We start from the raw sequence: 72,089 nt of genomic DNA on the forward strand, positions 1-72,089 counted from the left end.
TTTCTGCAACAAAACCTTGAGAGAGATATCAACAAGAATTTGGAGCATTTATTTTGACTGGAAACCTAACAAGCATGTTTTTGTGTTCACCCCCAGTGTAGGAGTAGAACATTTTTTGGTGGATCTAAATGGAATGCATGTTTTTGCGCCCACCCCCAGTGTAGGAGTAGTGCATATTTGGGTGGTGTGTGCGTGATCTTAATTTTAAGAGCATGACAAATCTCTCATAAGGGTCAACAAAGCTTGACAAAACTCAATGCAATTACAAGCATCATATATGTGGAAGTTTTCCTAGCCTAAATAACCTGTATGGCTCTGGTGGGAATTTAAGCTTTGTCATACAGGAACTCATCATAGCATTTTATGTTTTTTTAAAAGATAAATCTCTAGAACTTTAGTGTCACTTGGAATAAGATAAATAGTAGCTTAGACCTTCTGATATCATATCCATCAATTACTGACTTAGATCAAGCATATGCCACCCACGAGTTTTAAGTTCAGAGTAAATCTTTATATCAAATCAGTTTTATCCAAAACTCGGGAGAATTTAAGGCTGAAAACTAGGTACTTGAAAAGAATTACAACAGAGCAATTATTCATCATTTCCATTTAAGAGATTATTTTGAGTCCTCTTTATTTTATTCAGCTCTTAAAAACAAATTAAAGCAAACTAGACACCTTTTTATTTTGTTTTTTTATTTTACTAGATCACACATTATTATTATAAATGACTAATGCAAAGATAAATTTTTATTTTGTTTTTCATTCATCATTTTTTACTAATTAAAAGAAACTAAAATTAAAACAAAAAGGGGAAAGAATACTTACCTGGATACACGGGAGTACTTCACCCCTAAGTTAGCTCTTTTGGTGAAGGTTCAGTGTTGTAAGTTCTTTGAACAGGACTTCTCCTTGTGAAGTTCATTGATCAAGTACCTCGGTTCGCTCTGAAGATGAGGATTCTTGAAGTGGCGCTCAAATGGTGATGCCATCTTCTTCCGCCAAATCCATCTTGGTTTTGAGTTTTGATTTTGGTTTGACAAGTTCAGAACCTTCACTTGTAGAAATTTGGGGAATCAACTGACTCTCTCATACTTTGCTTGAAATGTGTCCTTCTCATAAAGACAAGGTAGAGATCAAGTGCAGTGTCTCTGTTGTTGGGAAAACACCAACAGAACCAAAAAATTATTTATTTCTCTCTAACCTTAGGCACATCAAACAAGATGAAGTTAATGTTATGTGCTTTGTTCATTTATATCATGGGTGATAAGATCAGAAGATTGAGCATGAATGTAGCATTTGAAGATATTTAGCCAAAAAAGATTGAGTTGCTTAACCCATGGAAGGATTGTTCAACTTTACATAATGTATCAAACTTTACATGATTATGACTATCATCTTCCAGGGATAGGATGTGCACTTTCAACTTATTTGGTTAAGACTATGGGATCAAGAAAGTGGTGCTAGGAACAAGCTTAAAGAACTCAATATGTTGAGTTAATCAAATTTGATCAAGTAAAATTGTAACTCAAATATATTTTGTTTCTTATTTATGTGCCTACCCGAATCAAGGAAAAGCTTTTTAAATAATGACCATTTACCTTTGGATGTTACCTTTGTCATTGGGGCGCAATGACACCATACGACGAAGGGTAGATGACTCGTAATGGTCCTTCCCTTTTGCTTGAAATTTTCCTTGTTTGGCTAGCCTTGCATCTTGAGCTGTTCATGAGCTTCTTGTCTCCTAGCTTGCACCCTTTCTTTATCATCCTTTTGTTATGCCTTCTTTTTGCTCTTTGATCTTGACATCTTGTTGGACCTTCTGCTCACTCATTGTCTTATGCCTCAAACCTTGATTTGTTTCCACGAATGATCTCCATTAGTGAAGGCTCATGGCTTGTTGCTTTGCTCATCCACTTCCTATGAGTGAGTGCTTTGATTACAGATCGTGTTTTATGACACTCATCTTCTTCCTCTTTGATCTATAGAGTTCTTCCATCTATGATGAAAGAGTTATGTCTTCTTTGCGCAAAGTTATTGGAGCTCATCATGTGCCTTGCTTCATCTTTGATTTGAATTCATCTCATGACTAACCCAATTTGAATTGAGAGTTTCATGTAGGGGTTAGTCTAACAAAATATCCCGTATCTACTAAAGCACACTCTTGGTTCAAAAATTAAACTAGACACCATGTCTAATTTAATCTAGGAAAGCATTTTAACCTAAGCACCACGCTTAATTTAAAAAGCCTTTGGAAGTAAGATTAGCACCCCTAAACTAAGCACCATGCTTAATTTAAAAGATGTATGAACATACTCCAACCCTTAAGCATACTATAGCAAACAAATGTAGCATGAAAACATTATAGAGATTTATTCAAATAGAGAAGGAAGAGCATGGCTCTTATTTAGCAAATTGAGCATGGCTTGAAGGTAGAGATAACCAAAATAATTTAGCAACATATGGCATGAAATGTTTTTAGAGAAGTCTATCCCCATACTTGAATTTTGCAAATGCAAAATCAAGTTTGGATGGATGTGATTAAATGTTACATGATAATTGGTTGGACATACCTTGCATCGTCATCCTTTATTCTTTTTGCTTCAAACCTAGAATGGTTAGTGGCAAAAATACTTGAAGGAGTATTTTCACAATGATCTCTCTATGCTCATTTCACAAGGGCATTACAGCAAAAGGTGAAAGCTCATGTTATCTCCCGAAAGTGCTCGTTTTGGGGCAAAAGCTCATCCTTGGGAAACCTTCGAATTGTGCTTTAAGTTGGTGGAGTGGTTTTCCCTCCAACACCAACATTTATGTACCTATCTCAAGATTCATGCCAACACACAACGAGATCTGGAATATTTATGATAAACATATGCACCTACAACCACCCGTTCAATGTCTTTATGAACAAGAAGTATGAGGGGGTTCAAGATCTTGTGTGTGGCAATGTTAGAGAGACCAATTGCTTTAGGAGATTTCTCATACGAGCACAGGTTTGATGAAGTGTTCATGAAGTAGCTTCCATGCTCGTTGATGTCATCTTCCCTTTCAAGCTCCAAGGTTGATTCTTCATGGATGTCCAAATTTTCCCTTGGATTGGTGACTCTCGAGTTGATCTTGTCTAAGGCCTCCTATAAACTTGGATGAGTCATGTTTATTAAGGAGATTGACTTAAGCTCACCCTTTGGATCTAAATCTGGTTTGGGTTCTACCCTTAAGGCTTCGTCCTTGTTCATCCATTCAACGGCATATTAATTCTTAACATCCTCTAGACATTGTCGTGGCCCTTCTTGGTCATCCTTGTAGTCTTCATGGTTCTATGCTTTGGGTGTCTTAGTGGATTTCTAGGATCATCATGAGACTTAGGAGAAAGAACATAAAGGGAATCATCGAATTCAAGGATGGGTTTAGAGATGGGTTCATATAAGACATCTAGCGTGGGCATAGAAGGGGAAAAGATAGGATTGGCTTCTAAATGACTCAGCTCTCCTTGTACAGCATCACTTGACATGCCACCCTTGAGTTCTTCCCAATGTCCTAAATGGGAAAAAGGACGCTTCCTAAGAGATCCCTTCTTGAGAAGATTTGAATTATATTCACTCGAAGGCCTCTTATGTAATAGAAAGTTTAAGCTTTTCCTAAAATCAGCATTAAAAAATCATCCTTAATTTCATCAGGGCTTTCCAAAGGTGGAATTTCTTCTTTCCTTAGTGGATTTTGGGGTATTGATGGTTTGGAATTGATAGCTAAATTTTGGGATTGGAGTGGTTGTGATTTAGCTATCAAAATTTCCTCTTCTTGATCGGGAGATGATTTCTTCTCTTCCTCGGGGAGTTCATCATGAATGCTAGGGCAGGGAATCTTTCCAATAATTTTATCAAGGATAGTCCTTGCCTTACTAGCAGACAAATGAAGAAAAGCTCCTCTAGAGGCTGCATCAAGGGATTTCATGAAATCTTTGCTAAGACCCATATAAAAATATTGAAGAAGTATAGGGTCTTGAATGGCAAGATCAGGGCCTGTGGTGATGAGGTCATTAAAACGAGCCCATGACGTGCCAAGAGATTCTTGTTCTTTTTGTTTAAAAGATAGAATCTCTTTTCGAAGGCTGACTACTTTAGAGATGGGAAAGAAATATAGGCAAAATTTAGAGCATAACGTTTCCCAATCTCCTTTCATACTTCCTACGGTTTGACTATACCATTGTTCAGCTCTTCCTATCAAAGAGAACAGAAACAACTTCCATCTTAAGGTTTCATCAGACATGCCAGCAATATGCAAGCATGCACAGGTCTGTCCAAACTCTCGTAGGTGTGAGTATGGGTTTTCATCGCCTTCTCCCGAGAAGGATTGTTCCCACATTAATTTTATTAAACCCGGGCGTAGCTCATAGCCAGGTGTTAAGATAGGCTTTGAAGATTTTAGTGGCTCTAGGCGTGTGCTCGTAGGTGCAGCGTATTGATATATAGGTGTGGATTCCAAATCCATAGTAAAAAGAATAAAAGAATAAAAGATAAAAGATAAAAGAATAAAGATATAAGGTTGAGCTACGTAGTTAATTCAGCAACCGTTTCCCCGGCAACGACGCTATAAATCTTGTTGGTATATTTAATGCACATAGATAAATCTGCAAGCACACGGATACCGCTATAGCTTTCACCCAGAAGTATTCCAGGTATCATATCCACAGAGAAACATGTGAGATTAACTACGTCTAACTTAACCCAGAGTAGCAACAAGACTTAAGATAACAGGAGTATAAAGGAGATCACTAAGGTCTTCTAGTTCTAACTTTGGTAAGCTATGTCTTCTATTATTCAATTCTGGGGATATTACTAAGGGAAACACAGACATAGTATGTTTCCTATAGTAACTAAATCATGCTAGGTCTACAAACAGGAGGTGGACTACAGAGGATTCAACGAGGCTATAAGAGTCACCCTCACGAGCTACCATCGATCCGGAATGTAGGGTACATCTACGAGTAACCAAGTCTAAACACCACGCTTGCACTACTAATACTACTTTAACCCAGGAATGACAAGGATTAAAGTACTCAAAAAGAGTCACAAACCTAAATATCAACATAAACATGTTACTTACTTGAATTAGAAGTTGATTACCAGAGAAATCTCAGAAGCAAGCTCATGAAGAACTTGATTTCGCCAGGGTACAAGCTGTAGAGTGAGCACCGACAGGCTGGTGCTTCCTCCAAACTCTTCCCTCACACTCTATCTCTCTATTTCTAATACAAGACTAGATCCTATGGAGGACTAATCTTCTCTTGATATCTGGCTCTAATCCTGATGAGGAGGATATGAATTAGGGTTTTAGGATGGCTCTATTGGAGGGGGTAAAGGGTTGTACATATAGGGGATAGCGTCAATTCTGGACCCTCGGACCAAACTGACTTAAAAGGACGGCGTATATGCAATCAAGGAGGCGGTGGGAAACTGACGTAACGAAGGGAGGCTAACATGTGGGGCCACTAGGCTAGCCGGCAAGAAGGTGGGCCGGCCGGCCCCACATGTCATCTTGTGGTCTGCTTCGGTGGGTTGCCTTCTAGTGTCTTTTAGAGTCTTCTAGAGTTGTTTTCATCGTAGATAAACATGATTAAATCTGACGATTGGGTCCACCTTGTTGGTTTTCTAATTAAACCCTGCTGAAAACATAGATTCACCAAAACTTATGGAATTTATCAGTTTCAACCCCTAGACCTATGTTTGGTGATGGAATTAAGTATATATGCATGTTATATTGACGGTTTTATAATTGATGTTAACGACCGTCAACACCAGGTAATGTTTTTCCTCACGGATATTGCTTGTATTGTTATGGAGGTCATGCAACTTAACTAAATTTCATTTTTTTTTGTTAGCGTGAACACTTGGTTAAAGATGTCCATGCTAAAAAAATTAAACAAGAAATTTTTAGCTCTTGCATTTAAATGAATTTCTTTTTCATCACTCATCGTGGGTTTTTTTAAGATTGTTAAGGGGTTTCATCCCGTTAGGCCATCATGAGTGACTCTCCAAATACCCAAGTCTGCCGCCTCAATATAGTGTAGCACTCCAATAGGGAAAATCAGTGTTGTTAATGTGCGAGGCCAAGAGGTATCCATCCTTCCCACAAAAAGTAGCATCGGCTCAATGACGGTTAAGCCAAAGGTCCAAATTGAGCCAACTGGCTCCGATACCAATGAAGGGACCATGCGCCTAAGAGGGGGTGAATTAGGCTGTCTAAAAATATACTCTAAACTATGGTGTCTAAATTCCACCAAGGTTTTGCCTAAGAGGGGGTGAATTAGGCTCTCTAAAAATATACTCTAAACTATGGCCTCTAAATTTCACCTAGTAAAAACCTATGCAATAAACAATCTATCTAGATATGCAACTAAGGTTTTGCTAGGTGTGTTACTATCTCTACCGCAAAAGAGTTATACAACCTAGATTCCAATCATAACACTAGCCTAGCAAGCTAAACAAGGAATGTAAAGCACACAACCTAAGTACATAAAGTAAGTGTGGAAGCTTAAGGGTAGAGAATGCAAACTCCCATCGACAACTCCGATATATTCACAAAGGTACCGAGAAGCTCCTCGCTTCCTCATAGTCCTTGTTGGAGCCCATTGCAAGGGCCAAGCTCTCGATTGAGTAACTCCGTGGATAGCCCCCTGCCTTCCCCATACACAAGTAGGCTCCAAGATGGCCTCTCCCAAATCGCTCACTGCCATCTTCACTATCGAGCTTCTGGCCAAAACACTGCAGCCTCATCCCCTCCAGTACACCAATGGAGGCCGCACCACAAACACAGTTGGTGTAGTCTTGCAAGACTACAAGCTCATCAAGTACAACAACAGTGCATGCACGCACGGAGTGGTAAGGGGGTATGCAAACCTCATTAAACAATAGGCCTAAACCAAGAGCAAGCACAATTAAGAGGCTCTAACTAGCCTAAGCACTTCATAAAACACTACTAATCACCTAATCATCTCTTAAGCAGTGGTGACTAGAGAGGAACTGACCATGGGGTATATATAGCCACCAATGCAAAACTAGCCATTGAAACCAACAGCAGCTTTCTATGTAGTCACCCAACATGTTCGGTGCACCCACCGGACAGGTCCGATGAGGTCCACGTCAGCTAGCCATTGGCAAACTAGCTATTGCCGACCATTGGAGAGTGTAGACGTATGTTGCCTTGTGACCATCTCCAACCTTTGCTGCAACCTCTCCGGTAGAATGTTCTGTAGCTCGGTTTGGTACCATCAACGACCACGTGTAGTGGTCGGTGGGTCTTCCACCCCTGCTCTGGCTGTCACCATGTAGTCTGGTGCTCCATAGAGCCCATCACCAGACACGTTCGATGCTACCAGTTGCAGCAACCCACGGGACATAACACTTGCATTGTCCGGTGCCCTCTCTTGGCAACCACTGAACAGGTCCAGTGCTGCAATGCAGCACCTGTTTGACTTTGTTTCTTCACGTGTCTTTGTCTGGGCTTCTATCCTATGTCTTGGACTTCTTGCATGTCTTGTGAGTCTTCAACATAGCTTTTAATGTCTTGCTTGAGGTGTTGATCATCCATATCACCACTTTGTCTAAGTCCAAGTCCACTTTGCATCCATTTAAACTATACCTTCTATACTAGCAAAAATCATTTGTCCAAATGGTCATATTGTTCGTCAAACACAAAAATCCAAACTAAATGGGCCATGGGGTCCATTTTCCTTATAGCCTTCATTCTCCCTCCCTGACCTCATCCCACCGCCTTCCTACTCCCTCCCTAACTCCATCATGCCACTGCTATGACATAGCCTCTCCGCGCCGCCATCACCTCCGTTACCATAGAGCTTTACCTACAAAACCTAGATCCAGATCGGAAGCTTCTCCATGCCATCCACCATTGACTTGTCCACATGTCCATGACGCCATCCTTAACTTGTGCCTACTACCCGAGTTGATCCGCTTGTGCCACCAAACCTCGACCACGCCTAAGCTTAGGCTTCATCACCATGTCGACGCAAGTACGACTCGCCCCCCTCCTCCCTATTTGTACTAGATCTAGTATTCGTGATTGGCTAGACTGCTTATAGTTGCTTGCTGAATGGATCAAGTATGGTAACAGAGGGCATTCTAGAATGCTTGTGGGAAGTATATACTTGCTTGTTCGTTTTGCTAAAATTTAGCTGATGTTGCTGCTGATGCTGATTTATTGTGAGAGAAAAATATTGTTCATTCACTAAAAAGTACTACTGAAGTAATGCTAAAAAACAAGACGACTACCTTGGTACCTGATGCTTCCTAAACCTAGGGATAACTTATTGCAGACATGGGTACTTGGTAATGGACATGAATAAATGATGATGTAACTTTAATTTCCTTAACCCAGGGGTTTTGCTACAGTTTAGCTCTACAACAAGTGTATTTCAAATCCTCATCTTTCTTTCCCAACCAAGTTGGGACCACGAAGAAAAATCTATGGCTTTTTATTTGAGATTACACAATACAACACAGACGCTCACAACACACGCACACTCATGTCTATAAACATGTCACAAACCTTGCCACTATGAACACCTTCGAAGACTGGGCCAGCAAGGTTGCAAACTTAATCTGGCCTGCTTGTCCTTAAGCTACTAACTAGAGCCATGCAGGAAAGGCATGCCCTCGCCGTGGGCTATCATGTTGGATCAGAGCCTCAGCCTGCCAGTTGATATCTCCACATCAGTGTGGTCCAGCCCACTAGCCCAGCTCAGGAGTGAAATACATGCCAGGATATGGGTATGAGGCACATTTGCTAGTTACTAGGCTGTTGTGTTAGAATTTATATGGATAATTCCCCTAAATCCATATGAAGAAATTCTAATAAATCTCAAAGGCCCAATATCTGTGTTTCCTAATGGGCTTTATTGTTTAAACCCATGAGTAAAGGTGGGAGGTGCAACATCAATTAGTACCATATAGCTAGTTGACATAGAGGTAGGGAGTTTTCCTCCCTATATATATATATATATATATATATATATATAGAAAAGAAACACCAAAAACTACAATTGGGAGTTTCAGTTAGAAAATCCTAAAGTAGTAAATTAGTATTTTCCTCTTCTCGCTATTGCGCCGCCGCCGTAGCTTCTCCAGCCCGATCGCTTGTGTGCACCGGCAACCGGGCAAGCATGTCTCCGAAACCTCCGTCTTTGGGATTCTGCACCGGGAGAAGGTGAATAAGGTTTTTGGGAAGCGCACTTTGCGCGACTGCTCCCAATCTTAATGATGGATCGTCTTCCATCCAAGTCAGGAGGTGCTACATCCCGGTGTATCCATCGTCAACTGCTCCGAGCTCTTCCTCCACCGCTCATCGACGACCTCGACCTCACGCCATCATCACCAGCTTCGTCTCCATCTGCATCTTCACCACTAGCGACTACATCTACATTCAGAAGGTATATTTCTTGTGATCTAATGTCATCGTTTGTATTGTTTAATCTGTATGGTGTATGATCTATGATTACATCAGTTATCATGTTCATGCTATGCAATATGCTCATGCTTAATCTAGTACTTTAGATTGTCAAGATTTATATTATGGTTTTAATCTGGAAATTGCCTAATTATTCAACAATCCAAAAACCTTATTATAACACTTTTCCAGAATTATCTATGGCTAGTTTCGCTGACGTGCTGAGGCCGAAAAAGTTTTCTAGTGCGCACTTTAAGAGGTGGTCTATCAAGGTCACTAATTGGCTTACGACCATGAAAGTTTTCTGGGCGAAAGATGGCTTGCCCAAGGGAAACATCTCTGATGAAGATCAGAGAAAATTCTAGGAAGCCAACCAGATCTTTGTGGGAGCTGTGCATAATGTGTTGTCTAATCATCTGTTTGATTCGACTCTGCACATGATAGATGCAAAGACTCTGTGGGATTATCTGAATGCTACCTATGGTGCTTTAGATGCAGGCAAAGAGCTGTACATCATGGAGAGCTTTCATGACTACAAGATGGTTGCTAACAAATCAGTAGTCGAACAAGCTCATGAGGTTCAGCGCCTGGCTAAGGAACTTGAACCCCTAAAGTGTGTAATACCCAATGAGTTTGTGGTTGGGTGCATTATTGCTAAGTTGCCTTGTTCATGGAGGAACTTCGCCACAAGTCTCAAACACAAGAGATAGAAAATATCAGTTGAAAACCTGATAGCATCTCTTGATGTTGAGGAGAAGGCTCCGGCTAAAGACAGCATTGAGAAGGGGAACGAGGAAAAAGCTACCGCCCACTTCGTCTAGAGAAACTCACATGGCAAGAACAAAGGAAAGTCTAAGCTTTTCAATGCCAAATCAATAACTGCCTTCAAGAAGAAGAAGAAAGCCAAAGCAGAGTTGCCTTGCTTCACTTGTGGAGAGCTTGGCCACTTTGCTAAAGAGTGTCTGGAGCAAGCGGACCAAAAAGAGAAAAAGAAGAATGTCAACCTCGTGACTGCTAGCAGAGCTGATGACGGGTATGGTAATTTTCCTATTGTACTATCAGTGTTTCAATCTCCAAGTTGGTGGGTTGATACATGTGCTAATATTCACGTGTGTGTTGATATCTCTATGTTTTCTTCTTACTAGGGGCTCCAAGGTTCCTCTGTCCTGATGGGGAATGGGTCACATGCTTCTATTTGTGGTGTTGGCACAATAGATTTGAAGTTTACTTCAGGAAAGATCGTGCAGCTAAAGAACGTGCAGCATGTCCCTACTATTCACAAGAACCTTGTTAGCGTCTCCCTTCTTTTGAGAGATGGGTTTAAGGTAGTGTTAGAGTCCAATAAAGTAGTATTGTATAAGCATGGACAATTTATTGGTAAAGGCTACGAGTGCGGAGGCTTGTTCCGTCTTTCTTTGGTAGATTTTTGTAATAAGTCAGTTCACATTTGTGGCACCATTAATGATATTTCGAGTGTTTGGCATTCTCGTTTATGTCATGTGAATTTTGGATTAATGTCACGATTGTCTAGCATGAGTTTAATTCTAGATTTCACTATTGCCAAAGGTTCTAAGTGCCATAGTTGTATGCAATCAAAGCAACCTCGAAAGCCTCACAAGGCAGTGGAAGAGAGAAACTTGGCACCTCTAGAACTCATACATTCTAATCTATGTGAGATGATTGGTGTGTTGACAAAAGGTGGAAAGAGATACTTCATGTCTTTAATAGATGATGCAACTAGATTTTGCTATGTTTACTTGCTTAAATCTAAGGATCAAACACTAGACTACATTAAAATCTATAAGGCTGAAGTTGAGAATCAATTAGAGAAAAGATTAAGCGTCTAAGGTGGGATCGTGGTGGTGAATATTTTCCTAGATTGTTTGATGAATTCTGTGAGGAACATGGTATTATTCATGAGAGGATGCCTCCTTATTCGCCCGAATCAAACGGGATTGCCGAGAGGAAAAACCGCACGCTGACTGACTTGATGAATGCCATGTTAGATACTGCTGGTTTATCTAAGGCATGGTGGGGGGAGGCTTTATAGACTACGAGTCATGTCCTGAATAGAATTCCAAACAGAAATAGAGAAACAACCCCATATGAAGATTGGATTGGGAGGAAACCATCACTTTCATACTTGCGTACATGGGGATGTTTGGCGAAAGTCAACGTACCAATTTCTAAGAAACGCAAGCTTGGACCAAAGACAGTGGACAGTGTCTTTCTAGGATATGCTCACCAGAGCATTGCCTATAGATTTTTAGTAGTAAAATCTGAAGTTCCTGATATGCATGTCGATACAATTATGGAATCTCATGATGTGACATTTTTTGAGAACATATTTCCTATGAAGGATATAAGTAGCAATACTTGATTTTCCTCAGAGATAGCTCCTGATTTTACTATACCTATCGAGTCTCCTGTTGAGTCATTTGAGCAACCACTTGAGGAAGTTCATGAGAAGGATGACAATGAAGTTCCTGTGAGGAACAAGAGATGAAGGATTGCAAAATCTTTTGGTGATGATTTCATTGTGTACCTTGTGGACAATACTCCCACCTCTATTGCAGAGGAGTATGCATCTCCAGACGTAGATGATTGGAAAGAAGTTGTTCGTAGTGAGATGGACTCGCTTCTTTCTAATGGAACTTGGGAATTATCTGAGCTGCCATTTGCTTGTAAACCTGTAGGCTGTAAGTGGGTGTTCAAGAAGAAGCTTAAGCCTGATGGTACTATTGACAAGTACAAGGCTCGGCTTGTGGCTAAGGGTTATACCTAGATGGAAGGCGATGATTATTTTGATACTTATTCACCTGTTGCTAGAATGACCACTATTCGAGTGCTACTTTCCCTGGCTGCCTCATATGGTCTTCTCGTTCATCAAATGGATGTGAAGACAGCTTTCCTAAATGGAGAGTTGGATGAGAAAATTTATATGGATCAGCCTGATGGGTTTGTAGTAAAAGGTGAAGAGCTCAAGGTGTGTAAGTTATTGAAATCTTTGTATGGCTTGAAACAAGCGCCTAAACAATGGCATGAGAAGTTTGACACGACTTTAACAAGTGCAGGCTTTGCCATAAATGAAGCTGATAGGTGTGTGTATTATCGACATGGTGGGGGCGAATATGTTATATTATGTTTATATGTTGATGATATTCTAATTTTTGGAACAAACATAGATGCAATTAATGAGGTCAAGTCTTTTGTGTCAAAGAGTTTTGACATGAAAGATCTAGGAGAAGCTAATGTGATTCTAAACATTAAGCTGATTAAGGATGAGAGTGGGATAACTTTGTTGCAATCTCACTATGTTGAGAAGGTCTTGAGCCGGTTCGGCTTTATGGATAGCAAGCCATCTCTAACACCTTATGATCCTAGTGTGACATTGAGAAAGAATAAGAAGATTGCTAGAGATTAATTGAGGTACTCTCAGATCATTGGTTCACTCATGTATTTAGCTAGCGCAGCAAGACCAGATATCTCTTTTGCTGTGAACAAGTTGAGTAGGTACATGTCCAACCCAGGTGATGATCATTGGCATGCACTTGAAAGGGTCTTGTGTTATCTTAAAGGTATAATGAGTTTTGGAATTCACTATTCTGGGCACCCAGCTGTGCTTAAGGGATATAGTGATTCGAACTGGATATCTGATATTGATCAGATCTATGCCATAAGTGGGAATGTGTTTACTCTTGGAGCTGGCACAGTGTCATGGAGGTCTTGCAAATAGACTATTTTGAAAAAATCAACCATGGAAGCAGAACTTACTGCTTTAGATACAGCTTCTGCAGAGGCGGAATGGCTGCGTGAGCTCTTGTTGGACTTACCGGTGGTTGAGAAACCAATACCGGCTATTCTTATGAATTGTGATAATCAAACAGTGATTACTAAAGTGAACAGTGCTAAGGATAATACAAAGTCAACAAGACACGTTAAAAGACGTTTAAAGTCTGTCAGGAAGTTGAGAAACTCTGGAGTAATAGCTGTGGCTTATGTGCAAACAGAAAAAAACCTGGCAAATCCCTTTACAAAAGGGCTATCACGGAATGTGATAGAAATTGCATCAAGGGAGATGGGTATGAGACCCATGTGAGTTTATAGTAGTAGTAACCCAACATTTTTTATCGAAGATCCCGTGACTAAGGACCTGGGAAGAACAAACTATTGGTAAATTGAGGAGAGTAATCTATAACACTCTGTAAGTGAAGATGCAATACTCTCATAGCGATGAGGCGTTGTAAGGAAGGTTGACGAATGCCTTAATGTGTTCTATTGGCTTTAACAAGCGAAGGTATTGTCCTGCAGAGCATTCTTGAAAGAACATACCTATATGAGTCCGACTGTAAAACATCGCAGTCTATGAGATTTGGGTGATCTATAGTAAGCTCATGAAGAGACCAGGGAGTATGACATATATGCTGCACCCACAAGGAAGGCTACTGGCAGCCAGGTACTAGTTTGACTTTGAGTGAAACTTGTTCACACAAAACTTGCAATTCAAGGCGTAGTCCATTGTTCAAGTTGTGAATGGGTGTAACTTAAAGTTCTAGGCGGATGTTCAACTTAACATTCTCTACTGAAACACTAGTATATAAACAGTAGTTTGAGAAAGAAAATGTTTATACTGGGCAATTGTGATCTGGTGGGGGATTGTTAAAATTTATATGGATAATTCCCCTAAATCGATATGAAGAAATTCTAATAAATCTCAAAGGCCCAATATCTGTGTTTCCTAATGGGCTTTATTGTTTAAACCCATGAGTAAAGGTGGAAGGTGCAACATCAATTAGTACCATATAGCTAGTTGATGTGGAGGTAGGGGGTTTTCCTCCCTATATATATGTACCGATCCTCCTGGGAAAAGAAACACAAAAAAACTACAATTGGGAGTTTCAGTTAGAAAATCCTAAAGATGTAAATTAGCATTTTCCTCTTCTCGCTATTGCGCTGCCGCCGTAGCTTCTCCAGCCCGATCGCTTGCGTGCACCAGCGACCGGGCGAGCAGGTCTCTGGAACCTCCGTTTTTGCGATCCTGCACCGGGAGAAGGCGAATAAGGTTTTTGGGAAGCGCTCTTCACGCGACTGCTCCCAATCTTCACGACAGGTCATCTTCCATCCAAGTCAGGCGGCGCTACGTGCCGGCGTATCTATCGTCAACTGCTCCGAGCTCTTCCTCCACCGCTCATCGACGACCTCGACCTCGCGCCATCATCACCAGCTTCGTCTCCATCTGCATCTTCACCACCAGCGACTACATCTACATTCAGAAGGTATATTTCTTGTGATCTAATGTCATCGTTCGTACTGTTTAATATGTATGGTGTACGAGCTATGATTACACCGGTTATCATGTTCATGCTATGAAATATGCCCATGCTTAATCTAGTACTTCCTATTGTCATGATTTATATTCTGGTTTTAATCTAGAAATTGCCTAATTATTCAACATGTTGTTCCGATGCTCATTGATTGCTACATGAAGTTAGAGCACACGGTTCCTTATTTTACATTACTCCAACAAGATCATGCCAAGCATCCAAACTTTTCCACAACAAGCAAGTACCACGGAGATGCAACTAGCACGCATACATTTATTTCTGCTGTGATCATCATAAGATGTATTCTGGAACCTCAAGGGGGAACGGTGCCACCATGACTTCGAACGGCTTCCCTTCAGGCCGGATCAACCTTACAAAGAAAAGAGGAACAAATGATAAACAGCGTGGCCCACGAAAAACTATAGCATCTCTAACCACTACATTAACAGAATGAAGGTGCTAAATCCATAAACAGGATCATATTAAACATAACTTGTCTAGATAATCGGAACATACTTGCCAGGCACAAACGAAAAAGAACCCTCCACAGATCCAGGTACTTTGGCGTGCAACTCTCATAGACAAACTCATCCTCACCAGGTAACAGTACAGGATACTGCACAAGACATGTTGATTAGGCATATTAACTAAGCACCTTTCAAAGGTAATTGCAGTCAATAACAAAAAAATAGTTATGTTTTCCAAGCCCAGCATACCTGTCCGATAACACCTCCTCCGCCCACATCAGAAACAATACTGTCGAGAAGCATCTTTGGCTCGGTTGGTATGCGGCGTAGGTGAGCATGCTGTCCACCAGCATGGCTTCGGCACTGTTGTTCTCACCGGAATTTATTACCATAGCCTCGTTTAGATTAAAAAAAATTTCAACCCAATGAATAGTAACACTTTCGTCTTATTTGGTAAATATTGTCTAATCGTAGACCAACTAAGCTCAAAAGATTCATCTCGTGATTTCCAACTAAACTGTGCAATTAGTTATTTTTTTTACCTACATTTAATGCTCCATGCAAACGACTAAAAATTGATGTGATGGAGAGAGAGTGAAAAAACTTGGAATTTTGAGTGTATCTAAACAAGGCCCATATTAACTTTTAGTGAAGTCTCTTAAACGTGTGGTGCCACAGACCGATGTTACAGCTGTCTGAGGTGACAAAAAGAAACAATCCTGTCACACAATCTGATGGTCCAGTGGCGGGAGCAAAGCTGGCAGGAAGAATAGTACACACCACCTAGCATGCATGCCTCTGCCTCTGGAACTGACATGCGAATTACTCAGTGAACTGCCTCTGCCTCTGGGACTGCTCTGATGGTGGCGGCTTGTAGCGACAGTACACGCAGCACGCGAAGTGATAAAGGGGCACTGGGAGAGGGGAGATCGAGATGGAGGCCTTGTTTAGCCCTTCAAAGTTCCTAAGTTTTTTCACTCTCTTTCCATCACATCAATTTTTGGATACTTGTATGGAGCATTAAATGTAGGTAAAAAAAATAACTAATTGCACAGTTTAGTTGGAAATCACGAGATGAATTTTTTGAGCTTAGTTGGTCCATGATTGGACAATATTTATCAAATAAGACGAAAGTGCTACTATTCATCGGGTTGAAATTTTCTTCAATATAAACCAGGCCCGAGTGGTTTAGAACGAAAATGGAGGGCGTCTCTCGGGGGTGGAAACGGTCAGATAACTACGGAGAACAATACAAAATCCTACGACACGGTATCGGAGGTTAAATATCTGGATTTAGATATGGACGGATCTGAATTCTGCTAAGGTCTTGTTTGGATGCGCATGTATTTGTCTCAATCCAACTAAATTACATTACATTCCACTCCAACACATGTGGATTGAGGTGGATACACATGTATCCAAACAAGGCCTAAGGCTGTGTTCGATTGTCAGGGAACGGTGACCAGGAATCATTCCTACCAGAAATGTCTGTGTAATTTATGGCCCCGTTCGACTGGCAGAATCTTGACTGAAATTGGCTGGTTGTGTGAGAAAGAAACACTGTTTAGCTGGATGGATGAATAGTGTCGTGTGAGGAGAAACCAGCCGGCTCTTAAGACCAGCGAACAGCCCCTGTATAGTCAAATCCTCACCAGGAACTATTCATACCAGGAACAGCCCAACCCTAAATGGATTCAGACCCAGATACAGTAAAAAAAATTCTATACCATTTGCAGCCCTAGGCGTCACACATGTGACTCTTGCAAGTGCGTCGTGTGGCAGCTCGCGGTCAGAACATGATTTAGTAGGGTTCGCGGAGATGTTCTAGGTTTGATGGGCCAGCTACAGGGCTATATGTGTGGGCTTGCTTAGGGGGTGTTTAGTTTTCTGGACTAAATTTTAGTCCATGTCACATCAGATGTTTGGATGCTATTTAGGAGAACTAAATATGAGTTAATTATAAAACTAATTATACAGATGGAGACTAATTTACGAGATGAATTTATTAAGCCTAATTAATCCGCCATTAGCACATATTTACTGTAGCACAACATTGTCAAATCATAGACTAATTAGGCTTAAAAAATTCGTCTCGCAAATTAGCCACAATCTGTGCAATTAGTTATTTTTTTCGTCTATATTTAATACTTCATGCATGTGTCCAAACATCCGATGGGACAGGGACTAAAATTTTCCTGTAAAAACCAAACACCCCCTTATACTCCCTCTGTCCCGTATTAACAGTCGTTTCCGGTTTTCGTGCCATAAGTTTGACTTGATTTGTAGAAAATACATACAACATTTGTATCTCCAAATAAATTTATTAAAAAACTAGATTCAAAGATCTTTCCAATGATACTAATTATGTACCATAAATATTAATATTTTGTAATATATATTTTATCAAAGTTGTTTCTCAGGAAGCGAAAGTGATAGATATTTTAGGACGGATAGAGTATTTTTTGTCAGAAATGATAAGAAAGCCCTTGTTTAGTTCGCGAAAAGTTTTTCCAAAAAGTGATACAATACCCATCACATCGAATCTTGCAATACGTGTATGGAGCATTAAATGTAGACGAAAAAAAAACTAATTGCACAGTTTGGTTGGAATATGAGACGAACGTTTTGAACTTAATTAGTCCATAATTAAATACTAATTACCAAATAAAAACGAAAATGCTACCGTAATCAAATTTCTAATTTTTCACGAACTAGCCATTCGCTCAACTGCTTGGTCTCCCGTCACATCTCATGGTGGCACGAGGCCAGTAAAATAAGCCACACGCGCCTGGAGTGACAGCGGCTCAACATCGCGGTATACAGCATACAACACGTACATGCACGGAGCGGCTATCATATACTCACTCCATCCCAAATTATAAGTCATTCTAAAAATCTTGGAGAGTCAAAGTTTTTCAAGTTTGACCAAATTTATATAACAAAATAATAATATTTATCATACCAAGTAAGTATCATTAGATTCTTCATTAGTTATATTTTCATATTATACCTATTTGATGTCATCAATCTTTGTGTTTCTCTCTATAATTTTAGTCAAACTTGAAAAAGTTTGACTCTCCAAAATTCTTGGAATGACTTATAATTTAGGATGGAGGGAGTATATATATACCTCTCAGAGTAATTAAGGCTACATTATTTACTGACACATCATAGTCCACGGCAAAGAACTGATTAAAAAGGCCATCAGAGACGAGGACAGCAAACCGTGTCCAAATTAAGTCAGGCGATGGAAGAGTCGCCAATAGCTAGTGTAAGAACTCCGGTGAGCCTTCTTCAGCAACTATTGCTTGGCGTTACTGTAATTTTTTTTTTTGAGATTTCGTTACTGTAATTTTTTTTTTTGAGATTTCGTTACTGTAATATTCATGTCACTCTTATCGTGCATGCATGCTCTCGCACGTGTCTTCGGAGCTACTCCCTAGCTCCGCTCTAAAATATATTCCCTCTATTTCATAATATTTGTTCTATGTTTTTAAAAAAAAATATTAATGTAGTTTTCATGTTTCTCTTTAATGCTATTTTGTGTAGATACGTATTATGGAACAGATGGATTAAATATTTTTCACTTTTGTTCATAGTCAAATTACTCTAACTTTTATCAGGTTTATAGAAAATACATGAAAACCTAACTAATTCCTAATAAATAAAATGGAGTTATAACAATTGTTATGTAATTTGCATGTTTCGATGGGGTGATTAAAAAAAGAGTGGTGGTAAGGGTCCTAAAGATAACCGTTTGGTAAAGGTCCTAAAATATTGCCCTTACTTTTGAATTTGTCTATACTATATTCGCGCGTTTCACAAGGACCTACCACTCGATTTTTTTTACCGTGTGCCCGTGCCCCCGCCCCGCGCTCCTCCTCCATCTCTGGTGGCTCCTCGCCGCCGGATCTGCTACCGCCCACCCCTGCCTATCACCATGAGAATTTTTTTTATTTTTAACACATTTTTAAACTAATTTTTAAAACTAACATTGTTTAAAATTTTTTCAAATCTAGGCTCGGCAAATTAACGCAGTCGCGCCATGCATGGGGGCGCGGCAATGCTGCCTACGTGGCAGCGATCAGGGCCCCTGACCGGTGACGTGGCTAGCTCTGCCGCGCCACCGATCAGGGCACGGCGTTGACGCGCCACGCATCAAGGCGCGGCAGTGACACGCCACTCGCCAGGGCACGGCAGAGCCTAATATAGGCCAGTGGCTCAGTCCCGCCGCGCCACGCCACCTGACACGAGCAGGTTCCTCCGACACGACGGCTGGTGGGACCTCTTATGTTTGTACTCCCGGCAATCGCGGCAAGGGTCCTGCGGAGCACGACGTTGAGGACGGGGAGGAGGACTATGATGAGATTGGGATGTCTCAGCTTGGTGATGCACCATTTTCTACACAGTTCGATGCACAGGTACTTGAAACAACCATTTGCCATATACGTCACAATTACTTGAACAGTGTAAGTAACGATGCCTATATTGTAATTGCAGGGTCCTAGTTACACACAGCGGTACCGCTGGGTGTACCGCCAACGAGACCGTACCGACGTTGGATTCACCCCTAACGTGCTGCCTTCACGTCCGAAGAGGCAGCGACGTCCGCGGTCACCATATACTCCTAGGTCGTAGGAGTTCTTTAGGATGCACTCGTATTCGGACACCCATATACTGATGGAACATGTAGTATGTCGAGTAATGTCAAACTTATGTATTGATGAACTTGTTTCGTAGTTATGACTTGCTGAACTTATGTCGAACAGTTGTATTGTCTAACTTGCGATGAACTTGGGACGCGTACAAGTTAGCATTGCTGAACTTGTGTATTGATTGTCTTGTACACTTATCCTTCCTGTTGACATAAATAGTTCAAATGAAATACAATACAGCACCAAGAAAGTTCTACTATGATAAAAATACCAAATCTAAAACATTGAACTAGCACACATGTACCAATCCTCAGTCTGAAACATACTGAGTAAGCAACTCGTCATCCGAGTACCAGTCCTCTAACACAACCTCGTTGATGTGGCTAGGCTCATCGGCATTGCCCTGATCTACCCGTCGCCTGTAGTAAGCTGCCTCCACTTTATCTGCGGCCTCTGTGGCCTGAGTCAAGAACGCGTCCTCCTCCGTCTGGCTCATGTGGCTAGGCTCACCTACAGTGTCTTGATCTGTCTGTCGCCTATAGTAAGCGGCCTCCGCTTCATCTATGGCTTCTACGGCCTGAGTGAAGAACGCGTCGTCGTCCTCCTCCGCCTGCAAGCCCGCCTCTACTAGAGCAATGAACTCACTCAGTCTGTCAGTGTCGTCCTCAACCTCATCTGCCTACAAGCCCGCCTCTGCTAGAGCGATGAGCTCGCTCAGTCTACCAGTGTCGTCCTCAGCGTCCTCTGCCTGCAAGCCTGCCTCAGCAAGAGAGATGAGATCACTCCACCTGGCAGTGTCGTCCTCATCCTCATCCCCTCATCAGACAACACAATCAGAGATTGAACAGTGCGACCAGCTCGCATTCTGTGCTCATATAACTTCTTTTCCTCAAATCTTGCACGGGCCACCTCTGCAGCATGGTCCTCGTTGCATCCAATCCCTTCATGTATGAAATGCAACAAGTTAGTAATGCGATTATATTACATTTAAACGCAGGCAATGAAAATAACAAGGCTTCCAATGACTCACTGGCACACAATGCAACAACATGGTCGTTCAAGACCTGTATCTGTACTCTTTCCTCCTCCCTTGCCTCCTTCCTTGCCCTTTCCTCCTCTAACACCCTCCGTCTCTCCAAGCCCTATTTGTCAAGTCCAACATCAATCGGGTTATGAATATCGTGTTGTCTAGCAAACTCACGCATCTTGTTTTTGTGATGTTTAACGAATAGGTTGACATAGTCAGGTCCATATCCCCTCTTCCATGCAATTACTTGCCTTCCCTTCAGTTCATCCAAGAACTTAGCTTGACCATCATAATATTCCCACCTGCATTTCCTAGTGCTCTGTTCAAACGAAAAATTATATCATATATGTCTTAGCAAAAGAAATAATAATACGATTTTATGTTTACCACAAAAATAACCAACCTCATCATAGTCAACCATATGGACACAGTAATGGCCTATTTCAAGCTCCGAAGGGACTAGCCCGTAGTTGGATTTAACACCACATTCGCACTTGACTGGAGGTGCTTTGTAAATTAACCTTTCTTTCTTCTTTTCCATTGCCTTTGGTTGCTCCGGTCATTGATTCTTAGGACCGTAGAGCCACTGATTGAAACGACACTTCGCAATGGCATGGCGGTGCGGGCTGGGAGGCGCGGCGGTGCGGGCTGGGCGGCACAGAGGTGGCTCCTGCACGGCGCCGAGTGAAACAGAGAGGGAGGGGCGGGACTAGGCCTATATTAGGCTCTACTGCGCCCTGGACGGTGGCGCGTCACTGCCGCGCCCTGGACGGTGGCGCGTCACTGCCGCGCCTTGATGCGTGGCACGTCATCGCCGTGCCCTGATCGGTGGCGCGACTAAGCTAGCCACATCACCGGTCAGGGGCCCTGGTCGCTGCCACGTAGGTAGCCTCGCCGCGCCCCCATGCATGGCGCGACCGTGTTAATTCGCTGCGGCGTGCGAATAGGCGCAGCCAAAAGTGTTAGATTTGAAAAAAAAAACAGTGTTAGTTTTAAAATTAGTTTAAATAATGTGTTAAAAATCCACAATGACGCCCCCGCCCCACGCTCCTCCTCCATCTCTGGTGGCTCCCTGCCACCGGATCTGCTGCCACCCACCTCTGTCTATCACCATGACACCCCCGCCCCACCACCTCCTCCATGTTCGGTGGCTCCCCACTGCCGGATCTGCCGCTGCCCACCCCTGCCACGCTAACCCGACTTTGCCGGGCTATCAATGTGACGCCCTCGCCCTGCCCTCCTCCTCCATCTCCGGCGGTTCCCTGCTGCCGGATCTGCCACCGCCCACCCGCTACCATGCTAACCAAGCATTGCCAGGCTATCACCGTGATGTCCCTGCCACGTCCGCTGCCTAAATGCCTTCCTCCACCGCTCGGCCGGCGGCACCACCGCCGCCTTGCCCCCCACCTCCCCCGCGCCCACCACCAGCCTTCCTCTGATCCTCAGTTTTTTTTCTAAACCCGTCAGAGTTGGAGAAGAAAGAGCACTCAACACTCGGTTGTGGTATAGTAATTCTGTTTCTTTTTGCTTTTAACCAAGTCATATGCAAAATCTGAGCCGCCGACCTTGCTTTTGAATTTTTAATGATTATTGATAAATTTGAGTGTTGGCTCCCTCTAAAGCGTAGGGTTATGGACACTCTCAATAAGACATTATTCATGGGGTTGTCACATTGTGTGTGGTCATGGTTTGCGTAGAAGACTAAAAGATTACATAGTTTTCACCATATATAGGTATGGAATCTATTAACTTTATTTTTCTACAGATGATATCACAGGATTTTGAACCGACGATATGGAGTAACTTCTTTATCAATTACCAGGCACAGCCATTGCAGGTATGTTATCACTTTTACCTGCTAAATTACAGGATTTTTGTTATGTTGTGTCTTGCAGTGGAGTACTACACGATGATTTTGAATTTCTCACTTTATAATATCCTTTTATATAAACTTTATTACTACTACTTTTTCGCGGTGTAATAAGATGCCTCGCTTCAGTTTGGTGAGGTTGAGTTCGATTAGAGAGGATTAAAATGCGATGGCGATGATGATGACATAGCCAATAGTTATGGTAAAATACACGTGTCGCATCCGTATACTGAACTCATCATGGCTGCAATTACATGTGTTTATAGCAAGATTATTTTTACTGGACCAACCAGGACTACATCTCGGATCAAGATGACATATGTTCCAGAACAGAAAGAGTATACAAACAAACAGTCAAACCATCTTAAATTGTGTGCCCTTATCTTCCTGAACCAAAGAGTATAACAAAGAACTATAAGATTGTAGAGTATATGTATATTACTTTGCACATAACTTTTACATAAATGACAGTGAGTGTTGTATAATGTGTGCTTGTATGACTGTAGATGCCAGAAAAATGGCTGAACGATCGAGTTAATGCACTGAAGAACAGGGTGAGTCAGTTCTTTGAGGCTTCCAAAGATATGGTTGAGAAAATGAACCTTTTGGACACTATTGAACATTTGGGTATTGGGCATCATTTTGAGGATCAAATTGCTGATACACTACACGAGATCCAACATGAGGAATTCAATAGCTCTAGTCTACATGAGGTTTCTCTACGATTTCGTCTGCTTAGAGAGCATGGTCTCTGGGTGTCTCCAGGTTTGTACATAATACACTACATGACTACAGCATGAATGGTTTTAAGAGACGCCTCTTTTTTTTCTACATATGACTCCATAAAAAACACCTCTAGAAACGCTTTCATAGGGCCAAGCTAATAAGCCGCCATTAGAAATCGATTTATATAGGTGGGTGGTCTCAATTGCCGTCCCTAGAACCTTATCATATTCCTAAATTGATTTGATACATGTATCTCATCTCTCTCCTTTATCTCTTCTCGCGTGCAACACTACATGCACGGCAGCTAGCACACACAAAAGTGAGGCAGTGGCCACAACGCGGATGAAAGTGTTGCCGCCGGCGCGGGCACAGCAGCATGGTGTAGTGGTGGCGTGAGTGTCACAGCCACAACATGCCACCTGTGCGGCACCACCGGCATTGGCACGATGACCCACAACCATGCGGGCCACGGTCCTGTAGTGCGGTGGCCACTATATATTAGTGGTGCGAGCACGGCTGCATAGTTGAGCAACCCGATGGCAGGAATCCAAAAGTGGATTCCTTGCTTCTTTCTCAAAGTTGTGCACGAGACTTTCATCTCGCACGGCTGCACGTGGCACGACGAGTGTCACACCCTAAAATTTTCGATTTTCGGTTGTGCATAAAAAGCACTAAATAAAATAAATTATTTTAATATTTGGATAAAATTTACCAAGTTTAATTTGAGCTAGCGCAAATTTAGTTATAGGAAAAATATAAATTTTCAAAGTTTTCTAATTTTAACGGGCGTTTGGATGATGTGAAGTTTGCTTGGTGCTTCCTTGTGTGTTGAGAGTGAGCAAAGTCTTTAAACTACGTTAGTAGGTCGATTTTCCTTCTCCGGCACATCTTTATCTTTTTCTATAATCAAATTCTTTGTTTCTCGGCTTAAATTTTCGTTGGGAGCTTCCTAAAATCTTTTCTTTGTAACGCAAATCACTCCTTTCAGTTACTCGTCCGTCAATCAATCTCTAAAAACTTCTCGGGAATTTTTCAGCTTTTTCTGGAACTTGTTCCTACTTGTCTGTGAGCATAATTTAATTTTTAGATGCTCCAAATTATCTTATCATGGGCTCCAAATACTTCATTTGGGTTCCTCATGTTCCATAATGTCTCTGAGAATTTTCCCCGAATTTTTAGAGCTTTCGGAGTATTTTCGCGGCTTAAATAATAATTCTAGACTTTTCTGAAATTATTTTATCCACAAAATTAATTAATTCCGAAAATAATAAATATCTCATTTTCCAACCAACTCTCAAAGCCCATGTGCAATAATCCTAATAAATCTCAAAGGCCCATGTATTTATTTACTAATGAGTTTTAATGATTATTTAGGCTCATTAGTAAATGTGGAGGGTGCAACATCAATTAGTACCATATTGCTAGTTGATGTAGATGTTGAGAGTTTTTCTCCCTATAAATATGGACCAACCCCTTGAGCAAAGCATACCAAAACTACCATAAAGAGAGCCTCTAGTTTAGGAAATCTCTCGTATAGTAAATTAGATTTTTTTCCTCCTCGCCGTCGCTGCCGCGTTGCCCAACCTGGCCATCCTCTCCTTCGTGCAACAAGTCGAGCCCAACCATGCGCAGCTGCTGTTGTCATGGCCGTGTGGTGGCTGTACGGAGGCCAAAGATGAAGACGAGGTAATTACGAAATTAACACCAGTTCGTAATATCGTCGTCGTATATTCGTTTTAACTCCGTTTCGAATCGTTCCAATTGCGTTAGATTCATATCGATGTGATCTACATGCTAGTGTCATCGTTTTTCATGTCAAGTGACTTTTATATATATGCTTAAATATTAATTTAATTAATATGCATGCAACTAGTTTTTATAAATAAAAGCGACATAATTATATACAATGCTCTTTTGCAAATAAGTTTTAACATGACTAGTTGCTAACATAAATATGTTTCTAAATTACAATATGTTTAGTCTAAACACGCATCAAATTTGATTAGATGTTCTCACATGTGAATTTGTATTTGCACGTTAAAGTTGAATTGGCATAAATGATATCAAAATATTTATAAATAAAATATGATTAGCTTCAACTCAGTTTTTAAGTATAAATATAATTTGTTTAATCTAAATTAATGCTACTCACATAGTTTTTCTTAATTAACATAAATCAAGCTTATAGTCTTCTCTTTTCTTTTACAATATAAAACCCTATAGTCGTTTCTTTACAACCGTAGTTCCAATTAGCGTGTTTTTCATGGCTGTGTGTTCGTAGCGACATGTAGAACATCTTTAAAACATTTTTACTTGTTGTTTTATATGTTTGGTGTACTGTTCTAATTTAGTTCTATTATTTGCTTCGTATATGATTGCATGGATGCTTGTGTGGTGCTTTATGATCATGTCTAGTCGGTGAGAAGTACGTTGGTGAAATAGAAGAAGTTAGTGATCCAGAAGAAGTCTTTTGGAGGTTACAATTCAGTAGAAGAATGATCTGAGTTTTAAGGCAAGTATAGCATGGGATCTTCCTTGTTATCCTATACACCTTTAATCATTTAATTCATACTGCATATGTCTACCTTAACTACCACTAAGGATTTCCTAGTACTTCGTTACCCAATACCTTGATTCCTATGGGTTATTGCATTGGGAAGTATGATGCTAGTGTTCAACTACAACCATGATCTTGTAACTTGACTAATGGAATGTGCAATAAATATTAAAAGATGTTTTTTAGCAACATGGAACAAGGGGGCTAGAGCATTGAGCTATTTTTATGGTGCTCTAGATTTCTCTCCCTAAGGACTTATCTGTAAGCGAACATCTAGGACTTATAGTACAGTTGTGGGGGCTACATGGCTCTGACTTTAGCTCAGTATGAGGACCTTTTCTAGCTTGTTAGTGGTTACCTTTATTGGCGTAAGAATGGCTTGACGAATCGGGTATAGTGCGGCATCTGTCCCCTTGTGTATAGGATGCGCGTCATTGTGCCATCGGGAAGGGGGGCTCTACATCTGTTTGCTGAGTGAATCTAATGGCCCTAACTTGTTAGACGAATCTTTGAAAGGCTTCATAGTGAACCCTGCCGACCTTCCTTGGTAGTGGGTCAAGAGGCTAATCACATCGGGCGAAAGGGTAAATCATGACTCATAGTGAAAGTGTACAACCTCTATAGAGTGTAAAACTGGTATATCAGCCGTGCTCACGGTCATGAGCGGCCTTGGACCCTTATAGAATAGATGATGAACACTGATGATACTGATGATAAAGATGCTCACTAATGATTATTGTTTATGCTATTCATTATTCATGTTTACCTGATCATGTGTTTATATGGGCTTATGAATAAACTTGTTGCCACCCAATTGCTAATAGATGACTCATTAAAAGCTAATCATAGTTGAACCAGTGTCAGCCTTTTGAGTTTCATGAACCCCATGATATATTTGTTGAGTACGACATGTACTTATGCTTGCTTTATTTTTCAATTATTTGGATAAAAATCCCGGATGGGTACCAGATTGCTAGAATTTGGAGGAATTAGGCTTGTGATCAACCAGTCAGTTGTCCCTATGGAATTAGAGTCTTCACCCGATGATCGGAGTTGTCTTTCCACTATTTGTTGTCTAAGGTTATATACTTTATACTAAGTATGTTATATATTGAGCATTGTCTTTCGATATTATCCTTATTTGAAGCTATATGTGAGATTTGACTTCCTAGGCTCACATATGGTGTGTATCTAGTTTTGTTCTTAAAACCAGGTGCTACAACGGGACACATGGCAGAGTGGTAGATCGTAGTGCTATGACCATGTTTCTATTATTTTTGTTTTCTCAAATCACATTCTTTAGGGGTGAACCACATTGTCAATCATCCCTTGTAATTCATTTATGGCACTACTACACAAAGACCATGACCGCCGGGATGAAACCCAGCTTGAGTGCTAGTTTTGCAAGGCTCTGGTGAAGGTGGATTGTAAAAACCATGTTCATCACCACTGATTGCAAACCGGCAATAATATTTGATTAAAAAAATTTAAAAAAAAATATCTGACAGCTAGCCTCCTGCGTTGCTGCCACCTTCTGCCACATGCCATCTGCACACTGCTGCCCTTGGAAGCCACCACCGCTGAGAGCCAGTGCTGTCCGAGCTCCATATGAGCTGCCTCCTTCCTTGGAAGCAGCTATCACCGAGGGAGAGATGACACTACTCAACCTTCACATGTTGGCACCACCTAAGCCCGCTGCCATGGAAGAGAGCGCCCTACGGGAAGGGCCTGGACAAAGGCGCCACCACCGGTGTGTGGTAGCACTATTGTGGGGAGGTGGTCGCCATGGAGAGGAGGCGGGATCTAGACAACACTTGGAAAGGGGGCAGGATCCAGTCGCGTCATCATCATGTGGAGAGAGAATGGAGACCGATGGGAAAGGGAATTGTGGCAGCACCTATGTGTGGATGGATATAGAAGGGGCGGTGGCTGGGTGAGGACAAAGAGAGAAGAGACCACGATTGGGTAGACGGGGAGAAATAGGAGAGTGAAGGGGCGGCTGACCAGGTGGGTGGGCTTAGGGTTTACATTAATCACCTTCATTTATATACTACGTGCCATGTGGGATCAAACATGTCTTTCACCACAGGTTCTCATGGTTCCCATTGGTGGTGAAAACAAAACGATTTCCACTGTCGATGACTCTATTATAAACTAGCAGTGATATATTATCACCAATAGTTTCAATAGAACAAGTGGTGATTATGACATTGACAAAAAAAATCCTTTTTGTAGTAGTGTAGAGGTGAGTGACTGTGGGGGGTACGACCCCGGATACCCACAGCAGACCACATGGGCTGCGCCCCCAGGGGTGGCCTAGCCCACAAGACGAAGCCTTGCGGGGCACGACTCTGCTCAGCGCCTCCCACAAGACACCGAGAAGATATCCTAAAGATACTACAAGATCTGTTAGGATATGTACGATCCCAAGATTCCTGTAATATATTATTACTTTCCGGTTATCTCTCAGATCTAACCGACTTGTAACCCTGCCCCTAGACTATATAAGGTGGGCAGGGACCCCCTCCAAACTCACGTAATATCATACGATAGCTAATATAAACCAACAGACCACAGGAGTAGGGTATTACATCATACTAACGTACTGAACCTGTCTAACTCATGTGTCTCTGTTGCCTTCTTGTTCTTGATTACACGCCTCTCTGTCGATCAATCTACCTTCATGGGATACCCCTCAGAGGACTGCCAACAATATTCTATCGATAGTTGGTGCGCTAGGTAGGAGTGTGCGTGTTGTTTCCTTGTTGAATAAGATGGCTTTTTCTGCAGGCTCTTCATCACTCCCATAGCCCGGCCGGATCTTCATGGTCGGATCCATCTCGTGGATCATCAACGCTGATGGAGTCGGAGAGCTCCTCGAGCTGGTGCAGATCAATTTTGCGCCGATCACTCCTACACCTACGACTACAGATCTGATCTCAGAAATGCCTCTGAGGTTGCCCTCCTCGACGACTCGCCACCCGCTTCCTCGCTACCAGAGGAGGCAGATCAACAATGATGATCTGATCGCATCCATCAATCGGGTTGGTCTCAAGCTCGCCGATTGCTTCTCCATCACTGAATCGGCTCTGGACACTCTAGTTCAGCGTCGACCACCCTCTGATCTAGATCTATCGGAGGCTACTCGAGAAACTCTAGGGGTTACGGCCCTACCCTTTGGGTTCACCAACGCCGCCGCCGCTTACCAAGATGCCCTAAGGGGTAGATTCGCCGACTAGGTTGGAGATATCCATCCTCCCACCGACCAGATCACCGACTAGCCTCCGCCGGCTATCAACATGATCCACGTCGGCCGACACTCTGGAGTGTCCCTAGAGACCATCTCAGAGGAGAATCCAGACTCCGAGTCCCAGGGCTTTACGGAGACCGTTGATGAAATGACCATTGAACTACTTCTTCCCCCTCTGTTCCACGACGGCGCAATCTTCAATGTTAGCGTCGACAACCCCCCTTGGAATGGTGAAAACGAGGAGGAACGCGCCGCTCACGAGAACCGGAACATCAACCACGCGCAGCACCGAGCAAACGAGATTGTCCTTACGATAGGGGAGCAGCAGCTTGACTCGCAAGGAAGACCACTCCAATGTAACCTTGACGATGAGTTTGTCCGTGTCGACGGCCATGATGTCTACAAGACCCCAAGCGCCAACCTGGTCGTGGCTACCAACGAGCTTGCCTGGCTCCCACAGACACTGGAGGTCGCCAAGGTCATCGCAATGCTTAAAGCGGCGCATTGCCAGGTCAATGAGATCCGCCATTATCAGAGACCTTCTTACTCCACAACTTCGATTCGCCGATCAGTCGCCACAAGATCTGATCACCACCCAAGTCGCTTCACCGACCAGCACCATGACGATAGGCAACCCCTCTAGGGCAGAGCTAGGGGCAACCTCATTGAACATCACCGCCAACCTGACCAGGAGGTTGACTAGGACGTCCGAGTGCACCTCAACAATCTCCGAGATGCATGACGACGTATCAGCGAACGCTGTTTCAGTCACCATGAAGAAGAAGTATGCCACCAGCAGGAGTACAAGCAAGAATACAGTAACCCAGACTCAGCTCTCAAGCCGCTCGCCGCCGGCAACGCTGTAGACGACGGCACCGACAATGCTCCGAACACTTCAGTGGCCCCGTGGTTTTAAAATCACTGGGGTCGAGCCCTACGAAGGAAGGATGAATCCAACACAGTGGCTACAGGCTTACGCCACTACTGTCTACGCCGTCGGAGGAGACACCAGTGTCATGGCGAACTATCTTCCAGTCATACTCATGCTGGCCGCCATGAGCTGGTTTACAAGCCTTGCCCTGGACTCCATCGGATCCTGGGAAGAGCTGAAAAAAGTCTTCACCGATAACTACATGGCTACGTGTACTTAGCCGGGCACCAAGCATGATCTGAACTGTATCAACCAGAAGTCATCCGAGCTCTTCCGTAGCTACATTCAACGCTTTTCCGAGATGAGGAACTCTATTCCCAACATCATGAAGATGAGGTCATCACCGCTTTCATCCGAGGACTCCACCATCGCGAGCTTCGCTCCAAGTTCAACCACAAGCTGCCTTCTAGGATTGGCGAGATGATCACGACCGCCAACCAGTACGCTGATGCCGAGGAAGCCGAGGTGCGCTTCAATGAGGATGCGGGCACTCATCGCCCAACACGCCGCTACGACGACCGCCCTGATGACCGACGCTACAACGACCACTGCTACGATGACCATAGTTACCATCATGATAGCGGCCGTGATCGGCCAAAAGGACCCAAGTCTGGCCAAAATTGTCACCGCCGGCCAGACCACATCGTCGCCACCATCAATGAACCTCACGCCAAGCGCAACTATGACAAGCAATACAAGAAGATCCTCGACGGCACATGCCCTCTCCACAAGAACACCAAACATAAGATGAAGGACTGCATCGGCTTGGCTAAAGAGTTCCAGGACAAAAAGCTGGACGACGATACTAACTACGAAGCCGGAGGCCGCTGACCACCTGGGGGCAATAACAATGTCTTTTAGGACCACGACAAGGTGGTTGCCACCATCTTCGGGGGCCTATCTCCATCGAGAGCAGAAGAGAATGGAAACTCACCGCCCGGCGGGTGCTCGCCGTCACTACGGAAGACGTCGCCACCAACCCCAGCTATCGCCCATGGTCCAAGGTTCCCATCACCTTCAGCAAGGTAGACCAGTGGGCAGACATCCCCTACATCAGCCGTTTCCCCCTCGTCCTCGACACGACCGTCCAGAAAGTGCTTTTCAGAAAAGTGCTCGTTGATGGTGGGAGCACTCTGAATCTCCTCTTCGCTAGAGCCCTAAAAGAGTTGGGCCTCGGGTTAGCGGATCTCACACCCTCCAACTCCTCCTTTTGGGGTGTGGTACCAAGTAGGGCCTCCAAACTGCTTGGAGAGATCACCCTACCAGTACAATTCGGCACGACAAGCAATTACCACGTCGAGCACATCAACCTCTACATCGCCGACTTCAACACCGCCTACCACGCCATACTTGGTCAGCCAGCTCTGGCCAAGTTCATGGCTGTACCGCACTATGCATACCTAGTGCTAAAGATGCCTTCGCCTGTAGGAGTCCTAGCCCTGTGGGCCAACCTCTCCATTGCCTACGCTTGCAAGACAGAGAGTCTCACCCTCGCCAAAGCCACTGACCTCTCCATCCAAATGGCTAGGGTGGTCACCAAAGCCAAGACGGTGCCCGCCGACAACATGGAGATCCCAGAGCTGGAGTCTCCTCGCACCTCCACCAAGTCCAAGGAAGTCAAGGAGGTCGGCCTTGGCCTCTACGACCCCTCCAAGACCATCAAGATTGGCGCTCACCTTGACCCCAAATAGGAAAGCGCGCTCATCTTCTTCCTACGTACCAACACCGACATGTTTGCTTGGAAATCTATAGACATGTCGGGGGTACCACGGGAAAAGATCGAGCACTCCTTGAATGTCTCGCCGACCACCAAACCGATCAAGCAGAAACTCCACAGATTCACGCCAGATAAGGAGGCTATTAGGGTAGAAATAAAATGGCTCCTAGCTGCCGGATTCATAAAAGAAGTGTATCATCCTGAGTGGTTAGCAAATCCTGTTCTCGTTTAAAAAAAGAATAAAGAATGGAGAATGTGTATTGATTACACTAATCTTAACAAACACTGTCCTAAAGACCCCTTCGGTCTGCCTTGGATAGATGAGATTGTAGACTCCACCGCCAGCTGCAAACTACTCTCCTTGCTCGATTGTTACTCCGACTATAACCAGATCTCCCTCAAGGAAGAAGACCAGATCAAGACATCATTCACCATGCCCTTCGGTGCGTACTGCTACACCACCATGTCCTTCGGACTCAAGAACGCCGGGGCGACTTATCAAAGGGCCATCCATATGTGCCTCGATCAACATATTGGCCGCAATGTCGAAGCTTACATCGATGATGTGGTCGTCAAATCCAAAACCGCCGATGATCTTATCGCCGACCTCGAAGAAACATTTGCCAACCTTAAAAGGTACCGATAGAAGCTGAACCCTTCAAAGTGCATCTTTGGAGTTCCATCCGGTATACTCCTGGGCTACATTAGTAGCGCACAAGGTATTGAGCCCAACCCTGACAAGGTTTCTGCCATCACTAACATGAAACGGCCAACAAGTGTCAAGAATATACAGAAGCTTACAGGCTGCATGGCTGCTTTAAGCCGCTTCATATTGCGCCTTGGTGAAAAGGGCTACCGTTCTTCAAACTCCTCAAGGCCTCTGAGCACTTTTCCTGGTCGGAGGAGGTAGACATAGCTTTTGAGTAGCTCAAGTTGTTCCTAACAAAGCCTCCGATCATGATGGTGCCACGGCCAGACGAAACTCTCCTAATCTACATCGTCGCTACTTCTCGCATCGTCAGCATGGCCATTGTGGTCGAACATGAGGAGGTTAGGCACACCTATAAGGTGCAACGTCTAGTATACTTCATCGGCGAGGTCCTCAACAAACCCAAGACTCGTTATCCTTAGGTCCAGAAGTTGTTGTGCGCTGTCCTGATTACGTCACGCAAGCTCCGCCACTACTTCGAGTATTACAAGATCACCGTGGTCACTGAGTTCCCTCTGAGGGACATTCTCCACAACAAAGAGGTCAATGGCCATATCATCAAGTGGGTTGTTGAGCTCGACACTTACTCCATTGAATTCAGAAGCAGGCCTACAATCAAGTCTCAGACGCTTGCTGACTTCATCGCTGAGTGGACTGAGATTCAAGAACCTGTCGCTGCTACTTGTCCCGAGCACTGGGTGATGTACTTTGACAGTGCTCTCAACATCAATGGTGCTAGTGCAAGCATTCTATTCATCACGTCGACCAAGGATAAGCTCCGATACGTTCTCCGAATACATTTTCTGGCCTCCAACAACGCCACCGAATATGAAGCATGTCTCCATGGACTCCGTATAGCCGTTGAGCTTGGCGTTAAATGCATCATGGTATATAGGGACTCCACGCAGGTCATCAACTAGCTCAATAAAGACTGGTTCTGCTCCAGTGAGAAGATGGATGCATATTGTGCAGAAATCAGGAAGCTTGAAGGGAAGTTCTATAGTATCGAGTATCACTACGTGGTACGAGATCAAAATCAGCTCACCAACCACCTATCCAAGTTAGGCTCCTCTCGCACCGTGATTCTGCCAGGGATCTTCATTCAAGATCTCTTGGCGCCATCCATTAAGGAAGAGAAAGAAGTTTAGGAAATTCCCTCCGCCGAGTAGTTGGTACTTACGGTACCTTCGCCGGCCGCCGATTGGAGGGAACAGTTCATCAAGTACCTCACCAGCGCCAAAGTACCCACCGATAAGACTGAAACCGAATGCCTAATTCGTCGAAGCAAGCATTATGCGCTGGTGGATAGCAACTTGATGAGGAAAAGTGCCAAGGAAGGGATACTGCAAAAATGCATCACCCAAGAAGATATAGTGAAGCTACTTCTTGAAATTCACTCTGGTTCCTGCGACAACCACACGGCCTCGAGAACACTGGTCAGCAAAGCATTCTGAGCTGGTTTTTACTGGCCCATGACCATCTCCAATGCAGAATACCTCGTCCTATGTTGTAAAGGATGCCAATTTTTTGCCAAGCAAATACACGTGCCAGCACAAGAGCTGCAGACCATCCCAGCTTCCTGGCCCTTCGCATGATGGGGACTAGATATGATTGGGCCCTTCAAGCCAGCACCAGGTGGTTTTTGGTATGTATATGTCACCATCGACAAGTTCTCCAAGTGGATCGAGTATAAACCGCTCATCTCGGCTACTACAAAGAAAGTAGTCGAGCTCTTCAAAGATATCATCCACAGATTTGGTCCCCCGAACAGCATCATCACCGACCTCAGAACTACGTTTACTGGCCATCACTTTTGGGACTTCTGCGAAGACCAGTGCATCTCCGTCAAATATGTCTCCGTTGCCCATCCTAGAGCCAACGGCCATGTCGAACGGGCGAACGGCACGATCCTTGATGCCCTCAAAAAGAGGCTATATCAGAAAGGACAAAAGCATCCGGGCAGCTAGCTCAAGGAGCTACCAACTGTAGTCTAGGGACTGCGCACTCAAGCTAGTCGCAGCACCGATGTGTCTCCATATTTCTTGGTCTACAGCTCAGAAGCCATACTACCAGCGGATATTGCCTTCCGAGCACCTAGGGTGGAAAATATGATGAAGATCAAGCCGTAGCTGTTCGGACAGAGGACATCGATAAGGCCGAGGAAGAACGCCTAATCACTTTTGTCCACATAGCCTTACGTTGTCAAAGAGGTTACCCGACCAGGGTCCTATTGCCTATGTGACTTACACGGAATCGATGTCCCCAACTCATGGCACATCGAGCACCTTATATGTTTCTATCCTTGAAACGCTCCATATATGTACTCTCCACTTTATGATGAATAAAGTTTTGGTCTCCATAATTTCTCTCCATTTTTTCTCATTTTCGGTTTAATCTCCACTTATGGTCGCCAAGCTCTAAGCTACTCCATAACGAACTCAAATACAGAATCGCCAGCGTATTTCGCCGAACATGTTCTCCATATCGCCGACCTCGTTTCTCCAAATTGCCAGCGTATTTCACCAAATGAGTTTCTCCAAATCGTCGACCATGTTTCTCCAACTCTCCAATGATTTCACTGAACAAGTTTCTCCAAATCGCCGACCATGTTTCTCCAACTCTCCAATGATTTCGCCGAACAGGTTTCTCCAAATCACCGAACACTTTTCTCCAAACCTCCAAAATGTTTCGCCGACCACCGAGCAGCACACGTTATGTTCTATTCTCTATGGAAAAGACCCAATCTCTGATCTCTCCCTGCACATGCTATGGGCTCCGCGCTCTGCGTTATGGGTTGTCGGCTACGGTTCCTTGGTCATGCCTGTTCCTCCTACACGTGCACGGGCTCCGTGCTCGACGTTATGGTTTATGGGCTAGCCAAGGCCGAGAGTTCAGTAAAGAACTAACTGCTCAGACGCCACTTTTACTACGTTTATCTCCAAGTTATTCCGTCAACCATCGAGCAGCACGCGTTCTTCTCTGCACTCTATGGAGAAGACCCAATCTTCTATCTCTCCCTACATGTACTATGGGCTCTGCGCTTTGTGTTATGGGTGGTCGGCTGTGGTTCCTTGGTCATGCCTATTCCTCCTATACGTGCACGGGCTCCATGCTCGACGTTATGGACTATGGGCTAGCTGAGGCCAAAGAGTTCAGTAACGAACTAACTGCTCGGCTGTTACTTATACTACGTATAATTGCGTTTTGTTATTACTACAACATTTTTTCGTTGCAAATACGAGCAAGTTGTATAAACATGCACTTTATAACATTTATACAAACACATAAATGTTTTCCGTGCTCTTGCGTGTTCTAACTACCCTCTCCAGATGTTACAGATAATATTCTCCAAGCAGATCACCGAGTTTCGCCATCGCCGTCTATCTCGTCGAGCAGGTCTATGTTGCCGGCCAGCTTTTTTGCCATGTCCTCCACCTCATCCACTAGCTGCTGAGTCTCCGCCTTGCCCATCCCTTTGGCAAATCCAACACCTATTGCCTGAAGGTTAATGGATTGATAGAGGGACCGAACCACCGCAAGGGCGTGAGTAATGGCCGTAACAACGACGTCGCGGTTGAAGCTCTCCCATGCCGCCTTGCACCTCTAGATGATGGTATCTGAACGCGATGGCCTACCATCGGGCTGAGGAGCCGCCTCCAGGTCGATGCAGTCGAGCACTGGTTTAACTCCGGCGACTACGGCATCGAACTTCTCCCTTTGGGTCCTAGCCTCCTGCACCAGCACATCAAACTATGCCTTGACCCTCCGACGGTAGTCTACAAGCATTACAAGATTCCATCAAGCAAGGAAACTAATTCAAAGTAACTTTGACCAGGAAGTACTCACCTTTTAGCTCCCCGACCAGTTTGTCTGCTTGCTCAAACTCCTTCGCCTTCTCCTCTTAGAGTTGCTTGATGGCCTAGCGTAGCTGGCTGAGCTCCACATCTTGCTCTACAAGCACAACGGTCATCAGCAATAATGATACTTTAGCAACGCCAAGCAATCTCACCAATCGGACATACCTTTCTTCTGCTCAGAGACTTTCCGCAGCTCCTCCAACTGCTCGATAGCACCACCCCCCAGTTGCTTGGAGATAGTGGCCAGCTGCTCGAACTTGCTCTGCAGCTGCCTAGACACGGCCGCCAGCTGCTCGGATAGGATGCCCTTCTGTTATTCCAGGTCCCACACATTGGACTTTGCAAGGTCTCGCTCGTGCTGGGCCCTCTAGATGTTTCTCTCCGTGAGGTTCATTGCTTCCTTGAGTTTTTCGTTCTCCTCGATGAGGGGCTCTATCCTCTTTATCAGCTGGTGCCGCTGCTCGGCAGTTTGAGTTATCCCCTACAAATGCACAATGATAATGATGAACTCTGATCTCCAACGTCAAAGAAAAGCACTCCAGATGCAGTACAGACCTTGATTTGTTTCATCACTCTAGCAAGGGTGGACTTCAGTCTCCTCATCTCCCTGGTGGTGTCCTCCTCCTCGACAACCACCACCTCATCACCACGCTTGCGGAGGATTCGAACAGATTGGGGTCGAGGTTCAACACGCTCGATCTCTTCCACCTTGTCTTCCTCCACCGTAGCTAGAAGCACCACCTGGGGGCTCGGTCGCTGGATAGCATGTCCGACCATGCCCTCCGACGCCTTAGGCAGCGCCGTCTGCTCTGCCAGCACCATAGGCCCCTCCGCTCCGAATGCCGGCGCGGCATCGGCGGCTCCAGCCTCTTCCCCCGAAGACCCGGCGATTTCTGTCATCATCTCCGGCACCATCGCTGACCCATCCATCGTCAAAGCCAACTCTCGCCGCCACCAAGTCTGCCAGCAGCTATGGTTGACTCCTCCGTAGGCCACCGAGCAACTGAGGACTCTGGGATGGTGTTTACCAGCACCTCTTCTACTCCAGGACAAGCCTTCGATTGCTGGACAGTCTAGATGGGTAGGATCGGATACTCCACATGCTTTGCACTGCATCAGATCATCTCGCCAGTCACCAAAAAAGCTAAGAAACGATAGCAAAGTAACTCCAAGGCAAGGATACTTACGGTTTGGTCTACCGATACAATTTCTTGCACCAGCGATGCCTACCCAAGCCCCTAGGCGCGGCCATGGGGTCAACTTCCGTGCTCTGGGGTGGAGGTCCCACCTCCTCGACCATTGGCCTCTGCTCTACCCGCTGCTCTAGGACTTCCTCCACCCACCGCTCTAGGACTCCCGTCGCCTGCTGCTTGGGGACTCCCATCGCCTACTGCTCAAGAGCTCTCGTCACCTACTAGGTAGGGACTCCCCTCACCCGCTGCTCCAAGACTTCTTTGCCTCTCTTCGATTGTTCCTCTACACGCGTGTTGCTCAGTGGAGGATCCATCAGAATTTTGTCAGTGGAGGATCAGTGCTTCAGTGCTCAGTGGAGGATCCACTAGAATTTTGTCGTCATCCAACCACTCGAACACCGTGGTCCTTCATGTTCAAGTGGTCTGGTCACCACCAAGTGAGATGCCGCCCGGTTTGAGGGGAGTGGCGGCTGCCATCTTTCTCTTCTTCTGGGCCAGCTCGTCTACCGTTGCCCTCTTCCCTCAGATTTTCTCTGACACCGGGGATGGACTCTCCAACGAGATGCTGACGGCTTCCTCCTTAGGCTATAGCGGTGGCCGAGAATCTACTCCTTTTGGCCAATCGCTCCTCGGTACGCCCGAGAGTACACTGCTCTTTCCTACGAATGGATCTTCGCATGAGTAAATCAGTCAACTGCTCGGCAATGACAAAAGATATAAAAGCATCAGGAATACACAACTGAGATATTTACCTGAGGAGGCAGATTTTTGTAGTGAAAGGGTTTTGTCTGCCCTGGCAAGTTGAATGAGGCAAGTGGAACGAACAGCTCTGCGGACCATTCCTACACAACATCCCTCGATAGCATCTCTGACCTCTCCCAGGTACCATCGGTCTCCCCCTTGAACTCAAAGGCAGGGTGGGCCCTCTCCTTGCAGGGTTGGATACGGCACACTATAAAACTTGCCGCTACTAATCCACTGTTGGTCTTCACACCCTTTATTAAGCCAAGGAGCTCCGTCACTTGCTCCATATCAACACTGCTTGGCGTCTCTGACCAGCTCCTCTGGCTCTCTGGTATGTGGTTGGCGTTGCAGCGGACTACAGGGTGGCTCTGCTTCATGTAGGTACAGGGTGGCTCTGGTATGTAGAACCACCTGGTGTTCCACCCCTTCAGCGATGTGCTTAGTGGAACAGTAGGTATTCCCCCGCCATCCCATCACGCAACTAAAGATACACTCCGCCGACCACCTTGGAACCACCACCGCCTTTCTTCTTTAGCCAGAATAGGTGACGGAAGAGATTGAAGTGTGGAAGGATTCTGAGATATGCCTCATAGAAATAGATGAAGATAGATAAGTGCAATATGGTATTTGAGTGGAGGTTGCACAGAATAACCACCCAGAGCTCCAACAGATCCCTCAGGAATGGATGAACAGGAAATCCCAACCCACGCCAGAAATAATCCTCAAATACCACCACTTCATCGGTATGAGGCATGGAGAAGGGCTCACCGAGGGCCAGACACCATCCGGCGGTGACGCGGTCTGACAGAATGCTCGCCTCCATGATTCTGTTGAGCTCCGCCTCTCCCGTCTACGATGGCACCCACTCTTCGTCACGCCATATTTCGGCACTCGCCTTCTGGGGGCTCGTCTTCTTCATTTTCGCGCCTCCCCTCTTCGGCGCCATTTCTTAGATTTGGTTAGGGTTTTGCGGCGGAAGCAAGAACATATGCGAATCTGGAAACGCGATGGATAAGGAGGAAGATGAAATGGCAAAGGGGTGAAGGTATGAGCGCGGGGTGCGGCGGCATAGTTATAAAGCACTCCTCCTACCTCTTCGTGATTCTGTTTTCTCCAAGTTGACTGTTGTTTCTGACCCTAGCACCACATGACTACGTCACCTACTATCAGTCTTGGGGACTAAGTGGGCACACTTCACCTTGCGGTGAATGTGCTTTTCGAGGCTACGCCCAGGGACTGGCCGCCAGCTCAGCTAGTCTCCTATTTTTCTTCTACTTTGGACCCTGGCACCATATGACTATGTCATCTACTGTCAGGCTCGGGGACTAAGTGGGCACACTTCACCTCGCGGTGAGTGTGTTTGCTTTATTCTGGAAGACTCCGTGCCTCTTGAAGTTGAAGAAGACTATCTCCTTTTCTCATGGTCGGAATCAAAATGGCCACACTTGGTCCACGGTGAAGAAATTTCCAATTCTGAACTTGAGCTCCTTACAGGCAAGCCATACTTGGGTTATACTTCTCGGCTATGGTTCATGCTGCTCGGCTATGGTTCATGCTGCTTGGCAACTGCTCACAACTACTCAGCAACTCATCATGGTGGTCAGACCATGAGTTCGACTGCTCGGCTCTATTCGCACCTGCTCGGACAAGCTCAAGACGGTGTTGCACAACGGGTACAAGGCGCTCGAGGACTAGCTATGGGGGGTATCACCCCGGATACCCTGGCAGACCACATGGGTTGTGCCCCCAGGGGTGGCCCAGCCCACAAGACGAAGCCTTGCAGGGCACGACTCTGCTCGGCGCCTCCCGTAAGACACCGGGAAGATATCCTGAAGATACTACAAGATCTGTTAGGATACGTATGATCCCAAGATTCCTGTAATCTGTTATTACTTTTTGGTTATCTCTCATATCTAACCGACTTGTAACCCTGCCCCCAGACTATATAAGGCGGGCAAGGACCCCCTCCAAACTCATGCAATATCATACGATAGCTAATACAAACCAACAGACCACAGGAGTAGGGTATTATGTCATACTAATGGCCTGAACCTGTTTAACTCATGTGTCTCTATTGCCTTCTTGTTCTTGATTACACGCCTCTCTGCCGATCAATCTACCTTCCTGGGATACCCCTCGGAGGACTGCCGACGATATTCTATCGACAGTGACATAACCAATCACCTCTGGAAATACATTTCTTGGGGTGGTTATAACCCATCTGAAAATACTTGGATTTCTAAAGACACATGGCTAGCAACCATTGTAATAGCCGAGGCTGCAAATCTATTTTGACCGTTACTGAAAATGGATTATGTAGTAGTGACCAATACTACGTTTCCTAATTCATCATAGAGAATCTATTTGATTAAAGGAGAACAATTTCTACCATATCAGCAGGACAAACATTTTTTTTGTTATGTAAGTTATTAGGAAATGTCATACGAATCACTTGATATAATGATGTCATGCAGATGATTTGAATAGGTTTAAAGATACAAATGGAAGGTTCAACCTTGATATAATAAATGAGTCAAAGGGACTCCTAAGTCTATACAATGCAGCTCATCTCTTAACTCATGATGAACTCATACTTGATGAAGCTATCGGTTTTGCAAGGCTACATCTTGAATCAATGAGACATCATCTTGAATATCCATTAGCTGAGCAAGTTAACCATGCTCTTCACTTGCCATTGTCAAGGACAGTTAGGAGGATAGAGGCACTGCATTATATGTCAGAGTATGAACATGAACCAGCATGCAACCCTACCATTTTGGAGCTTGCGAAGATTGACTTCAACATTTTGCAAAGTCTTCACTTAAAAGAGCTAAAGGCCGTATCTGAGTATGCCACTTCTTCCTAGACTTCTAATAAGACAAAATGTTTATTTTAGGTTAATGGAAAGAGCATGCACAATAAAGATGTGTCTGTTTTTATTGTATCGCATATAAACTAGAGGGGGTACACATGTCTTAAGGTTGCATGAACTTAGGCCATTGAATGCGTATATACGGTCAAAATTTAGACCATATCGATCACCAATTTTGCATTTTACAGGGTGTGCAACTGCACCTACAGTTACATATGTAGCTTTGGCCTTGGGCATTGCTTATAGATGCCAAGAGGATGTTCATGATTTATAAAATTTACCAAGGGAGCAAAATGAAAATTAGTTAGAAAAATGATGTGCACCGTGCTGTCGAAATAATTACCTTTATTTAACAGTGTATTCTATGGCAAAACTACAGTAGTGCTTTGTGGCAAATAGGCCACCCCTTATGTTGTCCTACCACTACTTGGTGCCTTCATTCGTGTATATACAACACCCGCTTCACAGCAGAAAACCTTAATTTCAGGTGGTGGCAAGATCTTTTATGCTGAAGTGGCGCTAAGCTATGCTCGGGATCGTACTGTTCAGTTATACTTGTGGGCTCATACAATGTGCTATGAACAGGAATATAGCTGTGCAAGGATAACCCTTACCAAGTTGTCAGCCCTAGTAACCATGATGGATGACACTTATGATGTCTGTGCTACCTTGGAGGAGAGCCAAAATTTCAATGAAGCAATACAAAGGTATGACTAGTCCGGCTATCACTGTTTTGAAACAACCTGTGTGGATCACAATCATTAGTCACTGAAATACTCCATAAACCTCATCAATCCTTTATTTGTATTGGCATTAATTCACCTAAATCCACAATAGGATTAGATGCACTTATCAAAACCTATGCAAGAAATCCATCTAAATGAGCAACTAGGTTTTCTAAGTGTTGCTATCTCTACTGCAAAATAATTCCAATGCTACCAACTAATCATAGACTAGGAAGGTAAAGCACACAACCAAAGGATACGGAAATAGGTGTGAAAAGTAAATGTGGTAGAGAATGCAAACTCCCGTCAATAGCCGATTTTTTCCTGAGGTATCGAGAAGACAAAGCTCCCCCCTAATCCTTGTTGGAGACTCTCACAAGAGCCAAGTTTCCTGGTCGTGTGACTCTGTGGAGCCCATGGGCCTTCACCATGCGGAAGCTAGTGGGTTTTTGTGTGGCCTTCTCGCGAACACCTCCGCGTTGTCTTAACTATCAAGCTTCCTACTCAAGCATCATGGGCCTCGTTCCCTTTAGTACAAGATAGGAAGTAACCCCCACAAATGTTGTGGGTCTGATTTCGCATGATTTCAAACCTCTAGTGTACAACAATGGTGCACACAAGAACCAAATGGCTAGAGGTACGCAAACCTTACTAAACACTAAGCCTAAGCCTAGAGTAGAGCACTAATATAGTGATCAAATTAGCCCTCCCAAAGCACTACGCTGATCACCTAATATTTCCTTAACACTTTTTGTGGCTAGAGCACTAAAGATGAGCCTCAACTCTCTACAAATGATCCTAAGCTCCAACAACACCCACATGGCCGATTGAGGGTATATATAGCCCCAACATCTCCATCGTGCATACGTAGACCCCTCTAGACTGAAGCTCTGATGCTTGTTGTTTGGTGCCCACCTGAGGGCTCTAGTCCACATTCTGTTGCTCTGCCTCGGACTCCTTCACGTTACCTTCTGGTACTCTTCCCTCAATCAAACCGGAGAGTTCTGGTGACTGCAATCAGCCGGTAGTGAGCTCCGTTCTTCGTGTCTTTTCATCTAGGCTTCATCTTCTTAATGCGTTGGACTTCATGAAAGTCTTCTAAGGTCTTCAATAATGCTCCATGCATGTCTTTGCTTAAGGAGTTCATCACTTGAGATTTAATTATGTCACCTTTGGTCCAAGTCCAACCATGCTAGAGTAAACTATAAAATGCATGTTGCCAAAATCAACTCTCTACAATGATCATGTTGTCATCATAATCATCAAAATTATAAATGGCCTAGCTTGTTGCCAATTTCTTTATAATCTCCCCCTTTTTGGAGATTCATGACAACACAACCAAAGCAAGCAAACAATACATAGCAAATTGAAACCTATCTATTGGATGCAATGCAATAGCAAGATCATATTATGCTAACTGAAATATGCATGATACCAAATGAAAAAACTTACCTTGCTCTTACCACTTGTTATTGTTCCCCTATATGTGGCATTGTCGAGTTAAGCCTTCCCTAACTCAAAAATATGAAAAGTTTTGATTTGGTGATTTTTGTAATTATTATCGGTTGGGCTTGCTTTAGTCCATAAATTCTCGCCCTTTGGAATCAAACACCAAAACAGAAGACATTAGTAGCACAAGTGAGGTCAAATATTGTGATCATTTGGATTAGATTGGAATAGATCACAATACTTGACTCTCACATTACATAGACAAAACTCCCCCTAAGTGTATGCATACATATGGTGGAAAGCAAAGCATATGCATAACCTGGCAATTAAATAACAAAGGGAGTTTAATCTATAAAATGCATAGAGAAAGTATACAAAAGGATACCAATTGAAAGACATGAATTGATGCCAATTTGAAGATTGATACCAACTGTAGAATTCCAATGAGGTATATACCACTGGAACGATATGAAGATTGAACTCAATACTTATCTCTGGGGAATTCATTTTACAGTTTTAGGGACATTTTTCTATGAAGTGTACCCAAGTATAAAAAACACAAACTCGGGCATAGAAATTTTGTAGTTGTTCTCTTCTACTCAGAACATTGAATTCAACCGGTTCTTCTACATGGAGTGCTAAGGTGTAAAAACCAAGTTTACGCAAGAGTAAAAATCAAAAGAACCTATGTTGGTAGCAATTGACATAAAAACTTATACTGGTAATAGTAGATTTCTTCATTGATGGGCATAGAAACCTTGTGGTTAACCGACTTTGTAAAAGTTGTGACTATAAAAGATGTCATTTCTAAAGTAAAAAAACTCCAGTTATGCAAGTATAAACCCCACGATGTGCGATCATAGAAAAATTAAACCTAATATTCCTATAATTGCGTGGTTAGGTTATTATACATGATATAAATCTATACTTTTCTAATGATTAGATTAAAAAATCGAACCACAAAAAAAACCTTAGACATAAAAAGAATGGCGTAGTATTTTTTTTTTGCTCGCATTTGTGGAATTCTATACTCTAAAACGCTTCATAGATATCTATCTCCAAAAGTGTAAATTTATGAGTTTAAAATTTTCAATAAAATATATTCAAAATGGATGTCAAATTTTGCACATAAATGTTAGCAATGTATTGCAGAAAACCGCTTTTGAAATTAGTAAATCGTACTTAGTAAAATATTTCCATACTACATAATAAATATTTTGACAAAATAATTTTTTTATGCTCTCTGGATTCTTCTAGGAATAAACCACATGAGAATGTGTATTTAAGTAATCATGTGAATGCAGATGGGATGAGAGCGTTGTTTCTCTTCTGCCCGAGTATCTCAAGAAGTTCTACCTCAGGATAATATTCAGCTTTAAAGAGATTGAGGATGCGTTGGAACCTAATGAAAAGTACAAAGCTTCATATGCCAAAAAATCGTATCACATCAAAATATACCAGAAGATGGGTTTTTCATTTCCATTAGTTTGTACTCCCTCGGTCCCATAATCATAAGGACGTTTTGTAAGGGGAAAAGTCCAATTTTACAAACTTTAACCAATAGTTAGTCAAATTATATACAAATTTATTATATAAACTTGCATCAATAGATTTGTATTCAAAGTGATACTGTTTTTTTAGCAAAATACAATATATTGTAAGAGAAAGTAAGGTTCAAAATCTTTTTGTTTGACCTTTCCCTATGCAAAATATGATTATCATTCTGAGACATGGGGTATTAAATAATATGTTTATGATACAATCATTTGTTTCATGCATAATGTAATTATCTTAATAAATTTCCATTCAAATAACATAGAAATTAGTTTGAAATGTTAATTAACATAAAACATCATTGATCTAAATCTTTGTGTTACATGCAAATAGAATTATTCTTCAGGAACAATGTTTGTTTATGAAATTTTCAGGAACAATATTAGTGCAACACAAGTAAGTTGAAATAGGTTGTCTTAATTTTGGATTATTTCCATCTCAATAATCCCATTTTTACCGAATATTCAGTTTAGTGACATTAAAAATGTGTTCTCAAAGGCAAAAAATATTTGTGTTGCACATATTTTAAAGGCTAAAGGACCAAAGGTTGTCCATACTCTCCTCTAGCATATTCCTTATATACACAAGCTCAAGGTTTCTAAGGTCAAAGAGAAATACTATTCTATTCAAAGCCATCAGATCTGTACATTTATGATTTTCGGCAAAATCAAGTTTGCCAGAGTAACACTAAGAATTTGTTCCTTATATAGCTAGATGTAAAATTCTTGCAAGTACATGCTCCTTAGATATATGAATGCATTTTTGCACAGGCCACTGAACAAACGTGATCAGTCAGAACCATATGAATAGATTTGTTAGATGACACGTACAAGTCTTTGCTAGCCCTGAAGTGCAAGATAATTTAAACATTCAAATATAATAGGTTGCACCAATTTTGGAATCTTATCATGTTCACATAATTCACAAAATCACGTGAATTCGTGAATTTTTTATTTTTATTTTTTAAAAATGTTGAACTTGATGGTGTCGGTTTTCCTCTTATGAAAACATAATTAGAAATTCATTTTACATCTCATGTTTCAAATGAAATATTGCAAGGGGGTCCTCTGTATTTTATTGTGTTATTTTTATCAGAACTAGATTTGTTTCTTTCTTCTGTGCAGTTTCAAACATTATCAAAGTTCTATCTTCAAGGCGCAGAATGGTTCCATCACAATTATATGCCAACATTCAAAGAAAAAATAGAAGTTTCTCTCATGGACTCCGGTAGTCCATTCTCGGTTGTTGCTCTACTGGTTGGCATGGGTGATACAGTGAATAAGGAAGCGCTGGACTGGGCAATTGGTTGCACTGATGCTGTGAAAGCCTGTGGGGAGCTCACTCGTTACATGAATGACATCTCTGCATTACAAGTAGAGCCTAAAGTTTAAAATTGCCTACACCTTTTAACAGTGACGAAGCCAGAAAAAAATTTAGGAGGGGCTGAACAAAAGAATAGAGGCTTTTTTATCTTCTCTTAACCTTAGCCCCTCCTACCTAATACATATATGTATAAAATTTTAAGAGAGGGCTTAGAGGGGGCTCCACATGCCCAGAATCAGTAGGGGGGCTAGAGGCCCCCTAGCCCCACCGCTGGCTTCGTCACTGCCTTTTAACCATGGTTACATGACGATACTCACAAGGACATGTGTCATTTGCAGCACGGTAACAGGAAACAGGATGCTCCAAACTGTGTGCAGTGCTACATTGCTGAGTATAATGTTACAAGCGAGGTAGCCATTGCCAATATAAGTCAGATGATGGAAGATGCTTGGAAAACTACAAACAAGGCACTCTTAGAACTTCGTACGTTACATGCAGTGGTAAGACGAGTTGTCAACATGACAGTATGCTTGACACTAATATACGGTAAAAAGAAGGATGTGTTTACATTTGGCGATGACCTTGATGAGGTTATTAAACAAGTGTTCGCCAATCCTATCTCCATTTGAATAGAAAAGCAACTGCTTCATGTTGTAATTAATTTGTATCATTTTCATTGAGCCCACAAGTTTTACAATCACTAGTAATGCTGAAGAGGCATCGATGTATGTCACAGTCATTGAGCCGTGTTAGTTGGTCAAAGTAATGATTGTCAAAAATATTCTTTGCTTTCCTAAATAAGCAAACTATTTATGATAATAAGAATGAAGAGTTTTATATTTTATAAATTTGAATGTTGTAAAATTATCCTCAATAGATATTTATCATTTGTAGCAACCATGTTTGCATAATTAGCACAAAGGTGTAACATAATGTTATCAATATATATAGAATGACAAAAAGTGATGTTGGCTTCATTTGAATAACATATGAATTAATGTTCGAATATGGGAAAATGCACTACACACGAGGTTCCACAGATAATCAATCTTTTCTACGGAGGACTAGGAAACATATACATAAGCTCTACCCTCTGGACTATATAAGGAGAAATAGGGTACCCGGATCAGTACCTTCAATACTCATAGTCTACATTGCATAGGCAACTAGTCATGAGAGCCCCTTGTAAACTCGAGTATACGAGATAAGAGAGATATTCTCAACTGGATGTAGGGTACTCCATACCTGAAACAATATAAACATGTGTCCCATGAGCTACCCTTTTGATTTCCTGTGCGTGATATGTTAATCTGCATTGCTGGAGCCGATACCTTCGACATGACCGAAGGTAAGGTAGTGGGGAGGTGATGAGGACATCAACACCGATCATACATCCACGCCGTCCACGCCGACACCTGCTGGTCCTATTACTCGTGCTCATGCTCGAAAACTTAATCATCAAGTGAGTTCCTTCTTGAGCTCTTGTCCATCCTGTTTAGATCTTGGAGACACGGGCACTCTTGTTTTGATTAGGAATCAAGGAGAAGACCGAAAGGGAAAAGGACTCGCGTAGGCTGGATTCGGACTGCAGCACACCTCCAACTGGCGACGGTCGCCACGGTTACATACGGAGTCGGATTGGGGTGATTCTGGACTTGTTGGAAAGCTAATAAAGTCTACTTTCATACGGATCTGACCTCGTACTCATACCTGCTCAGAAGCGGCGTCAACAGTCCAAAAATCACCGAGAGGTCTATTCTGTCCAGGGTGCTGCGCCACCTTAAGTTAGCCCAATGGGCTTGTATCGTTTAGAGTCCAGTAGGGACGCGTCCTAGGGTTGGAGCACGACCCAAACTCTCTTGTGGTCGTCCTCCACACGTCATATACCCCTTAGCCGCCACCAGAAACACTTGGGTTTTGTTTAGATCAAGTTTAGCCATCGCTACTTGCTTGTAGGCGCGCGTGCTGATCCAGTCGCCCGTCTCCTTGTCTTCGGAACCCCACTCATAATAAGATTCAGTGTGAAACCTTCAATTTTATCTTGCAATTTCAGTGCTTGTTTCCTCGTTCTTGCTAGTTCTTCGATTGCTTGCAGGACGGGAGCCCTAGGGGCTGGTTGTCGTGCTCCACAAGATCGTGACGGCCTTGGGAAGTGGTGTATCGGTCGCTAAGGCGCGGTCTTGGAAGGCTGTAGTCGGGCCGTGAACGTCATCTCCATCCACCAATCGAGTTATCTCACGCCTCTCATCGAAAGATCGACCACAAACCCTTGCGGGTTCATATCAATTGGTATCAGAGCAAGGTTTATCGGTGAGAGACTTCCAATCCTTCACTGTTTTATTTTTCCTATAGTCCAGAAAAGCCAAAAAAATAGTAGATTAGTTTCCTGCAATCCTATAGACCTTTGAGCTGTGGCTAGTGCTACCTAGTTAGGGCTTGTTGAATATTCGGTTGCATCGGGTGTGTCGGATTGCTGGTCTTAGTTTATTCCCTTAGAGTTTCGAGTTCTTGTCACTTTCCTATCACAACACGCGCTATCATATAGTCTCTCTGTTGGCCGAATCCAAGTAGGGTTTGAAGTTTGAATCGGACAAGGAATCGGCTGTTCCTCTCTGTTGGCCGAATCCAAGTAGGTTTTCAAGTTTGAGTCGGATCAAGGAATCGGTTATTCCTCGCTGTTGGCCAAGTCCGAGTAGAATTGGAAGTTCCAATCGGACGAGGAATCAGTTCACCCTGTGCTACAAATATCAAACTAACCACGCAGCAAGTATTCATATCTAAACGAGTGGCTTACTCTAGAGAGAGAGAGAGAGAGAGAGAATATCATTTTTTTACCGGAATACCCCTGCCCTTTCGGAAAAAGTGTGTGTGCTGAGTTACTCTTTGGGAGTGTTCTTCTTCATATAATCAGTTTTGAGTGCCCCCTGGAAAAAAAAATATATTCAAAAAAAAAGAGAAAGAAGCAAAAGAAAAGAAGAGAAAGGGGCTGATCTTAGAGATTTTTCGTTCACTTTGGGTGGTGTGTTGTGCTCTCCTTTGTGTCCAGGCTCGCGTCTCTAGCACGGTCTAGACTAGGACCAGCACAGTACCGCCGGTTGAACGATTATTCAACTTGCTTTTTGTAACTAACGTGGTGCTAGTTCGTTCCTTGTTTCAGCCCACCTATAGCTCCACATATTCTACAGCTTGACAGGTCTCGTGCTGCGGCACCGATACACTTCATCCATTGCTGCAGACTTGTTGGTAGACGACCCCTCCTGTCGAGCAAGGTAAGAACTGGTAAGAACTTATGTAACAGGTGGAGAGTGAGCGATTTGCTGTAGCTACATCCTAGTAGTTGTAGGGCTTTTTATTTCTTCACTTGTCTTCTTGTTGTCTTTGTCTTTGAACCATGCCAGGGTCCAACGAAGATAACCAAATTCCACATTCGCCTCGCACAAAGGGCGTCATACAACATTTTGAAAGGAAAGTGAAGCTGCACACGGAGGGACTTGATAATGACTTGCAGGTGACAAATGACAAACTTGGGCAGTTGGAGGCTACGTAGATTGCCGCAAACAACAAGCTTGCAGGTTTGGAGAAGTCCATTGCTAGTGTGGACAAAAGCCTTGCTGCTCTGCTGAGGCGTTTTGATGACCTCCACAACAATGATAAAGACAAGCATAAAGAAGAAAAGAAGGAGGAAGATCGAGAGGATGGTAGTTATGATGAAGAATACACAGGTGATACTGAACATGATGATCGAGACACTCATGATCGACGTCACCTACGTCACAACCGTAGAGGTATGGGTGGTCGCCGCCGACGCGAGGTACACAATAATGCTGATGCTTTCAGTAAGATTAAATTTAAAATACCTCCTTTTGATGGTAAATATGACCCTGATGCATACATTACTTGGGAGATTGCTGTTGATCAAAAGTTTGCATGCCATGAATTTCCTGAGAACACACGTGTTAGGGCTGCTACTAGTGAGTTCACAGATTTTGCTTCTGTTTGGTGGATCGAATATGGCAAGAAAAATCCTAATAACATACCTAAAACTTGGGATGCGCTGAAACGAGCCATGAGAGCTAGATTTGTTCCATCTTACTATGCCCGTGATATGATAAATAAGTTGCAGCAATTGAGACAAGGTTCTAAAAGTGTAGAAGAATACTATCAGGAATTACAAACGGGTATGTTGCGTTGTAAATTAGAGGAGGATGAGGAACATGCTATGGCTAGATTTTTAGGTGGGTTAAATCAGGAAATTCAGGATATCCTCGCTTACAAAGAATACAATAACGTAACCAAACTGTTTCATCTTGCTTGTAAAGCTGAACGGGAAGTGCAGGGACGACGTGCTAGCGCAAGGACTAATGTTTCTACAGGGAAAGCTAGTTCATGGCAGCAGCGCATGTCTACAACTCTGTCTACACGTACTCCTATGCCATCATCTAGTGACAAGACTCGAGCTGCCCCCACCAATTCAGTAGCGAAGACAGCGCAAAAGCCGGCTGCGAGTACTTCATCCGTGGCATCGACAGGTAGAACAAGCAACATACAATGTCATCGGTGCAAGGGATATGGCCATATGATGCGTGACTGCCCAAACAAGCGTGTTATGATTGTCAAAGATGATGGTGAGTGTTCATCTGCTAGTGATTTTGATAAAGATACACTTGCATTGCTTGCGGCTGACTATGCAGGTAGTGAGGAACACATAGAAGAACACATTAATGCAGGTGACGCGGAGCACTATGAGAGCTTGATTGTACAGCGAGTGCTTAGTGCACAAATGGAGAAGGCGGAGCAAAATCAGCGACACACTTTATTCCAAACAAAGTGTGTCATCAAAGAGCGTTCGTGCCGCATGATCATTGATGGAGGTAGCTGCAACAACTTGGCAAGTAGCGACATGGTACAGAAGCTCGCCCTCACCACCAAACCACACCCCCATCCCTACTACATCCAATGGCTAAACAACAGTGGTAAGGCAAAGGTAACGAGACTTGTGCGAATCGATTTTGCCATCGGATCATACAAAGATATTGTTGAATGTGATGTTGTGCCTATGCAAGCTTACAATATTCTGCTAGGTAGACCATGGCAATTTGATAGAGATTCGATGCATCATGGTAGATCAAATCAATATTCATTTCTATACCATGATCGAAAAATTGTGTTGTATCCTATGTCTCCTAAAGCTATTATGCAATCTGATGTTACTAAGGCTGCAAAAGCAAAGAGCGAGAGCAATAAAAATGACAAATCTGTTGTTGATGACAAAGATGAGATAAAATTGAAAGGACGTTGTATGCTTGCTACAAAATCTGATATTAATGAGTTCAATGCATCCACCTCTGTTGCTTATGCTTTGGTATGCAAGGATGCTTTGATTTCATTTGAGGATATGCAACGTTCTTTGCCCCCTGATGTTGCTAACATTTTGCAGGAGTATTCTGATGTGTTCCCCATTGAGATACCAGCGGGGCTGCCACCAATACGCGGGATTGAGCACCAAATTGATCTTATCCCTGGAGCATCTTTGCCAAACCGTGCGCCATACAGGACCAATCCGGAAGAAACGAAGGAAATTCAGCGACAAGTGCAAGAACTACTAGACAAAGGTTATGTGCGTGAGTCTCTTAGTCCTTGTGCTGTTCCAGTGATTTTAGTGCCTAAGAAAGATGGAACATGGCGCATGTGTGTTGATTGTAGGGCTATTAATAATATCACCATTCGATATCGACACCCTATTCCACGATTAGATGATATGCTTGATGAATTGAGTGGTGCTGTTGTGTTTTCCAAGGTTGATTTGCATAGTGGGTACCACCAGATTCGTATGAAATTGGGAGATGAATGGAAAACTGCTTTCAAAACTAAGTTCGGTCTATATGAGTGGTTAGTCATGCCTTTTGGGTTAACTAATGCACCTAGTACTTTCATGAGATTAATGAACGAGGTTTTGCGTGCTTTCATTGGGAAATTTGTTGTCATCTATTTTGATGATATACTGATTTATAGCAAATCCATGGATGAACACCTTGATCACTTACGTGCTGTTTTCAATGCTCTATGTGATGCATGTTTGTTTGGTAACCTTGAGAAGTGCACTTTCTGCACCGATCGAGTATTGTTTCTTGGCTATGTTGTCACTCTACAGGGAATTGAGGTTGATAAAGCCAAGGTGGAAGCTATACAAGGATGGCCTATACCCACGACGGTCACACAAGTGCGGAGTTTCCTAGGACTTGCTGGTTTCTATCGCCGTTTTGTGAAGGACTTCAGCACCATTGCTGCACCATTGAATGAGCTTACAAAGAAGGGAGTGCCCTTTTCTTGGGGCAAAGCACAAGAGCACGCCTTCCATATGCTGAAAGATAAGTTAACACATGCACCTCTACTCCAACTCCCTGATTTTAATAAGACTTTCGAGCTTGAATGTGATGCGAGTGGAATTGGATTGGGTGGTGTTTTGTTACAAGAAGGCAAACCTGTTGCATACTTTAGTGAGAAATTGAGCGGGCCTATTCTTAATTATTCTACATATGATAAGGAATTATATGCTCTAGTGCGGACATTAGAAACATGGCAGCATTATTTGTGGCCCAAAGAATTTGTTATACATTCTGATCATGAATCTTTGAAGCATATTCGTAGTCAAGGAAAACTAAATCGTAGACATGCAAAATGGGTTGAATTTATTGAATCTTTTCCTTATGTTATCAAACACAAGAAAGGGAATGATAATATCATTGCAGATGCATTGTCTAGGAGATATACTTTGCTGAATCAACTTGATTACAAGATCTTTGGGTTAGAAACAATTAAAGACCGATATGCTCATGATGCTGATTTTAAAGAAGTGCTGCTGCATTGTAAAGATGGGAAAACGTGGAACAAATTCATCGTCAATGATGGGTTTGTGTTTAGAGCTAACAAGCTATGCATTCCAGCTAGCTCCGTTCGCTTGTTGTTGCTGCAGGAAGCGCATGGAGGTGGCTTGATGGGGCATTTTGGAGCGAAGAAGACGGAGGACATTTTTGCTGGTCATTTCTTTTGGCCAAAGATGCGACGAGACGTGGAGAGATTTGTTGCTCGCTGCACAACATGTCAAAAGGCTAAGTCCCGGTTGAATCCACACGGTTTGTATATGCCTCTTCCTGTTCCTAGTGCTCCTTGGGAGGATATTTCTATGGATTTTGTGTTGGGATTGCCACGGACTAGGAAAGGGCGAGATAGTGTTTTTGTGGTTGTGGATCGATTCTCTAAAATGGCACATTTCATACCATGTCATAAAACTGATGATGCTACAAATATTGCTGATTTGTTCTTTCGAGAAGTTGTTTGCTTGCATGGTGTGCCAAATACAATTGTTTCTGATCGTGATGCTAAATTTCTTAGCCATTTTTGGAGAACTTTATGGGCCAAATTGGGGACTAAGCTTTTATTTTCCACCACTTGTCACCCCCAAACTGATGGTCAAACTGAAGTTGTGAATAGAACTTTGTCTACTATGTTAAGAACTGTTTTAAAGAAGAATATTAAGATGTGGAAAGATTGTTTGCCTCATATTGAGTTTTCTTATAATCGTTCGCTGCATTCTACTATGAAGATGTGTCCCTTTGAGATTGTTTATGGCTTGTTACCACGTGCTCCTATTGATTTAATGCCATTGCCAAGTTCTAAAAAGTTGAATTTTGATGCTAAGCAACGTGCTGAATTGATGCTAAAACTACATGAAACCACTAAAGAAAACATAGAGCGCATGAATGCTAAGTATAAATTTGCTGTAGATAAAGGTAGAAGGGAATTGATTCTTGAACCTGGAGATTTGGTTTGGTTGCATTTGCGAAAGGATAGGTTTCCTGAATTAAGAAAATCTAAATTGATGCCTAGAGCGGATGGTCCTTTTAAAGTGATGCAACGAATAAATGAGAATGCATATAAGCTTGATCTTCCTGCAGATTTTGGGGTTAGTCCCACATTTAACATTGCAGATTTGAAGCCTTATTTGGGTGAGGAAGATGAGCTTGAGTCGAGGACGACTCAAATTCAAGAAAGGGAGGATGATGAGGACATCAACACCGATCATACATCCACGCCGTCCACGCCGACACCTGCTGGTCCTATTACTCGTGCTCATGCTCGAAAACTTAATCATCAAGTGAGTTCCTTCTTGAGCTCTTGTCCATCCTGTTTAGATCTTGGAGACACGGGCACTCTTGTTTTGATTAGGAATCAAGGAGAAGACCGAAAGGGAAAAGGACTCGCGTAGGCTGGATTCGGACTGCAGCACACCTCCAACTGGCGACGGTCGCCACGGTTACATACGGAGTCGGATTGGGGTGATTCTGGACTTGTTGGAAAGCTAATAAAGTCTACTTTCATACGGATCTGACCTCGTACTCATACCTGCTCAGAAGCGGCATCAACAGTCCAAAAATCACCGAGAGGTCTATTCTGTCCAGGGTGCTGCGCCACCTTAAGTTAGCCCAATGGGCTTGTATCATTTAGAGTCCAGTAGGGACGCATCCTAGGGTTGGAGCATGACCCAAACTCTCTTGTCTTCGGAACCCCACTCATAATAAGATTCAGTGTGAAACCTTCAAATTTATCTTGCAATTTCAGTGCTTGTTTCCTCGTTCTTGCTAGTTCTTCGATTGCTTGCAGGACGGGAGCCCTAGGGGCTGGTTGTCGTGCTCCACAAGATCGTGACGGCCTTGGGAAGTGGTGTATCGGTCGCTAAGGCGCGGTCTTGGAAGGCTGTAGTCGGGCCGTGAACGTCATCTCCATCCACCAATCGAGTTATCTCACGCCTCTCATCGAAAGATCGACCACAAACCCTTGCGGGTTCATATCAGGAGGAATCGAATCCTCGGGGCCGGCCGACCTCTCCACGTACCTATGGGCCTCCCACCTTTGTTTCAGAGCTTGGTCGCATGTCATGAGGTGTTTTATGTCAGTAGGTTCACATGGTTGTGCGAGATGTTGATCATGTGGGCCCAGCCCATTGATCCTTTGTGGGGTGTACATCCGTCGTTCAAAGAAAACACATAATGCATCTAAGGGTACAAAACACTTAAAAATATGTTTCCTCAATTTGCACCATGATTGGGGGTTGGTGGGGCCACCAGTGGGGTCGGTTGACCCCACCTAGGGTCACCCGACCCTAGGGGTGGCCTCTCTAAACCCATTCCTTCCATATTTGCTTCCTACACATGTAAGACTCAAATACAAATGGAACTTTGTTATTTGAAAAAAATATCATTATGAAATGGTTATTTTTGTTTGTTCCGAGGTATGTTGACGGTGTTTGGTGTAAAAACGTGCCATAACTATCGTCAACATCTTGTACTACGGAAGATATATACAAGCTATTAACAACTAAAAACTAGTAGTTAAAACTGATTTTAGAAATAATTTAGAGCTGTTTGGATCGGCTTTAGAGCTGTTGCCCACATTTCCCATATCATATGAAATATTTTAATCTTTCCGTCAGCTACTGTAGATTCACTGTTCTACCTACAGTCGCATCCCGGGCGTTCCTTCCTACGGATTTCATCCCGGCCGTTCCTTGGCATCCTTATCCTCTCCCCTACCCGTCTCCCCGACCCGACGCTACCCGGCACTTCTCCTCCCACCTCCGTCGCTCCCACCCCGCAGAACGCCGCCGCTGCCTCCGGCGCCGCCGCCGGCGACGACCCCTTCTCCCTCCCCGACGTTGCGCCGCCGCCGCTTCGACCAACGCCGCCGCGGACGCCGCGATGCTGCAGCTCCACCCTGTCCGCCTCCACTTGATGAGGCGCTCCGCCTCTACTAGCGACGGCGCTCCACCATCTTCCCGGCTCTGCCGGCCCGACGTTGCGCCGCGGCAGCACGTGTGCCCCAGCCTGGCCAAACCCTAGCGGCGCATCACGTCTGCGCCGCACTACCCTGCCGCCTCCAACCAACGCCGTCGCTGTCCACTTCACGTCCATCGCCGCCACGCCAGATGTCCCAGGGTACGGACCTCCTTCATTTTCGCCTGCCCTGCCCCTGCTCAAATCGATTCGATTCTGATGAATCCTCAAGCTCTGGTCTTCTCGCTACGGCCACCACGGGTTCCATTTACCTGCTATGGACACCTCGCAAAGCAAGAGGTCTAATACATCCATGTACACAAATCTATTGTCTGATGTGTTTACTCCTACACATTGATGCCTTCTAGGTGTTTGCTGAAATGCCGAGGTGAATATAAAAGAGTCATTGACTTGGTGCACGATGCACCCCGGCAAAAAAGTCATTGGGTTGTAATCTCTTCCAAATTTTATAGTGCCTTCTTTCCAACATGCATTTGGGTTATATATATATATATATATATATATATATATATATATATATATATATATATATATATATATATATATATATATATATATATATATAACACACACACACACACACACACACACACCAAAATGTCATCTGTTCATGCACCAGCCCTTCAACCATCTATGTTTTTGTACAGGTGGCACGAAAATAATCTAATGGCGTATTCCAGTTCTTTTCTTCGGTGTTGCCATGCACAAACCTAACCTGAAGAGCCTGCACAGATAGTTGGGTCACCACAAATGAAGGTAAAATGATTCCTTCTCTTGCTCCCATCTCAAACTGCCACTACCCAATGCTTTACAATGATCAGTAGCCGACAATCCAGAACATTTACCATGTTACCTTACCGATTCTACATGTGTTGCCAATGCAGGTACCTTTCCCATCGCTATTTACATGCACCCATTACCTACATGCTGCTCTCTTGCGGACAATTGTTGCAGAACTGATCTCAGGAAATGAGATTGTACAGGTGCTGAAATGATAGCATAAAGGTGGTGTTATCTTTATTGACGGTTCCATTTCCAGTTATGCAGAAAACATGCCATCTTTAAATTATTCTTTATTACATCACTCTGCAACAGGAAAAATGTCATCTCGAGTGTGTCTCACTGATGATTTTCTTGCCTTCTCAGTACCTACCACTTTCATATGCAGAGAAGTCGTGGAAATATCTTATTTGCATGACCATTATAGGATTGGTAAAATAGATAGGTGATTAAAGTATCTGTCCTGGCCTTTCTGTTGCCACAGTTTCAAAAGGAATCAATTAGCCCTTACACACTTTGGGTGGTTTCCTCATTACTTTGCTTAGCCTTCCTGTTGCCACAGTTTGAAAAGGAATCAATTAGCCCTTACATATTTTGGGTGCTTTCCTCATTACTTTGCTTACTATCTCTTTGATTTTTCAGGCTGCAGATTAATTTGGGAATACATACCAGGATGCTGCACTGAATGGATCCACTGAAAAGCTCTACAAACTGAGTGGTAATCATTCTTCATGCTTCAATCGATGTAGTATTGCACCTGCTTCCAGCTTGGGTTTTCCAACGATAATCACAGTGACATGCTTCCTCATGTCCATGATGATGGGATAAGTCTCTATGTTGGCTGGTCTTTATGGGGCTGTAGCATATGGTCATTGTGGCTGCATGGTGGTCTTGCTGCCCATCAAAGACAGTATCCTTGACTGGCTAGGACAACATTTTAGCATCTATGACAGCATCTGTTTTTAGGACAGCATGTTAGCATCTAGCATCTTGGCATATGCTTAGCTGGCTAGCAGACTATAAATATGTAAACCTAACCCCTCAGGTTGGCTCACTCCTCTCCCAGCCCTCTCCCTACGCAGCAGCCCCCCGATAGCGCGTCATGTCCGCAGGACAGTCTCAGCGCTCGGTCGCCTCGAGCACGCGGCGTCGGCAGGAGGCCGAACTTGCCGCAGCAGAGGAACGCGAGCGAGCGGCGGCAGAGATCACTGCGGCGGCGGCAAGGGCGTCGAGGCTGGCAGCGGCGGAGCTGGCAGCAGCCAGAGCGAAGGCGGAAGCGGCGGCGGCGGCGAATGCAGCGCGTGCGGCGGCAGCGGAGGTTGAGGTTCTGCGCGGCAGCATCAGCAACTCCATTTCTGCTGACGACAGCGCCGACGTGGACCTCGAGCTGCTGGGGAGGGAGGCAGCGCGGGCGCGGGCGACGCAGTGGGCAGCTGCGCACTCCCACGAGCGCGGCGGCAGCCCAGACAGACGCGGACACGCCGACGACGCTCCTGGAGGAGGCGCGCACGGTGGTGGCGCTCCTGGAGGAGGCGCGCACGGTAACGGTGGCGGACGAGTCGATGGAGAGCGCGGCCTTCACAGGCAGCGTGGCTCTCTCTCCTCGGATCGCTACCGTGGTTACCACGGGCTCTAGGCTGTTGTCAGGGACGTCGGCCCCGGCGGTGGGTGGCCTACCCTCACTAAGACCAACTACGTCGAGTGGGCTGCGGTGATGAGGGTAAAGCTCTAGGTGCGGCACATGTGGGAGGCAGTCCGGTACGGCGACGTCGACTACGACCAGGATCGACGGGCACTAGATGCCCTCATCGCTGCCATTCCGTCCGAGATGCAGTTCTCGCTTACCAACAAGCGGACTGCCAAGGAGGCTTGGGATGCCATCGCTGCGGCACGCATCGGTAGCGACCGCGCCTGCAAGTCCACACTGCAGGCACTTCGCAAGGAGTGGGGGAACCTGGCCTTCAAGCCAGGTGAGGATGTTGATGACTTTGCTCTTCACCTCAACACTCTGTTGCAGAAGATGGTGCAGTTCGGCGATGGCACCTATGGCGAGGAGAGAGCCTACGAAAAGCTCTTCTGCTGCGTCCCCAAGAAGTACAAGCAGATGGCTCGCTCGATCGAGTCTCTGCTGGATCTCTCCACGATGTCGATCGAGGAGGCGATAGGTCGCCTCAAGATCGTCGACAACGATGAGCCACAGTCTCTCTCGGGGCCCATCACCACTGACGGGAAGCTCCTCACTCGGGAGCAGTGGGTTGCCTGCCAAGGTGACCAGAAGAAGGGGGAGCCTTCTTCCGCGACAGGCGGCCGCAAGCGTGGCAAGGCGCGCAGAGATGCTCAGGCCAGGGCACGAGGATGTGCCAAGGGTGATGCCCGCGGAGGCGCCCAGGACGGTGCCGCCGACAAGCACAAGCCGGCACGAGACGACACCTGCCACAACTGTGGCCAGCTTGGTCGTTGGGCCAAGGACTGTCGACAGCCACGACGCGGCCAGGCCCACGTCGCATAGGCGGAGGAGCCGGCTCTGTTCATGGCACATGCAAGCATCGAGCTACCTCTAGCGGGACCGGCTCCGGCAACGACAAGACTGACGGGTGGTGCCTCGACACCGGCGCCACCCATCACATGACCGGTCGACAAGAGTTCTTCACCGAGCTTGACTCTAACGTTCGAGGCTCCGTCAAGTTTGGGGATGCCTTCGACGTGGAGATCAAGGGCGTCGGCTCCGTCATCTTCATCGCCGTGTCTGGTGAGCACATGCTGCTCACCGGAGTCTACTACATCCCCGCGTTGAGGAACTCTATCTTCAGCTTGGGACAGCTGGATGAGAACGGCTCGCGCATGGTGGTTGAGGATGGAGTCATGAGGATTTGGGATCGTCGTCGTCGCCTTCTTGCCAAGGTAACCAGAAGCGCAAATCGACTCTACGTCCTTAACGTGTAGGTGGCACAACCCCTCTGTCTCGCTGCTCGTCGGGATGACGAGGCGTGGCAGTGGCACGAGCGCTTCGGGCACCTTCACTTCGAGGCCCTGAAGCGGCTCAGTGCCACGGAGATGGTGCGAGGCCTGCCGTGCCTTGACCATGTGGAGCAGCTCTGCGACGTCTGCGTGTTGACGAAGCAGAGGCGACTCCCCTTTCCCCAGCGGGCGAGCTTTCGAGCCAAGGAGATGCTCGAGCTTGTGCACGGGGACTTGTGTGGCCCGGTGACACCGGCCACACTGGGAGGATGATGCTACTTCCTGCTGCTCATCGACGACCTCTCCCGCTACATGTGGGTGATGGTCCTCGGCAGCAAGGGAGAGGCTGTGGACGGCATCAGGCGCGCGCAGGCTGCTGCGGAGGCGGAGTGCGGCCGCAAGCTGCGCGTGCTGCGCACTGACAACGGCGGCGAATTCACGGTGGCTGAATTCACGTCGTACAGCGCTGATAAGGGCATTTAGCCCCACTACTCCGCGCCGTACAGCCCGCAGCAGAACGGCGTCGTCGAGCGGTGCAACCAGCCGGTTGTGGGGATGGCTCGGACCCATCTCAAGCAGAGGGGGATGTCGGCTGTCTTCTGTGTAGAGGCGGTGGTGTCGGCCGTCTACATCCTCGACCACTCGCCTACCAAGGCGCTCGACGGCAGGACGTCGTATGAGGCTTGGCATGGGCGCAAGCCGGCAGTCTCCCACTTGCGGGTCTTCGGCTGCCTCGCGTTCGCCAAGGAACTTGGCCACATCAGCAAGCTCGACGACAGGAGCACTCCGGGAGTGTTCATCGGCTACGCGGAGGGCTCGAAGGCCTACCGCATCCTCGACCCGAAGACACAGCGTGTGCGCATGACGCGCGACGTTGTGTTCAACAGGGCTAGGATGGGCATGGGACAAGGCGGTGGACGACGGCTCGGCTCCGACGTACGACGACTTCATTGTCGAGTACGTCCACTTCGAGGGAGCTGGGGGAGTAGGCAGCTCTTCTTCGACGAGCGCGTCTACCCCAGTCTCCGAGCCTTCACCGACCCCGGCGCCTGCTACTCCGACAGCACCACGCTCTCCAGCCAGGACCTCGGCTGCGATGAGTTCTTTGCCGGCTCCACCACAGCCGGCACCGCCACGCACTCCAGCACCGACAGGCACCTCTCTGGGCACGTCTACTCCAACACCAACTCGTGTCGAGCACAACCCGGTTGAGCTCGCTACTCCGCTCTTTCACGACGAGGAGTGCATCGACGCGTACCACGACGGCGAGCCATTGCGGTACCGTACGATGGAGAACCTTCTCGGCCGCCAGCCGGTGCCGGGACTGGTGCCTCACGATCTGGAGGCGCAGTTGCACCTTGCGTGTGACGACAATGAGCCTCGGTCGTTTGCAGAGGCCGAGAGACACGCGGCATGGCGCGCCGCGATGCAGTTGGAGATGGATGCGGTTGAGAAGAACCGCACCTGGGAGCTTGCTGACCTTTCTCGTGGTCACCGCGCGATCACCCTTAAGTGGGTGTACAAGGTGAAGAGGAATGAAGCCGGCGCCATCGTCAAGCACAAGGCTCGCTTGGTGGCACGAGGTTTCGTGCAGCAGGAGGGGGTCGACTTCGATGACGCTTTTGCTCCCATGGCATGGATGGAGTCCGTGCGACTCCTCCTTGCGCTAGCTGCCTAGAAGGGATGGCATGTTCATCACATGGACGTCAAGTCGCCGTTCCTTAACGGTGACTTGAAGGAGGAGGTCTACGTGCACCAGCCGTCGGGATTTGCGATCCCCGGCAAGGAGGGCAAGGTGCTCCGTCTGCGCAAGGCCCTCTATGGCTTGCGACAGGCACCGAGGACGTGGAATGCCAAGTTAGATTCCATGCTAAAAGGGATGGGCTTCGAGCAAAGCCCACACGAGGCGACCATCTACCGACGGGGCAGTGGAGGAAATGCTGTGCTGGTGGGTGGCTACGTCGACGACTTGGTGATCACCGGCACCAAGGATGTGGAGGTGGCGGTATTCAAGGAAGAGATGGAGGCCACCTTCCAGATGAGTGACCTAGGGCCTTTCTCCTTCTACCTGGGAGTCGAGGTGCACCAGGATGACTTCGGGATCACGCTTCGACAGACCCACAGACCGCCTACGCCAAGCGCGTTGTTGAGCTAGCTGGGCTCATCGACTGCAACCCAGCTCTCACTCCGATGGAGGAGAGGTTGAAGTTGAGCTGCGACAGCACGACGGAGGAGGTGGACGCTACGTAGTACCGGCGTCTTGTGTGGAGCCTTCGCTACCTCGCCCACACACGGCCGGACTTGGCATTCTCCGTCGGCTACGTTAGTCGGTTCATGCAGCGACCGACGACGGAGCACCAGCAGGCTGTGAAGAGGATCATCCGCTACGTTGTGGGGACTCTCGACCACGGCCTCTACTACCCTAGGTGTCCTAGGGTGGCACACTTCGTCGGGTATAGCGACAGCGACCACACCGACGACATCGACACCAGCAAGAGCACGAGCGGGATCCTCTTCCTCCTCGGCCAGTGCCTCGTTAGCTGGCAGTCGGTCAAGCAGCAGGTGGTGGCCCTGTCCAGCTGCGAGGCCGAGTACATAGCGGCCTCCACCGCTTCGACTCAGGCGCTCTGGCTCGTTCGATTGCTTGGTGATCTCGGTAGAGACACTAGAGCGGTGGAGCTCAGGATGGACAGCAAGTCTGCTCTGGCCCTGGCAAAGAACCCCGATTTTCATGAACGGAGTAAGCACATCCGGGGGAGGTACCACTTCATCCGAGGCAGTTTGGAGGAAGGGAGCATCAAGACGAGCTACATCAACACCAAGGACCAGCTTACAGACCTGCTTACCAAGCCTCTTGGGAGGATCAAGTTCCTTGAGCTCTGCTCCAGGACCAGGATGGTTCAATTTTTCTACAAGACGACGCATAAGACTTAACAGGAGAATGATGTGATAAGTCTCTGTATTGGCTGGTCTTTGTGGGGCTGCAGCATATGGTCCTTGTGGCTGCATGATGGTCTTGCTGCCCATCAAGGACAGCATTCTTGAAGTTCTCTCCTTTTCATAGAAATTTGGTCTTCTATTCAAGGAATTCTGGACACTCTTTGCAGATGGTCCTTTGTGGTTTACTTTAACCCTCTCTACAGTCTGAGATAGTTGGGGTAACTCTTCGAGGGCCTCAATTTTAAAATCTACCCCCTCAATAATGTTTGCTTCAGCCTCTGTTGCTTCCTCGTCAGCAGCCCCCTCTGTTGCTTCCTGTATTGCAGTCTCTGTTGTTTCCTCAGCCGCCGCCTCTATTGCTTCCTCAATTGTAATGTGAGCACGAGCACTAAAGCAACAAGAACGTGTCTCCGCGTCCTGGACTAAATCACGTCATATGGAATTACTTTTCCAGAGAGTTTCTTTATGTCCAAGGATCCAAAGTCAGTTCCTGCAGGTGAGGCATTTAAATGAGATGAAAACAGACTAGGATTTTGAATTTGTCTAACTGATCCAAAGGCAGTTCTTTATATCAACAGAAAAGGAACAAAGGTTAACGTACTTCGCTCTCGTCAAGGTCACATTAGCTCTTTTACAGCAATCTAAAAAGCCTATGTTCCCATCATGATTGTGTCTTACTGTTGAGAGTATAATTATGTCTTTCTCAACACCTTGAAATGAATCAACAGTATTTATTTGAAGATAAAGAAATGGAATTTTCTGATAATTTCCAATTCTTTCTTGCAAAGCAGTGACTTGGGCTATGTATTGAGACATTATGACAACACTGGTTTTCTTCTTCTGCTCGGCACATGCTGTATGGATGATACTTAAACTAGTTAGATTTAACGAAACCCTGAAAACTTACTTCCTATCTGAAAGCTGAAATGTTAGGTATATACCTTTAGCAAGTCTGCAAATAATATTAGCTGCTACATCAGCTTCAACCAAATTTCTGAAACCCTGACCAGTATGCTCTTCACAGCCATCTTCAATATGAATGAATGAATAAGGATCAAAAATACTTTCAGGGAGGTAAGTACAGTGATATTCTTTGACATTATGACCGTCTATAATTTTATTATCATAGAAGTTCTCATTCGAAAACTTGCTGATGTAGGGATGCATTCTATATTGCACATTTAGCAACTCCTTGTGGTGACCAATTTCGCTCAATCTCTCAAACAGGCTTCGTCTATAATTGGCCCTTTTAGCAATCAGGAAATTAGCAGGAAATAGAAAGTATGATCAATCTAGAAATCAGGAAATAATCGCCGGTACCAAGGACACATTCAAATGATCATATAATGAAGACATATCGGGCTCTTTACCAATGACGGTAGCTGCATATGATCCCCAATTAGCACCAGATATTCTATCTTTGTGTGAGCAAGATGGATCATTGACTCACATTCTTTTAAGTACGCTGCCTCATCAATAAACAAGATGTTGAAATTATGATGCCGCACCCTGGATGAAATGAAAGGAGTGCAAAATACAAGTTTTGCTTCTTCCAAGAGTCCTCTATCTCTCTATCGTTCAACTCTCTCCCTCCACTCAGCTTCTGAAACTCCTTATTCAGCTTGTCCAGCTTCTGGAACTCGTCCTTCTGCTGCTTAACGCGATTTTTCAAATATACTTTTGACAGATCTTTATCTTCCTTCACCTTCAGACGCTCCTCATTACCCAACAGAATGATGTCCTGAATTGATTCAGCTTCAGATAAATTCTCTAATAGAGAAACAAGTTGACGAGTCAATCGCCCTAGAGCTGTGTTCGTTGGAGCACATACAAGAACTCTAGGTTTCTTAGCCATCTTCAGAAGGAAATACAAGATTATTGAGACTGTCTTAGTTTTACCAATGTCGGGTGGACCCTAAACTAGCCGTACAGAACTAGAAGAGTGCTCAGTTGCTGAAATACAGCTTGCTACTACATTACCCTGGGATTGATTAAGTCCAAACTGAACAATGGCAGCCTTAGAACTACTTGATTTATTTTCTCCGTTAGGCTGCAGCATATTAAAAAAACGCTATCAGTGATTACCGAAAATATCACCACCACAGAAATTGTACATGCAGCCATTTTCAGCACATGAGCAAAGTGGTGCTTCACTTCATTCTTTAGCAAGACCATACAGGTACAATTAATTACATGGATCACAAACCACTATTATCATAGTTATTTATTCTCAGTTATAGATCACATGAAAAGCATATTAACACATATTCAAATGAGGGATAAAGTAAAGATTAAAACTTGCATAAGAAACATAATCATGATTCATCATTTTAACATAAGAGCATACATGCATGACATTCCAATGCTCAACCCTTTCAAGCAATAGTTATCCAAAGTACAGAATAGAGAGGGAAAGAGAGAGATGTCAATACTTACGCCATTATTACTCTTACTCAATATGAGATTGATTACTCCTGATGTATCTTTGAAACCATTCGTCATCGCTTGCCAAATACATTCATCAGTTTTCATATTAGCTAGATGCATGACTTGGTAAAACTTATCCCGGCTGCCCTAATGCGGCGATTCTGATAGCAAGACATCCATCCACACTGTAAAACACTTCTCAAATTCACACACTTCCTCACTGACCCACGTAACTACTAGGATTGTGCAAAAGGAATTGTCCTTGAAGATTTGATCCCTAGACTCTAAATTCCTTGCTGATAATAGCATGACATCACTTGTTCTTGGCGAATTCTTCCCCTTGTGTAGACAGAGCTTGACACTGTATTTATTTGGCATATCACAGTCTAGGTTCCTACCATAATAATGCACATCTATGCCTTTGGATATGGTAACCATGGCCGATTCGATTTGATGAAAGATTTCCTCTAGCATTGAACTTCGAAATGCTTCTGTATAGTGCTTGCAAGTTTGAAATTCCTTCGGGATTTCCTTCACCTGCATACAACAGCATGACAACCTTGATGTGGAGCATTCTGGCAGTTACAAAATAAGGAGTGTTGCTTTGTCATTGTTACCTCAATAGAGGGCCACTTGCAGGTCAAGATATCGTAGACCGGCCATGATAGCACCTTTTGGACAAGAGTTTCGGGCTTGGACTCTTGGCCAGCTTTGTTTGAGTGCAGCATTTTGATGCCGGTGCAATCTGCTAAGCAAAACAACTTGTCCCTATTACTAATTTGCAAATAATTTTAATCTTTTAGCATTATTTTGCACCCAAATTTTCACTATTCTTTCCAATGTATGATACAAGAGGTGTAACCGTGTAAGACTCTTTGGAGATGTTGTACTGAACTTTTTGCAACTACTGAATGTCTAGGCAGGACGACAATGCCGTAAGAGTTGAGAGGAAGAGAAGCTAAAGGTCCTCCTCAATTTATATTCCTGCACACTCTTTTTTTTTTCTATGCTTGCTCTTAGCTATGTATTGGATTTGTCTCGCATGCGTATAATAACCACCCTCCCTAAATTTATAAATGGGCTTTACTGTCACTTCTCATGATTGAGATCTTCCAGCTTAGACATATACTGTCTATGCACACTGAGTACAATTTTTTGTTATAATACCATAGCAGGGGCTAGTCTACATATGCACAGCCCAACAATCATGTACCTATTTCAAAAGGTAACCAAATCACCTTTTCATTCAAACATACTTTAGGACGACAAAACATTTACTTTGGTTCTGCTACCTTGAACCAATCTTTTCCCACGTGCTGCTTCATCGCAATTTGTATAGGACTGCGCTGCCCTGGGGGCATTTTCGAAACTTTAGCTAATGTCGGTCCATTTATCATTGCAGGGGTTAATCCATATATGCACAGCCCAAACATCATGTGCGCGTTTCAAAAGGTAAGCAAATCACTTTTTCATTCAAACATACTTTAGAAATACAAAAACATTGCTTTGGTTGTACTTCCTTAAAGCCGTCTTTTCCAACATGGTGCTCCATCCCAATTTGTGTAATACTGCACTACCCTGGGAGCATTTTTGAATGTTTACCTGATGGTATTTTAATTCAACGAATCCGTGTCCTCAAAAGTTATTGCTATTCGTATACCAATTCATGCCTGTACGTTCCTTATCATGCATTTGTCCCTTCTTTCCCTGGCAATTTATTTTTATATTTTCTGCATAGTCACATTGTTTCATGCTACATTCCTATGATTCTGCAGCTGTTAGGTAGAATATGCTCCAGTCATATCACCCTCACCTTATATCATGAGTTCTTGCTTTCAATGCTACTATCATATTCTGTGGAATAATAAAATCGTATTGCCTTTTGTTCAAATAATTTTGCGATATGTTTGCTTGCCTTTTGTTTAAATGCTTCGTATGCGCACATGTGTAGATGACCAGTCCTGTCCTTCCCATTCTCTTGCTGTTGAAGACAGTATACATGGATACACCATACGGGCAACAATTTCCTTACGCAATGAAAAATGCTTTCATCTGCGCTTTCACTAATAATTATATATTTTTTGTGACTGATATTGCTATGTTTAATTAAAACCTTGGTCTCTACATGTGCTTTCAGGACACCGCTTCCAATGGTTGCAGGTTTCAGAAAAAGTTTTCCTGTTGCCAACTTATAAATTCCATTCCTCTTTGTACCAACCAATGTCGCTCCTGTAAATTTCGAATGGACAAAACTGCTGTTATTCCAAACAGATTACTGTCAACCAATTCAGAAGTGTACTAACTTGCAACTAAACCGTTGATCTTTCCTTTTTTTCATCTTGCTCTGTTGTGACGCGCGACCCTGCTAGTATCTTAGGTGTTTGGGTATTTCCATTGTCGACCATGCTGATTATAAGCTTTGAAAAAGCACTAAATGCATACTTGAACGAGCAGCTCATTATATGGCAAAGATGATGGCCAGCTTACAGTTTATTTTGACCATGAGAACTACAAGTTCTACATTCTTTTTTTCGGCGTAAAACAAGTTTTACATTCTGAACTCAACCTTGTGACACTCTTTATTTTGTTTTCGCAGTCCATACGTGGTAATTTGCAATATGTTTCTCTTAAGTACACATTCCATTTGATCATGGTAATCTCCAAAGCTATGAAGGGTGACTCTGGACTTAGGTGTTGTTTGTTTCTTCAAAGGCAACGTCTGTTATGAATTTAGGCATTTTCATGTTTAATTTAATCTGGAAAATCCATAGCAAATTGGTAACAACATGTATGTGAACGTGTGATATTACTACTTGCACTAATAGCAGATATGAACATGAACGACATATAGATCATGGCGGAAAAAGATTGAATTTAACAAATTCAAGAATACAATTATACCCAGCGGTGGGACTCATGCTCAATGTACCGGCGGCTCCACACGTACTAGTCGACATAGTGTGTTGCTTGATGTCGCGGACTACGGTCGATGCAGGAAGATGTTCGCAGTGCAGTCCCTCGAACACCAGGAAGTAGACAATCCGAGGAAGAAGAAGAAGACGACGTCCGCAGCCACCAGGAAGAAAACGATCTGAGGAAGTTAGCGAGCAGTCGTGGAGACGCTCCCCAAAAACCTGATCACCCGCACACCTGAGCAGGTGTCACAGATGCGGACAGCGGTTTCGGAGGCTTGCTCTCCCAACTCTCCGTGTGCGTAGAGGATTTGGATGGGGAAGCTCGGGAGCAACTCAACAGAAGAATGATGGTGCTGGATGTGTTGTATCTCGTTCACGCGGCTGATGGCGAGCATGTAACACCCTAGGTGTTAAGCATGCATTTAGCCTTGGCATTGCATGAGCACAAGCATCATTGATCCTTTATGAGCATGAGCATCTCAAATAGTATCTCTATGTTGGCTTATATTGCATGTGTTGTTACTTAAATGCCTTACATATGCTAGGGTTTACATGTAACCAATATATAAAATGATTGTGGAACCCTAGGAGTACCTTAAACATGTTTAGAATATCACATGGAACAACTTTGGTATTCATGACTAAGGCTAGTTTGGTCTCTAAGTCATAGTTATAGTGTAACTTATCATTTTCAAGTTGTATGTTTGACCTAAGTTGAACTATGTCATAGAGTGTTTGCATGGCAGTGCACCCTTAAGCAAAGTTGTAGTACTTGATTTGAGCAACGACTTTTATTTTTGGGTCATGAGCTAATTCAGTGCCTAACATGGTCATTTAGAGCTCACAAGAATCAACATTGTACTATTTTTGGAACTTAGAAATTTGTCTAAGTTAGATTGGTTTTACAGTTTCGATGTGCCTGACTTTGTGATAATGCAACTTGCTACCCTTTGCGAAATAGACCTAGATCACTTAAGCAAAATTGGAGCTGGTACGTAGATCTTCAACTTTTATTAATAGAGTTTTTGCTAACTCGCTTTGGTTTAGGAGTTTGGAGAGGTTAATTTGGCGTTGTCAGACGAACGCTTGGTGCTCTGATGGCCAACTCGGCCTGGCCATCGTGGCCGATCGAGGGCAGAGCTTGGCCGCCGCGTGGTCGCCGCTGGCCGGCATCGGGCCCCCGTCGCGGCAAGGTGGCGTGTGGTTAAGACGAAGCCGCGCTGCTCGTTTCACTTCCTCAGTTGCATTATCTCACTCTCCGCCGCTCTCTCTCTCTCGCGCGCACGCACAGCAGAACCACGGAGCTCGTCGCGCCACCGCACTGCTCCGCCGTCGCCTAGCTCCCTCACCACCGCACCATTGCCGCCTCAAGCTAGCCAGCAGCTTCGTCGTCTTCCTCTCTACCTCCTCGACGCAGTAGCAGGGCCAGGCAAGCCACGATGAGGGCGAATTCGCCGTTCTTGCGCTCGTCGGAATCTCGGTTTCCATGGCCGCCTTCATGGCAACCTTGCCGCCGCTCGGCTCTCTTACTCCTTCCTTCTTGGTCACATTAGCGCTAGATACTGGTGTAGCCTAGCTTCAGGTGTGACCATTACGGCGTATCGTAGCCTCGCCGGCGTTGAACACGACGGCCAACGCCGCCGCGCTCTAGCCGCCGCACCACCGCGCATGTGGACGGACCCCGGCAGCGCATCCCAACTAACCTAGGTAGCCTCGGTAGGTTTGCGTGGTCACCACGGAGCCCATGCGCTTCTCGCCGGGCCTTGTCGTGGCCAGTAACGGCCGACGCACCTCTGCGCAGCGTCGTCGTGCCGCCATGGCCGGCGACGAGCCCGCTCTGGTGCGTCCGCGCCTCCACTACCTATACCAGTCGACGCAGGTGAGTGAGGAGAGCACGATGGTGGGGTTGGTTTCACCGGAAAGCTCGCCATCGGCGAGCTAGCGCCAGTCAACCACCGTGCCCTGTTTTGGTTCGCACACGTCAGTGGCTGCAGTTTAGGGTTTTGTTATTTCTTTTCCAGATTTTTGTACTAACTTTGGAAAATCATATCTGGAGCTAGGAATGTCCAATTTTGGTGAACCAAATTTTTTTGGATTTCTCATGAAGTGTAGTATTTTATAAAAATATGAAATGCATTGTTTATAGTATTTTTCAAGGTGAATAAAATATAGCTAGATAAGTGCTTTTTTAATGTCTTCAATCTTGTAAAATGCAAAATTGGAGCTTGGAAAGTGATAAAATTGTGCTAATTTTGCTGATCTTGTGTTGACATGCTCTAACTAGGAAAAATAATAAACTTGCAGTAAACTTGATTGGAGTAGGGTATTTCTATTTATCTATTAATAAATGGTATTTCTAAGGAAAATTTTAGGGATAAAAATAAGTAACAAATTGCCATGACAAATTTTGTACAGTATTATGGCACTAGGATGAAGCTAAGAAAAATATCAAATCTGTTGCTTGACATTTTTCTATAGGGTTAACTATTTTTACTAAAATAAACCTTGCTAGATTGTCATTTTTGTAGAGGATGTTATACACGTTCAAATGGTATGACATTTTTACAGTAGTCTTTTGGGAGCATTTGGAAGCTACTGTAATGTTCTGAGAATTTATTGTGCACATTTAGTATATGTTTATTATTTCACCTAATTATCTAATTAAATTAATAAAGGCATTTAAATAAATAAATTGGGCTTAACCATTATATTTTCTTGAGTGTATTTGATATTATTTAACTATTGGTATACTTGGTGATGTCCAATTTTGAAGGCTTGTATGCAGTAAAAATATTATTGCTCTATAATTCAATTTAGAGGTGTTTTTGGACAGATTCGGTTGTTGGGTATTTTGCATAGTCAAAATAAAGTTTACTGTAAAAATGGTTAATAACAAAGTTGTAGGAAACTTCTTCATCTATCTTGTGTTACAATTTTAGGGCAATAGGCCAAATGATTTAGGAGTTATAGCTATTTAAAGTTAGGCTTCTGAAATACTTCTCTAGAATTTCTGGACAGAACTAAAAAGATTGCCTGTTTTGGTTAGGATAGAGTTTGAATTAGCTTTTGGTGATTAAATAAGAGTTGTAGGAAATTTTATAAGCTTTCCAGAAAGTCTAAAATCACAGTATGTGGATAAGTAGAACTACAGTTATGATGTAAACTTGTAATTGCTATGTGTAGCTCTGAAATTGTCTTGTGATGAATATTGGAAGTTGATAGAGAAGAGATATGCACCTACTCAGCAAACAAGGAGTTAGCGTTGTTATCATTGTGTAACTTAACATCATTATCGTAGCATGTACATTCCCCTATTACATCCTCCATGATCCTTCTTTTGCATTCATGGAACTTACTTATGCATATGCATGCAATAGGTGCAGTCGAGGAGATCACGTTGGTGGAACTCGACGCCGATCCACAAGAGGAGAGCCAAGAGGTGCAGCACCAGGAGATTCCAGGAGAAGGAGAGCCTAAAGCTGACCATCTTCCCGAGTGCCCGGATCATCAACTTGCCACGTTCGTGAAAGGCAAGCCCCGGAGTATTATAAGTTTCCCTATTTTATTAATGTCACCTAAGTTACTCGTATTGATGCATTACGTGATAGGAGTAGTTTGGAAACACTTGCTACATATTACCTTTCCTTGTCCAGAAATATCTACCATGAATCCTATTTAAGTCCAGGAATGCTTATTATGCTTAGCTATGCTTAGACTGGTAGAAGTCGGGTGATTTCCTGTTACCTGCGAGCTATAGGTGATAGCTTAATCACGATTGGCTATATTGTGCTATCGTGGAACATAAC

General features: G+C 44.3%; 1 long non-coding RNA gene and 1 pseudogene across 3 annotated transcripts; both read left to right on the forward strand.

The window, feature by feature from the left end:
* The first annotated feature begins 18,500 nt into the window (after positions 1–18,500).
* Positions 18,501–47,041, forward strand: LOC136485810 (tau-cadinol synthase-like; annotated as a pseudogene).
* Positions 47,042–56,015: 8,974 nt separating this feature from the next.
* Positions 56,016–67,700, forward strand: LOC136486703 (uncharacterized). 3 transcript variants are annotated; one of them, XR_010766925.1, is made up of 9 exons: positions 56,016–56,404; positions 56,611–56,689; positions 56,911–57,019; positions 57,148–57,268; positions 57,686–57,761; positions 66,288–66,332; positions 66,541–66,593; positions 66,771–66,820; positions 67,506–67,700. It is a non-coding gene; the product is annotated as an uncharacterized lncRNA (long non-coding RNA). The 3 variants fall into 3 exon arrangements; XR_010766924.1 differs by having other exon boundaries at positions 66,544–66,593; XR_010766923.1 differs by lacking the exon at positions 66,541–66,593.
* The last annotated feature ends 4,389 nt before the right edge of the window (positions 67,701–72,089 follow it).

The sequence above is a fragment of the Miscanthus floridulus genome, chromosome 10 (genome assembly GCF_019320115.1).
Source record: "Miscanthus floridulus cultivar M001 chromosome 10, ASM1932011v1, whole genome shotgun sequence".
In the NCBI taxonomy this organism is placed as follows: Eukaryota; Viridiplantae; Streptophyta; class Magnoliopsida; order Poales; family Poaceae; genus Miscanthus; species Miscanthus floridulus.